Source organism: Agelaius tricolor, unplaced genomic scaffold, assembly GCF_023055355.1.
Source record: "Agelaius tricolor isolate 1412-34295 unplaced genomic scaffold, bAgeTri1.0.p SCAF_3, whole genome shotgun sequence".
Lineage (NCBI taxonomy): Eukaryota > Metazoa > Chordata > Aves > Passeriformes > Icteridae > Agelaius > Agelaius tricolor.
Window position 1 is genome coordinate 145,001 of NW_027269263.1, and position 62,346 is coordinate 207,346.

The window sequence follows — 62,346 nt, forward strand, 5'->3', positions numbered from 1 at the left end:
ATTCTGATAATAAACTTCTCTAATACAGAAGATATCAGTAGTACATCTAGGTCTGGAAATTATTAAAGAAAAATCCAAGTTCCAGAAACCTCAGGAACTGTACACGGAGAAAATAATGGTGTGTCATTCTCCTTCTGTAAGGAGAATTTTAACATTAAATAAATGCCCTGGCAGCTCTAGAAACACTCCTGATCTACGCCAGACACAGAGTCAGTCAGGTGACTCATACTAACATCATTTCCCTTTACTTTTGTTGTTTGGGTATTTATTTCTGTACACTGGGTTGTTTTTGGTGTTTTTTTTAATATTATAGGGTGTTTTTTGATGGGAGCATCTTGATTTTCCCATGTTTTAGCAAAGGTGCTTTGATAATTGATGTCAGACTGGAAATGAAATTCTGGTCTGATGATTCATGCCCAGACATTTACCCCAGATGAAACTTAGTAAAGCGAGGTTTTTCAAACAAATAAGAATTAACATCATTCAGAAAGTAGAAGTTTGATCAAGGTTACAGCTTGTATTTCAACAACCAGCTAGTACAGAACATGAAAAAATTAAAGAGGTGATCAACCAAGTGGGATTTTTGCAAAAGTTTTTTATCTCCTTGCTTCTCACACCAGAGAAGAAGTAGACACTCTCCCTTCTAATTCCTCCTGCTCCAAAGGCCAGCCTGAGAGGCAGAGGGGGCCCTGGAGCTCTGGTTTCATTGCAAAATCACATTACTGACTCTGTGATTAAAACTGGCATCCTGAGCCCCATCACTGGGAAAATCCTCCAGGAAAGAAGAAAAACCTGTTGTTTTCCAAGTTCATAAGAGTAATTGTTAACCAAGAAAGCCATTTTGGAGGCAAATTTACAACTCTTCCAAGGCAGGCGTGCTTTCAAATAGAGACTACAAACATACAGTTTAGAGATCCTTATATAGAAATCATGGTAAATCCAGTGAAATCAAAATAAACAAATAAAAAAGGCAGTGAGTTTTCATCAGACTGTGGGAGATTTAAGGGCATGAGCCTTGTGTTTACCCAACTCTTCCTTGAGGATATCAAAAAGCTCTTTAATGGCATTTTCAAAGTCCTTCTGCCAGAATAACTACACAAGACAGGAGACAGCTCAGTTATCTGGCATTTCTTTGCTTTTAAATATACAATTGAGCAGACAGAATGACCTCTGACTACCTGGTTTTGTGATGTTTTTTAGCTCTTTACCAAAAAAAAAAAAAAAAAAAAAAGAAAAAAAAAAAGAAAAAACCAGAAAACCCAGCATCCCTAAACCCACAGTTTTCTATATGCATTAGGATCATGTACTCTACAAAAACCAAGCCCTCCTATGGATTTTGTGTCCCTATTATCAACAACTCCTGTCTATCCTGGCACTAAAATAAATTGGGAATAAAGTACTAGTTGTTGTAGAATAAACAGAAAATACTTCAGGCTGTCAACTGAAATTTAAAGCATTCAAAATGTTTTTCTAACATAGGTAACATTAGATTTAGTCTACCAGTTTTCACTGTGGAGTATATTGCCATTTTGCCTTCCTCAAGTTTGAAATATGCTGAAAGTTTTTTCCAGCTGAAACTCTTAATAAAGATCTGAAAAATATAACTCTTTTTCCAGTGTTAATTTCTATTTAATTAATGTATTTATTCTGAAGTACCTAAACACAGTTCAAGCTGAGGATTTTTTTGCAATGGGACTAAGTGCTGGGTTTTTTTTTTTTTAGTTAGGAGTTCTAAACATGCTGTAATGTGATTACCACTTTTAGTGAAAAACTAAGCAAGTCTTGATTGAGAATATCAGAAAGCAACAGGTCAATTAATGAGTAATTGTATATATATAATTGAATTTGAATTGAATATATTGTATATATTTATAATTGAACTTTATAAAGAGTAATTGACCTTTAATAAGATATTGTTACAGGAGAAATACAGGTCTTTACAAAATATTCTGTTGGAATCCTTGAGATTTGCTCAGAAAAACAAATTGCATTTTGCAGGAAAAAAACCCTGGGAAGTATTATATGAAATTCTTATTATAGATCTGCATCTTAAACCAGAGATATTCTGAGGCAGTGACTGTCAAACCTAAATAATTCCTCTCCTCAGCTGTGTCTCACTATGAGCCGTTTCTATAAAATGCAGCATTTCCTTCTCTGAAGTCAGCAGGCAGGAAATAATCAGAAGAGCTTCACGTTTCGCAGAAGGAAATATTGCTGTCAAATAAATGAGTGCTCTTGTTATCTGCAAAAGCCATAAATTACTCTATCTCACTGAAATGCATATTTATTTTAATATAATCTTATCACTGCAACACTGATGTTCCATATTATTAACTCTAAAATTAGTATTACATGGGTCACATCATCACAGACTTAGCTGACAAGATCAATGAAACTTGAGATATTATTCCTCTACTAATAACAGGTTAAAGTAATTAGAATAATAATAATAATGACAATATTATGATCTGAAATAGCTCAGAGGTCCTGCCAGGTTTTCTGTATCGATTCCTTCAACATTTTTCTTAAAGCAACAGGTACATGTGTCACAAACCATCTCCTAAACATAACACATAAATAGATTATTATATAAAATGTTATTCTTCACAAGGAAGGAATCACAAGATTATAATGGCCAAGTAGAAGATTAAACTAGACATATATGATATTTTAATATATATCTAAAATAATATATATAATATTTATAGCATATGTACCATAATAAATACAATAAACCTAAATAAATATAAAATATACAATGATAAAATAATCATCATATAATAGATAACTGTTACATATTTCTAATTAATATAAGTAAATATAGATATTATATTAAGATATTATGATACATGTATAATATTATAGAGATATATATAATGTTATCTATAAATATTATATAATATATATTTGTATTATATACATTTATATATTCTAATTGTTATTAAAATTATTATATATTATATACTTCTATAATATATATAATGTATATTATACTTATTATTAAATATTCATTATTATCAATACAATAATAATATAACAATACATATAATTATTTTTCATTTATAACATATATAATGATTTTTATAATAATCATACAATAATACATAATAGTATAATATAATTGTAATAGCTATATTATTATATATAATAATATAATATATAATATATAATATATATAAATATTACATATCATATACAATGTTGATATAACATTGTATATATTATTATATAATGTGATAGATAATATTTTTATGTATGTTATACTATTTATTCGGTATAATACCTATTGTATTATATAGTACAATATTATACGGGTATAATAAAGTACTACAATATTAGAATTAGATTTTATATATTATTAATATAATTAGTATAGCTATCCAAAATATAATATATTATTCTATAATTATTACACGATTATGATATTTTTATAATATTACTTATTAAGATATCAGCTAATATATTCCTATTTAATATATATAATACATTCTATATATTCTATATAATAATATATGTTATAATATAGAGTATCTATATATTATATGTTAAAAATTATATTTCATATATATAATATTATATGTAATATTATTACATTAAAATATATCTGATTATATTAGATATTATATATTTTATTTATCAGTAATTACTATAATAATAAATACACAATTAATAATAATATAATGTATAATATATGCGATATTTAATAATTATATATACAAAATTATATAACACATATAATAATAATTTATATTCATAATAGATATTGTAATAATTATAATAATTATATAATAGGAGAATATAATTTAAATAAATATATTCATTACATATAGTGCAATACTACTAATATATATTATATATAGTTTATAGAAAATATATCTGTAACATTGTATATAATAGTATATACTAATAATATATTAATATAATACTATTTTCTATATAAATATTTTATTATTTATTCTTTTATTATTTATACTTTTATTACATATGTGTACTATAGTATATATTTAATTTTATGTATTATAATAATATAATATATAATTATAAATTTAATATATAATAATATATTAAATATATTATTCTATTATGATTCTATAGTTAATATTTATATAATATGAATATAATTGTTATAATGATATTATTATATATTATAATATTAAGTTAATATTATTATTATAAGTATTATCACATATATTAGACATTTAAATTATTTTGAATATATTATTATATAATATTTATTATATATGATATATAATATGTATAATATACATATAATTATATTATACATAATTATTTTATCTTATATATTATTTTTATTTATAATATAATTATATCTTATATATTACAAGTGTAATAATTATATATTAGTATACAATTTAAAAATACTATAAAATTATATATTAATTTTAGAATATAGTTATATACATTATGTATTATATATAAGAGTATATATATAACAATATTATAATTTAATAATTATAATTATGAATAAGTTATAATTGCCTGAAGATTTATAAGTAATTGTAATATATATGATATATAATACATTTTATATTTTAGCTACATATATAAGTATTATATATATGATATATATAATTTAATAATAATGGATATGATAATTTTTATAATATAATTAATATAATAGCTATATCATAATATATAATAATATATTATTATTTTATTTATTTTTATATAAGATATTAAATTTAGTATTACATATCATATATATCATAGATCTATAACATTTCATATATGTAATATTTTGCCAAATATAATTTCAGTATCTCATTTGGAGAATGGCTCATCAGGGTACCCCCTTTGCAGAGTGTAACACGTGAGCACACAAATAAAATTGCAAATGAAGAGAAGAATTTAGGAGACAGAAAATTTTCCCATCAATGACTATAAGGGTGGATCTGCATCTTAAAAATATGATAATGAGTTTAGAGGAAGGTTTTCATTTTTAGGTGTTTTAGGTGTCCTATTTTAGGTAATTTGGATAACGATTTTGAATTTAAAATCATTAGTACTCAGAAGTCTGAAAAAAATCTAGTACCAGGCTAACTGAATAAATATTTCTTAAAAAAAATCAGGACACCCCCCCCAAAACATTTTAACTTTCATTTTCAGGGTGTTTTTGGGGACTAATTTCAGAGCAAGCACACAAACAAGTCCAACCTTCCTGAAGATAAGGAATGTTTGCCAATCCCTGACTGTTCCAATCTCATATTTGCTGTAGCCTTCCAAGATCTGCCCTTCTTTTGGTTGGAAAAATGGCTGGATCATAAAATTATTAAGGAATATATGAGGAGATTTACACTGCAGCCAAAGGTGTGCTCAGAGCTGGGTGAGCTGGCCCTGCTGAGCCCAGCTCCACCTGCTGCACATCCTGGGAAGTGATGGCACAAAAACCAAACCCTGTGCTGGAAAGGCAAAGGCGTGTTCATAACTCCTGTTATTGGAAGCTAAAGGAATCAAAGCAAACTTCAGCTCCAGAACTGATCTCTCCAGGCAAAGTTCTTCTTTGGTCAAGAAATGAAAGGGTGGGAGCTTCAGATAAAATAATGTTTCTAAAATACTTATGAGCTATGTATAGTACAATTTTTCAGACACGCAAAGCTCACTCAGAATAAATATTAATATAATATTTAATATAAAATATTTTTCAATTATTATATTATAGATAGGACTAAGATTATAATATTATATATAGTTATAGATAAAATATTATAACAATGATAATATTTTTAGTAAATAATTTTAATATTAATATAATAATTATATCATTTTATATGATATTAAATATAATATTTAATATTGATCTATAGAATATCAATCATTATTAATAAATCACATAACATCCTGATTTTTGAAGCTCATGTCAGATAATTCAAATGCTTATGTAATATAGAATTCTTATATATTTTATTTATTGTTATATTCTATATATTTATATAGTGTTATAATATTATATATTAGAAATATTATATACAAATACTTTGTTATAATATTATATATTATAAATTACATATATGTTATATGTTTTATAATTTTTATATATATATAATTGCTTATGTAAAATAGAAATGCTTTTGTAATATCTAATTGTCATATATGTTATATATTGTTATATATTTATATATTGTTATTATATTATTTATTATAAATTATTATATATAAACATTTTTATAATATTATATAAATTATATATTAAAATGTTTATATATTGTCATAATTTTTATATGTTTTATAATTTTTATATATACATATAATTGTTTACATAAAATATAAATGGTTATGTAACATATAATTCTTATATAGTTCATATATTGCAATATTGTTATATATTTATATATTCTTATAATATTGTATGTTTAAATTCTTTCATTTATGTAAATACTTTGTTTTAATGTTATATGTTATAAATTATATATATAATGTTTATATATTGTTATAATTGTTATATGTTTTATGATTGTTATATATACATATAATTGCTTATGTAAAATATAAATGGTTATGTAATATATAATTGTTTAACATTTATATGTTGTTATACTGTTATATATTTATATATTATAATATAATATATTATAAAATATTATATGTATAAATACTTTGTTAAAATATTGTATATTATAAATTATATATCTATGTTTATATTTATATATTGTTATAATTGTTATATATTTTATAATTTTTACACATACAGATAATTTTTTAGCTACTATATAAAAGTTTGTGTAATATATAATTGCTATTTCCAGCTCAGTTTTTCTCTCTTCTCTGACTCCATACTGTTGATGGAGACCTCAGACCTAAAGATACAAATGGAAAGTTTGGTGGAAATACCATGATTTCCACTTCTGTGGTTTTTTGTTTTTTTTTTTAATATATATTCCAGAAGACATCCTCTGAGATAAAAGCTGAGGAGCAGAAAGGAACACAAATAGTTGATGATGATCACTGCAGAGGGTAAGTGGCAGCAATTTAGAAAGAAATGATCCCAAGCAGAGCAGTAATTCCTTCCCAGGGTTTTCCCTTCAAGCTGCAGTGTGCAGGAGCTCACTCCAGCACCAACACAAACAACCCTGCAGTCCCTACCCAGAGGTTCTCTTTTTTTGAATCAGCTGGCCTGGATTATTTGCAGATTTTCATTGTTAATACCAAACTTTGGGTTAATTTAGTCTCGTTGCTGTAATCAGTATTTCTAGTCCTTTTTCCTTGCTCTCTTAATTTGGCTTTCAAAATAACACCTGAGAGCTGATCAGTCTTGCAGAGACTGCCCACGTGTGCTCTCTGCACTGTTTTGATAACTGTTTGCACCATTTCATCTCTTTTTAGAATAATTTAGGTGACACATTTTGATTTTGATTTTTGGCCCATCCATACCTCCTTACGTACGTGCTGCCACATCAGTTTTCTGCAGTTCCACATTTGTTGAAATGTTCAGTTCTCCCAAACCTTTTAAGGATCAACAGGAGTGTATTTGTTCAATAAATTGCCTGCTGTTTCTTTCCATGCCAATATTGACATTTTTTGCAAGTTCAAATTGACTGCTAAGTGCATCCCATCAGTGTCATTAATATAGAGATAAAAAACTGACCCAAAACGAGGTTTTCCAGCCCTACTAATGCTCGGGTGACCTTAAGAAGTAGCTGTTGAATTCCTATATCCCTGGAGGATTTGTCAAACAGGGCAGGAATGAGGGCATTTGTGAGACCTGGATGGCAAAAGCATTTCTTGCTCTCCATAATGCTTCTTTTTAACCAACTCAATGCATTCCTGAAGTCAAGGAAAACAACAAACAACTTTAAATCCTGTGTATTAAAATGAGGATTAAAAAAAGACTGGTGGGTTGAAATTAATGATGATTCAGAAGTGAGTCAGCTATTGAATTCTCCTTCAAAAATCTGTTTTCAAGAAGGGGAAAAAAAAAGAATAGTATGAATAATTGGAAACTAAGGAGCTTTTGCAAGTAAATACTTGCAGCTACTTAGTGTAAGTAAGGAATTCCAGAAAGCATACACAAGAAGGGGCACCAAGAAAACAAATCAGTTCTCTTACTGCAGGTACCTTTTAAAAATAATTGATAACTGCCAGGATTTCAGGTGAATGCAGCAAACAATTTGACATTTTGAAAGACTCGAGAGATCTGACTGCATGTAGGACATTTATCCTTGAAGGGAGTTGAACACAGAATCCATCCCTGGTCAGTCTGTGACCCTAATCCCACTCAGGGTGGGCCTGCACAGAACTCTAGGCTGCCCCTTATATTTTCATATTTCACACTGATGCATTAAATTTATGTTTTCTCTCAAATCCCAAGAGATTTATTAGAAAGGAAAATGCATATGTTTGTTTGAAACTAAAGTCAGTTCTGTTATTCTGCTGCACTGGAGATATCTATATCATCTATATAATCTCTATCTATATCTATATCTATACCTATATCTATATCTAATCTAGATCTATATATCTAGATATATAGACATAGATATATGGATTTATAGAGATAAAGATAGATAATATAGATATAGATATAGATATAGATATAGATATAGATATAGATATAGATATAGATTAGATATAGATATAGATACAGATATAGATATAATGCTTTTCAGATGGGCATTTTGCCAAAAATCGATTTGATAAATTCTGAAATTCAAAAAAAGAATAGTGATAACATTTAACACTGCTTTAGATGACACCTCCCAGTTTGAACAATGTGAAATTATTCACACCTGCTGGATTTGCATCAGTAGAGGCCCTTGTCACCAAAATAAAATGGAAAGATTTTTTTGTCTTTGTGTCATATGTCTGTGATGCATTTTATTGCCTGTAGACACTACTACAGAATAAACCTATGGCAGCATCCATGGGATGGTATGCACCACATAAAAACAGAATGAGCCTTTCTCATGTCTTGCATTGGTTCAGACATAAAGCTCTGCACACAGATTTGGAAAAACACTTCTTTATTTTTTATTTGTTTTTTTTTTTTTTTTTTAATGTGTTCCAGCTTTGTCTTGAAGAGGAGATACTCAAAAAAAAAAAAAAAAAAAAAAAGTGGAAACATCTTAAGCAAAGCATGCTTTGCTAAAAAGTATTTCTGTATTGATTTTGAACATCAGGTACTTCTTAAAAAGGGGGAAAGATTCCACACAGTTATTTTCCTGAGCACTAATAAAAAAGACAAAAATAATTCCCTCACCTGCTTTAGGCACAGAAAGTAGCAAGATGGGAAAAGACTTATCTTCTTTTCCTATGTTTTTCTCCTGCCCATTGTGCAAGCACTGAGCAATGTAAATTTATTTTGCAGTTTGCAGCATGTCACCTTTGGTGTGTTTCTTCTGGAGTGGTGACTCCACCACTTCTCTGGGCACTCTATTCCAAGCATTTCTGTCAAGAAAATATTCCTGATGGCCAAGCTGAGCCTCCCCTAGACCAGACTGAGGCCTTTTCCCCTCTCCTCTTGCTGATAACCAGGGAGAAGAGCCTGACCCCCCCTGGATCCTGGCAGGGAGTGGTAGAGAGCCACAGGGTTCCCTGAGCCTCATTTTCCCCAGGCTAAAGAAGTATAAAGAACTTCTCTAATTTTGATGGATGGAGAATCTCTACCTTCAGTAAATATCACTTTATTTGGAAAAAAAGTCCCATTTTTCTCCCTTCAGCTGCTACATCACTGCTAAGTGACTGTCGTGACAGACAACACATTTCAGAACAATTCAGTATTTTGCTCAACACATATATATATATTTTTTTATATCTAATATGTCTATTAAACATCTCCCACTGAGCCTTGAGCATCTATTTTAAAGTGTCAACCTTCCCGTTGTGAAATGGTTCTCAAGTGCTCTTCTTTTTATTTAAAGTCATAACAAGTTGTCAAGCTCCAAGTGAGGCGAACACAGTGAAGGCAAACCAACAAATACACAGAGGCAGCTTTGAGTATATGAGCTGAGGTGTACGAGCTGAGAGAATGTTAAGGTGTGTGGGAACAGGGATGAGTGTTTTTTCTGGCTGCTGATGAATTTTTCCCGGGAAAACCAAAGCTGATAATAAAACATCGATAATTGCCGTGGCAATGGGGAGTAACGCTGGCGTTTGGGTGTCCTCTGCCGGACACTGAGGGCATCGCAACCCAGCCACGAGTATTTCCTGTGCTTCAGAATCTCTTTAAAGAATAAATTAAAAAAAAAAAAAAAGTATTTTTGAATAAAATTCCATGACTCGAGGACTTTAAAAAAGCCCCATTGTCTTTATGAAAACGTGGGTGTATTTTTAAGCAGGTGTAACATTTTCAGCTGAGGTAAGACAAAATGCTTCTTGGAAAAATACTGCTTTTGCCCATTTTGAGATAAAAACCAGGAGAAATGATGCAATTAGGTGAGGTGTTTGGCTTAAATGCTTTGGCTTATCGTGAATTTTGGTTGAATTTGATGGAGTCAGAAAGCCTGTCCTAGCCTTGAGCTTGTCTCTGCTGTGTTAATCCCCTGGAGGGGTCAGGATCACTTTTTGTGAGCCTTTGGCACATGGATGTTTTGGCAGTTCTTTGATCCCACAAAAAAACCCCAGACTGGCTCTGTCAGAACTGCCAAGGAGGTTTTAATTTTTCAGTTGTGTAATTCATTCTGTTATTACTGGTAATCAGGTACACATCAGGCACTTTCATTCTTGTTTGTTAGTGTTTATTGCTGTTGTTTGCAGTTTTTATATTAGTTATGCTTTCTGTACATATTTATTATTTATTAGTTCTGCTTTCTGTACATATTTATTTTTTAGTTACTCACAGCGTTTTGAATGGTGTTTCTAAAAGAAGCTGACCTGATTCACATGTCTAAATTTCTTTCTAAATAGAGGATTCATTCTCTGCATCAGAAGAACCTGGCAAACGTTCTTTGATCTTGCAGTTGTCTTCTTTATTCACAGCAGCATCTTCTTGTCCATTCTCTACAGGCCTGGAGTTCTTATTTTGAAAGTGTTTCTTTATCAATGTATAAAAAATTATTGCAACCAAAAAGGAAGGACCTCTTAAAAGTGCTCCTAAACCAAGGTAGACATACCTGTGGGACAGAGCACAGAAAATTAGGCCAGGTGTTGAATTTTTCAAAAACACTAAAGAAAATCACTTTAATGGCTTTTAAGGGTCTCATATATACCAAAAAAAAAAAAAAAAAAAAAAAAAAAAAAAAGCAAAAAAAAAAGCAAAAAAAAAAAAAAAGCTTAGGGGAAGACATTAAAACACATTGTTTGTGAATGATACCAAAAACTGGACATTTTACTTGCAAAAACGTCTCTTAAAGAACTGGTAATATTCTTTTTGCTTATGAAGATAATTTCCAAGTGAAACTTCCATCATCTTGCCTTTTTTTTTTTTCCAAGATTTTTGGATCACTTTAAGCCTTTAGACTCTTTAGGGCTAGAAATATATTAAGGTCACCACCACAGTGGTCTATTGGAATTAAAAATAAAAAACACATCAGAAGTAGCCAAGGCTTGAGTGAAATTGAGAAAAATCTATGGAGCATTCCCCCAGGAGACTGATAGTGTTTGAGTTTCCCCAACACCTCCAGCTACTCAGTACAATATTCTCCACGGACTTTTCCTCAAAAGTGGCCAATGCACAGAGTTAACTTTATTGCCAGTGTGAAGAAACTACCTGCAAATAAGGTAAATTTGGGTAACTTTCCTATTTGAAGCCCTAAGGTCTGAGGTATTTTTAATATAAGTATACTAAAAATATAATACTATAATAAAAGTATATATATAAAATATATAATAAAGTACTATATATAAAAGTATATAATATATACTTTAGTATAAGTATAATATTGTGTATTTTTAATATAAGTATATTAAAAATTTTCAATAAAATGTTATATAAATATAAATAAATAAATAAAATAATAAATAAAATTTTAAAATAAAATAATAAATAATTTTAATATAAGTATATTAAAAATACACAATTATTCCAGAAATCTCTGTCATGGATATTAAATTTCTTTTTTACAACATAAAAACTGACTAAAAATTGGGAGCTTAACATTTGATCTCAAGATTTTTCAATTTCAGAAATTCTGGACCGACTTTAAGCTGAGCCCAGAGTTAATATCTGACCATGATTTTGGATTGCACCCTTCAGTGTAAGAGAACAGAGCATGCCTTTCCATGTCACTGACATATTTTATCGAAATCCTTTCACTAGGATTTTTCTCCTGAGAAGCCTCAGAAAAGAAATGTAAACAATAATTATCTTGTGGAATGTGGTCTGGAGATGGTTTACCAACAGGTGCATCTTTGACTGGTCACAGGTGGATTGTTTTCACTTGTTGACCAACCGTGGTCCACTGTGTGGAGGCTCTGAGTCTGTCACAGGTTTTTTATTTTCATTCTTTTCAAGCCTTCTAATGTCTCCTTTCTTCTGTTCTTTAGTGTAGTTTTAGTATATAATTTCCTTTTAATATAATATAATATAATAAAATAATAAATCAACCTTCTGAAACATGGAGTCAAGATTCTCATCTCTCCTGTGCCTCCTTTTGTGTCCATTGCTGTACATGCATCTGTTTTATCCTCCCTCTCTTTCTAGTATTTAGCACATAAGCAGCATTTCACCACATAAAGCAAATAAACAATGTTAGTCAGGATTTGATTTTCAGTAAATAAATTTCCACTTCTTCGTTCCCTCCAAAATTCTTCAGCTATTATTTTGCTTTCTCATGTGCATGTGAGAGTTTAAGCTTGGATTTAGAGTACCTCATATTGTCACAAATTTATCAGTAGTTTAATTTCAATCAGATTGTCATCAGACAGTCAGATTGTCCTCAGTCCTGGGAACCCACAAACACCACCACATTTCCACAGGGTGGTGTTTTTTGCCCTAATTTACCTGTTTGCATTGGAGTCGTAGAGCCTGCAAGCCCCTCTCTTCCCACAGCTGGTGCTGCCCCACTTCAGGCAGGTCCTGTCAATGGCTGCACCGAAATAAACTGGTGCTGGGATCCCAGCTGCAAGGAGACAGCAGAAAATAGGACAGGGCTTCACAGGAAAGGACATCCTCTTAGAAATCAGATTTATATTCCCTTAGGGCTGGTTACAGGCTCCCAGAGCAGCACCAGGGGGGCTGGACCCTGCAATGGTTTCTCTTACCCAGCATTCTCATAACCAGTGTGAAGAGACCAACTGCAAGAGCTTTGAGCTCTGGCTGGACACATCTGCAAAAAAGAGGGATAAGTAAGAAGTGATGGCTTATTTAGTGCTTAGACATGCCTATTAAATGCTGTTAAATAACCTGAATTTAATATCCTTGTTGATGGAAGAAGCACTTTGGAGTTCTTTGGAAGAAGAGTGCTTCCTTCATCTGCTGAGGTGTGTTCAGTGGTATGAAAAAGGTGAATTAATCTACTGATTTTCATCAAATAGCTCCTGGTAATTCCATTCCCTATGCATAATTGAGGAATTGAAGTTTTAAAGCCATAACCAGATCCGTCCTGACCTTTTGGAAATGAGCTCTCCAACTTCCTTCCCTCTTGGGCATACATTTCCCTACTTGATGGAATATTTCATGGGAAATATCCTACTGCCCTAAGACAAAAGAGTTGCAGGTACAAGGGTCAGTGCAGCATCTTTCTGTGCTTGAACAGAATTCCTCTGTGCAAGGACACATCTTGGACCTCACAAAGCCTCCTGGCTCATCTGTTTTGTGGGGAATTGCACTGCAGGCATCAGAAATGGGCACTGGTCTTGAATTCATTCTATCTCCAGCCTCTGCCATCTCCTTGCACATCCAGAAATCCTGGCAACTGCATGGCACTTTCAAAATCCAAGCAGAAAAGAGGACATGTTCTGGAAAACCTGATTACAGAACCAGAGAATCACAAAATGGTTTGGTTTGGAAGGGATGTTAAAGAATTTTCTTGTTCCAAAACCATGGGCAGGGACACCTTTCTCTGTCCCAGGTTGCTCCAAGTCCCATCCAGCCCGGCCTTGGACATTTCCAGGGATCCAGGGGCAGCCACAGCTTCTCTGGGCCAGGGCCTCAGCACCCTCACAGGGAGGAATTTCCTCTAACCTAAACTTTCTCTCTTCAGTCTGAACCCATTACTCCTTGTCTTACCACTGCAGCTCCTGATCAGCAAGAAACTCCTTTTTTTTCTAAGATAAGGAACCAAACATGACTTTGAAAGCCTCCCTAGAGAGCCTTTGGACAGCAGCCAGCTGTACTCACCTAAACGTCAGTATGTATGAAGGAGTGGCTCCCAGGGCATAGAAAAATCCACCTATGACTTGTATTACTGTGTAATAAATGAAATTCCTCGAGCAATCATCACTTTTTGGACATTGCCCCAAGGTGGCAGAATTGTTTCCTGTCCATGAACTGCTGATTTCAAGACATCTGCAGTTATGGAAGACCTGGAAGACACAAAACAGGTTTGGTAGGACACTGCTCATGAAATGGGGATTCTGCAGGAGAGAAAACAGAGTAAAGAGATGGCTCCAGACCATTTATATTCTGGAGTGATCAGGAAACATGCAGAAGGCACAGCCCAATGAAGGTTTACATCCATGGACTGGAGCTTTGTCTCTGGAACTCTGGGCATTATCTCCATGCCAAGCAAAAATCAGTCACCCAGAAAAACAAGCAGTTTCTGACATCCCAAAGTCTCACATGGAGGAAACAAGCTGCCTTGCCTTAACCCATTTTTCATATTTAAACATTAATGATAACTAGCAGGCAAGGTACTACTCTATCTTAGTGTATGTCAATTGTCAGGTAAAGCCTCAGGGCAGCCAAAATGACATTTGTGAAAGGCAAAGCCTGTGGAAAACCTTCAGGCAACATGAAACCAATTTGATTTGTGTGTTTCCCCCTTTTGTGCTCAACCTACAGAAGACGAAAGTTAATATCTAGAACAAGGACCTAGGGCCTTTTGCCTATTGTGCAATAACTCAGAGAAATCTCTCTTTTCTGGGCTGTTAGTAGCCAGAAATCAAAAATCCCTTACTGACCAGTCCCCAGTAACATTGGCTCTCCTGAAATGCTTTATCCTACTAAATCCCTGATGGTACATGGAAAATAGGCTGGTAGGGAACCAAAGCAGGGTCTCTTACTGTGTTCTTTCCATGTCCCACAGAAGTGCCACAGCCAGCCAGACATGCAGAGACGTAGGTGATGCCATTGGCTCCACACACAGGATCCCACACGTTGGAGGCACACTTGCAGTGAGAGTTGCATTCCGAAAATAGGGAATTGTTGTGGTACGGAATGGGGTTGCTTGGAAATTAAGTTCAGACAAGTGTAAGGCATTTTTAATTCAGTGCTGGAGTCAGTGAAGTCCCTTCTGTGTGACAGTGTTGCTGTTCTGAACCCCACCTCACACGCCCAGAACATGTTTTACAACTGAGTTTCCGCATCTCTATTGGTCTGTTTGAGATTCCATCCTACTTGCACTGACATTAAAGCCATTGATAGATTATAGCGAAATTTAAAACAAATTAAGCCTTGCTACTGATTTCACAGATGTAGACAGAAAAGAGAAAGGAGGGAGAGGTCATTTGGGCTCACCCCTAACTGAATTTAGAGCTGGCAGGAGTTATCACAGTCTTATCAATATATCAGTTGGTAAAAATGCACCAGTGGCAGAAACCAAATCTCCTGGTATCTGTAGTTAAAAAATACTCCTCTGTTAAAGCCTAGTCTAACTTTTCATCAAGGATATGAAGAATGCAGTATTATCTTTTGCTTTCAGACATCCCCTGTGTATTGAACAAAAAGATATGTCTTCACTCATCTTCTCCTTCCTAGGAAAATGAAACTGATGTGCTTGCCATTTTTTCATCCCAGTGCTCCCTAAGCATATTCCCTGGTCCACCCTTTACATTCCTAGTGAAAACCTTGCACAGCAATATTCCCACCCTCCCCCAGCAAAACAACCTGCATTGCTAATGAAGGAATTCCTAATTAATCTTTAACCAGCCTTGGGTTTTGTCAGGCTGACCAACAAAACTACCCCAGTGACATGTGGCAGTGCTCACTTTCTCTCAAGCATTGCAAAAGCATGTTTCTCCTTTAGCCTTGATGCCACAGTACATTTTTTTGAGAACTATGGAGAAAAACACAATCTTTTTTTCTGTTTTATACTCACCCTTCATAGGACACTGTCATTCCTGCCACCATGTAGTTATCACAGCCAACAAAAAAGTGTAACAAGCCCATGGCATAGGACAAAAATGACATGATAAATGAAAACTTGGTCGCTGCAATGATGCCCATTTTATACTTTTTCATTATAAGCCCTCCTAGGAAAATCCCAAGACCTACAGGAGGTAAGGTTGTAATTCCTGAAAGAGATTATAGAAGGGGAATGTTAGAATTCAAGAATCATTATAGTCCTAAGAGCCAAAGTCTGTCCTTAGTTTTTTGTTCCTGTCAGCTTTATGGTCAGTTTGTGTTCACTCCAACCCCTGGGGGTTGCTGTTTGTGAAGTGCCTAACCCTCCAAATCCACTCCCATTGCAAGCAACTTGCCAGATGCTGCAGCAACTAAAACTTCCACACCACACTCATTGCATATTTGGGGTGCCCTTCCTATAAATATAATATAAATGCAATGTAATTTAATACAACCTTAAAATTTCTTATGGTCCCATAGACACAAAACCTGTATTTTTAATAATTCAGGTTCAGGTCAGACCACCATTTACATCCACCTGCTCTGCATGGAATTGAACCCCAGATAAAGCCCACCAGAACCTATCCCCATGGACTGCTGGCAGCAGAAGCAGCTCTTCTCACCTATTAGGAAGTTGGATTTGGATGTAGATTGTCCATACTGCTGTTCCATGTACTTTGGTTTGTAAGTCACGAAACCAATAAAACTACTGAACTGTAACAGTGAGCAACACAAAAATGTAAAGTACATTCGATTACCCAATACCTTTTTCAGGGAGTTATAGAAATCTGAAAGAAAGGGACATATGAATTGGCATTGAAAGATGCATGGCATAATTACTGGTGAGTAACCTGCAAAACTTAGGGCAAGGTCCTGCTCTCAGCTGTCCAAGGGCAAGCTGTACTGATCTTCATTTGCATGAGGGTATCTGAAAGCAAAATCAGGTTCTTGAAAAACACCAGAGGTTGAGATACAGGAAGAGAATCCTAAAAGGAGACAGACGTATGGGTTAAGGTCTGGCTGCTCTGTTGAGATATGCACATGAAGACTAAGGGGCTCCACATAGCCCAGACTTTGTTCAGCTTGCATGAATATTATCACAGGTTCAAGGCTAAGTGAGAGCTGCCTCAGTGGGGTCGTCTCACTGTCTTCCACTGGGATCTGAACAAAAAATTTGACAAATGAAGCAAAGCCACTTCTTTCCATCACCTTTCCATCACTTTTTTTGGCCTAAGGACTGCACAACCAGAACTATTCAAGACCGAAGTATTTTCATCAGGCACCAATGTACTTCAGAGTCTCCATGAACTCTCTCAAATAAATAATTTGTCTTTCCATGTGGCAAAAGGAGCCTTTGAATATTTCCTTTAGGTTCAGATACAGGAACACTTTTCCACTGTTCAAATTTCTTCCAGTGCAAAATTTTAGAGGTAGGTGCCACTCAGGTGATGATTTATTTCAGGTGATGCATGCAGAACCTCAGAGTCCTGAATACTTCTAATAATTTTTGGTGGACCTTTCTTTCCTGGGGATAGCTGCCTGGTTTAGATGGAAGTGCAGGGAGGCAAAATATTTTGCAGAACTGTTACATTTCCTATGTGTGCTGTGCCTATTGCTTTTCACATTTATACGACATGAGAAACACTTGCCTTTCAGCATCACTGACCACTTCCTTGGCTTGGTTTTTTCAGGAGAAAGTTTATTCCCCATGGCACCCATGTTTTCCAAGAGCCCATGTGAAGCTTTGTCCTTCTTGGCTTCCTCTGGCTTTTTCAGGCTCTTTGGCAGGAAGCAAAATGGAATAGCAGATAGGAAACTGGCTGCTCCACCTATCAAAAAGCCAAGCCACCATGCACCCACCCAGCGGGAATCCTGTGGGGTGATGGTGATGCTCCCTGGAAATGAGGGAAACAGGCACAAGTCACCCCAGTGGAGAAGCTGAACCTTCCCAGCCTTTTTCTGCTACATTTTATAGTGCCTGACTTCCAGCAATAAACATCTAGTGAGGGGCCATCCATGCAGTGAAGGCATCAGGAATCATACCCTGGATTGTGTTATAGAATCATGGATTGCTTTGGATTGGAAGGTGTCCTGTGGGCAGGGACACCTCAGGGGTGACCAGGATGGTCTGAGACCCTCCAGCCTGGTCTTGGACAATTCCAGGGATGGGGCACCCACAGCTTCTCTGGACAACTGGTTCCCATGCCCTACCATCCTTGCAGGGAAGAACTTCTTCCTAACATCTAATCCAACTTTACTCTCTTTCGGTTTGAAGCTATTCCTGTTTGTCCAGTGTTATTTTATCTGCCATTCTACACCTTCCACTGACTGATGTTTTGTGGCAGACACAGCAACACCAAGGTCCTTCCCCAGCACATGGGAAACCACACAGGCCTCAAGCGTGGTGTGCTTTTTGGCTCCTGAGACCTTGCTCTGCTTTCCTAAATTGTGTAGGTTGCTATTAAGCAATTGGACATTCTCTGTAGTGTCAGTGAAATTACCTATGGCTTTAAATGTACTGCAAGGGAGATGAGAGTAGCTAGTTCTATCTTTATGGTTTTTAATTCTGGCATGTTTGGTGGGTAAGCAAGATTTTAAGACTTTTCACTGCATGACCAGAATTGGCTCACTGTCTTTACTCCTAAATAAAATCAAACATTGGCTTAACAAAGGGCAAAGACAAAATAGTTCACCTATCTAGCTACAGAATTCTGAAGATCTGAAAACTTCTCTGTCCTGCTAGAAAAACAAGGAACAGCCACCACTTACAGGGATTGTGTCCCCTCTGGCATTGTGCAGATGTGTGCACATACATGTGTTTTCATTTCATCTGAATAAGCAAGGGCTGAGAAAATATGTATTTTGTGCTGCAAAATTATGTAAAAAGTAAATAATGTAAAATACTCAGTGGAAAGGGTGGGTCATTCCCCCAAAGTGTAAACCTGCTGTACTAGCAGAATTTTTTTTGTTAAAATTCCAGTTTAGAAAAAATCTTGGTTCTGTGAGAGTTCTTGGTACTAATTCTTAGGCTTAAGTGTGTATTACAACGCTTTAATATTAAAGCACAGTTCTAAAATCTGCTCCCAGTCTAACTCTGCTTTTACTCTAAAAGCTTTCAGTAATTCAATAAATAAAAATTAATAAATTATTTCAATAATAATTTATTATTATCATTGAAATAATTTACTTATAATAAACTATAATAATATATAATATTATATACATCATATATAATGTATATAATTATATATTATATACTATATACATTTATATATACAATTATATACAACATATATATACTATATACGTTGTATATATACTATATATGTTATAGTATACATTATATATAATATATGAGATGTATTATATACAGAATAATATAATATATATTATACATAATATATTATGTATTATAATAATACATATTATAATTATAATATACATAATATAATATATATTATATATGTTATATATCTAATAATATTTATAATTAAAAAAATTCAATCAATTCTACACTAAAAACAAATAAATATAATTCAAACATAACATATATAATATAATTAATATAATGCATACATATGAAACCATTTATAGGCAATTCTTGTGAACAAGCATCAGCTCACTTTCACTTTTCCTCTCTTTTGCTTACCTGGATCCACAAATCCAATATCCACGTACAGCTTTGCACACAGAGATCCCAGCAGGAAGCCAAACATGGGGCCCATCATGGCTATGGTGTGCAAAAAGCCTGAAAATACAATGATGCAGGTGCTAGTACCCTCTGACGGCTGAATGCTGTCTTCTGCAGAGGGTGCTCCACCTCCCACGCTGGGAATCTCTCAGTTTATTCATGTTGAGATTACCTACATACAGAGGAACATTCTCTTCTTTAGCAAAATCATCGAGGTAAGAGATGCCCAGGGGTGTTATTGGTGTCTCACCAATCCCACGTAACATGTTTCCCAGTAAAATATAGATCCACATATATGATGTTGGCTCCTTCTCACAGCCTGCAGAGGATATAATATTATATATAAAATAAAAAAAAAACCAAAAACAAAACCAAAAAAAACCTCATATTATTTTGTAATAAAATATTTGAATGGGAAACTGGGGAAAAACTACAGGAAATATAGCACATGAAATGATTATAGATTAGAAATCAAGGTATTAAGAACATTTCCTTATAGAAGATAAATGAAACGCTGTCAATCCCATAATAAATTTTTATGATCTTTTAATAACACGTTCTTCTACCTCCATTGCATTTGATTTCTAAAAGCACAGGTAAGTATCAGCCATCAGAAAAAATGCTCATTAAAAAAATAACTTACTGATCTTTTCATAAATATATTACTTGGAATATATCATGTGTCTTTAATGTGAGAAGTTTCAGATGGTTTTTGGTGCAGAGCTTGCCTCTTCTCTACCTGTGTCCCATACAAGCAACACATGAAACAGTTGTATTCCATATTTTAAGGAGGATTAGAGCAATCATCATTTACTTCTGTTAATCTCCATACAGTTTCTTGTCCTGTCCCCAACTCCAGGTCCAGGTAACTGAGTCCTCGCAACCAAGGACAAAACAAGCTCCTGTATCATTTCCAGTTCCATACCTGCTCGTGAGAGTTCCAGGACAGTGTCATTCACATCCTGATGCAGGGAGCAGGGATTTATGCTGGAATTTAGGCTGGCTGAAGCAGCTGTGTGTGATGTTGTCTCATACTTGTAGCTGCAAACACACAACAGGAGGTTTAGAAGCAGTGCTCACTAGGGAAACACCAGTTTGGTAGGGCTGGAACCACCTTGGCTGCTGTTTCCTTAAAGAGAAAGTTATCTTTGGTTAAATATCAGTTCAAAGGAGCAAATAAGATTGTTAAAGAACATTTTAGAAAACAAAAATCCTGAAGTTAAGAACAAATAAAACTTGGAATTCTCTGTCTGGAAGGCATAATGGTTTAAGCTGGAAAATTCAAAAGGGATTGTGAAAATATTTCAGATAGGATTGAATTTTTGGCATCTAAATTGAGGGTCAGGTCCAAGTGATCTCCCTGTGTTGACCCCACAGCCAAGGAGAAAAAGATGACTGTCTTGAGTCTGAGCAAAGGACCCCTTTCCATCTTAGACATGTGTTTGGTCTGTTCAGCTGCTCCAACTGGATCCCTCTCCCAGAAATGAGTGCTGCTGAGGGGCAAAGTACAATTAGCTTTAGCAGAACAACATGGCAAAGCACACATTCTGCTTCAAGGAACTGCCCTGGCTCTGTCAGACCAGGCAGGCTTATTTTTCAGGTTGGAACAAAGAGCACTCATCAGTGCTGAGCAGTTCCCTTACAAATGCTCAGGCTCAGGTTCTTGAGTTGCCCAGTGTAGATGAGGATGATCCATGGTCTGTCTTAAAGAGTGAAAAACTGATAATACGTCTGGTTCTAGTGTGAGATCCACTAACATGAAAGAAAGCATTCCTCAGTTTTCTTTTTGCAGTAGTATACCTAAAATTATTCTAATATATTTAAGGAATCAACAGAAATATGTCTTACTCTATTGGTCATCCCTGTGCTCAAGCTATGGCTAGAAACATTATCACACATAAGCACAACGCAGTAATTCCCTGAGCCTGGAGAAGGTGAATAAAAATTAACAAGACACAGAAAATCAGTTTAGCAAGGCATCTGCATTTGGAACAGAAAAATCCTGGTATGAGTTCTACCAGCACTCATCCATCTGCAGGCTCCAGCACCATTGCATTCTTTGGCTCCTTTCTGAACAAGCCTGAGTGGAAACTAAAGCACTGGGATGTTGTCATTTTTTTGAGGAGTTAAACTTCCACTGAAGAACAGCTGTATTTTTTAAATGAACATTCCTTGTCACAACAGTGGTGTATGTGTGTGTCACGTGGGGTTTGTTGCACTTGGAAGTGAGATTCCACAGGCCTTTGGAAGTCTAAGGCTAAATATACAACAAGTTTCATTTAAAAACCAGAAAGCACAATGCAACTCCAGTGTGAGGTCACCCAAATAAACCACAATCAGTACTTACTATCCCATGAAGAAATGAGGCATGGCTGACAAAAAGCATCCCAAAGCCATAGCAAAGGATCCCACAGCTATTACTTTGGGCCTGTGCAGCTTAGCTCCAAAATAGCTTACAAATGCAATCACCAGCAGGTTGCCTGCAAGGTAAAGAACCAGAATGAGTGCCAGGTGCTGTCTCTGAGCAGCTCTCTGTGTGTCAGGGAACATCCATTACCCATCTCAAAGCTCCCGTCGACGAGCCCTGCAACAGAGGAGGTCAGGTCAAACCTCCTCTCAATCTGAGTGATGGAGCTCTTCATTATGGTCCCACACAGGGCTTTACTGAAGTAGCTGAAGGACAGAGCAGCCAGAAACACCTGGGGAAAGATTCAGACAGGAAAGGGGAGGGACAGGCAGGAGAACTGGTCACAGAGGGATCAAACATGTTTAAAATGGTGCAGAGCCATCATCATCATGACACATTTGTTACTCGAATTGGAGTGGCAAAGTTAATCTGAACCCAAATTACCTCTTCCTTGGGTCACATGTCCCTTATTTTAGGCCAATTCATAACTGCTTCTAACTCAATCATATGACACCATTTTGATGCTTTAAGCAAGCTTTTATGAAAGTACCACATTCCTCATACTGTTGTAACAGGTTGAGCTCATCTCTGTGTCATATGATACAATCTGAAATGTTGCTTGTATACCATATATCTCACAAGGAAAAGCTTAATACTCTTTTGTAGTTTGACTGTTGCTTCCACCAACACAACTGGTGGCTTTTGCAAATAGAGATAGATTTGGAAAAATATTTAAGTTTGTTTAAATATTATCCAGTGATTTCCACATAGTCTAAAAACCAAATAGATTTCTTGCTCACTGGGCAAGAGTTCTAATACAACAGAAACTTGGGTAAATAAACGAAGTAAATATAGGTTTAGACATTGCAATGCTATCTACTATAAGAAATGAAGCCAATCCAGGAAGCGAAAGCTTGAAAATTGGTATATTTACTCTCTTTTTGTCAGGAAGGAAGAGAAAAATCTTCCAAGTCTGGGGTTTGTCCTGGTATGTTCTATATTTCCTGAGCTTGACTGGCAAAATTTCTGAGAATCACCATTTGTGCCAGATGCCAGCAGTATTCTCAGAGGGTTTGGCTGAAATCTCAACCTGCTGATAAGCATGAAAACAACAACAAAAATCACTGGGGTCGTTTGGGGTTTTCAATGCAATCCTCAAGTCAGCGACAAAACATTAAATGAAATGTGGTTCACCTCACCTTGTTCTGACCCTATGAGACAACAACCTCCAGACAAATGCATTGTAGGCACCCAACTGAGGCTGCTTCAAGTTTTCCACTTGAAGCTGCTGCCTCTTTTTAACGACCAAGAAGGGGATTCACCTACAAGTAACTTGTGAATAAATATGGTAGATCGTGAATTTTTATTTTCTTTGGGGAAAATACAATATCTGACTGTCCCCTGGATAGCGCATATCCAGCTCCTCCAAGGATAGGGATAGGAATGAAGGAATTTGGCATGTCACAAATGTCACATCTGAACAATATTTCTTAACAAAACAAAAAAAAAAGGTAATTCATGGTGATATTCCTTAGGCACCAAACCTTCAATCCAGTGCGAGAGGAAGTCTTTTTGACTGGTGGGCTTTTGTTTCCTTCATCATCCAAAAGCTGGTCAGGCTCTGCCTCCTGGTTTGAGTCACTGGTGTTGCTGGGTTTGGTTTCCACAGTCATGGCTGATTTCTTTACTGAGCGATCTGAACTCAAGAGAAAACAGCAAAGCACATTTGCCACCATGGAGTTGCTCAAGGACCTCTCTGGTGAATCTGGTGAAACTAATTACAGGAAAATGCTGAGATGTTGAAACTGAACCTTTCTACTTAAAACAATGTGGCTCAATGACTTGCATGTTTCAAAGTGTATATTTGTTTAAATTCTGAAACATCTAGTTTTGACATCTTTTGTTTTTTTAAAAGACATGAGCACCCACCTTTCTACCTTGTCCTGTCCTTTAATGCTAAAAAGGCAGTTTGGATGGAGGAGTAAGAGACAAACTTTCTGTCCAAAAATAAACTACAAGGGTTAACAAAGCAGTAGTGCTGAAGCACAGGGAGTCCCAGGAAGCTCTAAATTTGCAGGCCATGTGGCTTACAACTCAGGCTTTGATTTGGTAAAATCTGTAGCAACACTGTGCCATCCAATTTATTCCTTTACACTGGCTTGTTGGAAACAATTCTTAGTGACAAAAGAGTTTATTATTTCACCTAGCTGACCTTCTGTAAGGATATTACTTTTTTTTTTCCTTGCAATAATATGCAGGGTATCCTCGATCTCTTTCTGTTTGCAGACTGCTGTCTATACGCCCAAATGCTTGAAATGATCAGCAGAACTGCTCCAGTTCCCCCAGGAACTTCCTGTGGCCATAGACAATGATATATCCTTTGACACATCATAATGTTTTAGTGCTGAAAGCCTTGTTTGGTTATTAAGTTGAATTTTGGTTTATTGCAATGGATAGTTCAATACTTCACCTTTTTTTTTTCCTCCGCTTTTTAAAACTCTGTATCTGAGAGATGGACAACAGCTACAAAAGGAAACTTGAGAGAAAAGCTGTAAAGGAAGCCTATATATCTGTTTGCAAAGTTTATTTAAAGAATGAAAACACTTGCCTGTTTGTGCAACTCCCTCTACAATCAGAACAGATTTCTCAAGGACGATCCAGAAGCCACTGCAGAGCCCCTCAGAAAAAAATGGGTCACTTGAAACAAGGCATGTTCAGATCTGCAGATAAGAGTATTGCAATTAATGCCCTCAAATCAGAACTCAGAAATCACAGCTCACATGATCTGATTTGTTTCACCTTTCACAATACTCTCCTCATTTGAGAAAACAGCGAAAAAGAGAGAGAGGGGAAACAAATCACACAAAGAGAGGTTTTATATGCTTGAATGCAGCTGAAAAAAGTTGGATGAACTTTTCCAATGCTGGAAAAGGGCCATCTGCTTTCCCGCTGCTAATATCTACTTCCCAAACACTTTTGTGGCTATGCTATGAGGCTGGGTCAGCACATGTACTAGGACAAAAGAATTGGCTTCTCCTTCCTCTTGGCTACTCAGACAGATAGGAACAAGAAGTAGAGAAAGGATTTCTCCAAGACTGCACAGCTATGAACAAAAATGTTATGAAATAAAATTCCTGATGCTCAGGAAAAGCTAGTACACAAATACTTCTGAGCAGCTTCTCCTCTGAAATTCACCTGTCTTTGTGCAGCCTGAAGATACAAACTTCTCCTTGAAATTATGATACATTGATGACCACAATAATATGCTGGGGGAGCATATCATTGCAGGATTGGAGAAGTGGATTTTTTTTTTTGGTGAGAGTTTAAAGGTACAACATGCCTTAGAATCTGGTGACAGTATGTCCTCCCACCCTCAGATGACCCTGACCTACACAGATATCAGCTGAAGATGGAAGAGATGAAGGCTGGGGAAATTCCAGGCCACAAGAACATTAGGAAAAAAATGATAAAAGGTCAATTGACAATTGATGACAACATACAGTAGCTGCTGAGCCTAGTAATTATAAGTATTGATAAAGTCGTTATTTTAGATTTTTTTCATTAGCATTTTTTTCATGTTTAATAAATAAAGGGTCTGGTTAAAAATATGAAGTATGAAAGCAAAAGTAGGAAGCTTTCTGCACCAAATGTGTCCTTTCACTAATATGAGTTCTCTAAAACTATCACTCTTGGCCTGCACAAGCTACTCTTTTGTAATGGTGATAAGAGAGAGCTGCATTTGCAGAAAGACAGGATGAGGCAAGTAAATAATTGGTATTGTTTAGGTAGTCAATCAGCCTAAACATAAATTAACCCATCTTTCTTCCTAGGGGAAGAAAACAAACCTTTTCCCAAAAACCAAGGGGAAAAAAAGCACTAAAAAGTTCTAAGCAGTACAGACAGATGAAATTTAACACTCAGTTCACTTTTTGGAACATCTGAAAAATTCACTAGATTTTATGCTCAGTACAGTCTCTTCTGAGAACCACTTTGGGTGGGAGCAAAGCAAGGCTCCCAACTAACAATCAGTTAGTTTGTTATGTTATTTGTTATAGTTTGTGCATTGTTTGTGCTGCCGGGAGCTGACAGCTTCCAGGACACCACAGGAATTCATGCAGCAATTGCAGCTCAGTTGCAGAGGGAATGCAGTCAGCCCTGCAAAGGAGAGATCTCTTCAGTGCTTCAGGGGACATGATCTGATAGGGGCCACAGCCTAACTCTAGTAGATCTGTTCCTTATTGGATAAGAAAAAAAACAGCTTTGTTTTATACCCTGTAATTACAATCAAATTATAATGAATAAGAACATCAACTAAAAAAAACCTCCACATGAATAATGGGTAATAAGTTCACAAAGGTCAAGACAATGGTTTGCTGCAGGCTTTGTAGAGTCTTACAAAAGAGAAATATAGTGATATTTGAGGACTTTTGAGAAGGCAGCAAAGACACCTTAGGTCTTTGGGCTGATTGTCACCACAGTTGCACTCTCAGGGACTTGACATCACCCATCAGAAGAGCAAATCACAAATCAAGAGCCACATTTCCTCCAGTAATTTATGGAACTGCAATGATTTACACTAACTGCAGTGCTAATCCAACTGTCTGATTTTTAAATACACCTTTGAAGTTCAGCTAACATGAAAAATGAGTAGCAGAGAGCTGTGCAGACCCCAATGCTCATTGCTCAAGACACACCATGCTGACAGCTCAGAGACACACACACAGTGCTGGATGCCACCATTAAAGCACTGACACTTCCACCACGACTGGTTCTGCTGCTGCCAATTACAGCAAATTACAACTACTGGAAACCACACAGGTCCTTTTTGATAGCTGCAAACACTAACAACATTTTAAAGACAAACAGAAAGAGTATTGAAGAGGTTCATAAACAGAAAGAGTATTGAAGAGGTTCCTACCTAGGTTCTGCATCCACAACAACAGCAGTTATGCTACCAGACAAATGCCCAAAAGTCTGAGAATTCTCTCCTTAAGCAAAGCTCTGCTGGTATATGGTAGAAGAATCATTAACTTCCAACTCAAACCAATGTTTTAATCTTGTCTCCTCCCAGTTCTGCCCTCTGTTAAAGGTCCCAAAATCCATGTTTGTCCACAGAGGTCAAAAGTTAATTAGGAAGAAGACGTGCAAGTGTGCTCCTTTTGTAAATTCTTGTGAAGCATCTTTTTTTTTTTTTTTTTCCCTGAAATTGTCTAGATTATAATGGTTCACACCTTCCTGGTGTTTAAAAATATGGTATCCCAACTTTAGAAATATTCCTTTTTCTAATGCATTTTGTTATGAAGGCTTATTTTCATAGTCTGTGGCTAAAATCTATTCAGTTCAGATCTGCTGGAGCCAGCCAAGAACTTGCAGGAAGAGAAAATGTAATGCCTTGGATAAATGGAATAAAGAGGGTGTTCAATAATCATTCACACTTAGAAGACTGTTCATATTTATTGTTTATTGCTATTAGCAGCAGAGGCAGGTGAAATATGAACATTTATTAGGGCTCTGTGTACTTTGGAGCAGCCCTTTATCACTTACAGCCCTAGTTCAAGGAAACCCAGACAGGTTTATTTGGTTGTGTCCCTGCTGTGCCTTCTGCCTGATTCCTGAGAGTAATTGTACTTAAAAGGTAAGTTACTCTTGAGGCAGGTGTCTGCCGGGATGTTACACCAAAATATCCCATTCCTGGTAGCTCCTGTCCCTTCCCTGCCAGCACTCTCACCACGTCCCCAGTGTGATTTCCTCACAGAAATCAACCAGCTCAGTCAGACCTTGATGTACCCTTGATAAATCCATGCTGACTCTTCCAAATCACAGCCCATTGCGTCCTATAGTGGCTTCAAGGCCACTTAACTTGCTCTATAATCTTCCATAAACCTCTGCTGCTATTTTATTGATTCATTTTGGCTGTAACTTTTTGTGCAGAACAATTTTTAGTTTTCCATGACTAAGTGATCAATAATGTGATCACTTCATTCATCAGTGCAGAGAAAATCCATGTTGTTAGGTTATGATTGCATCCATTATATTTAAGTCTGAATGAATAAAAACCTAACACAACCAACATTGCCATCACTGCAATTTTTCTAAAAGAGTTGTCCTCACAGTCAGAGCATTACTGAGCATTAAATACATGCAAGAAGTGGAAATTCATGGGCCTCTTTTTTTCAGTTAGTGATCCTTCATGTCCTGCTGTGGCATAAAACACCAACTACCCACTTCTAGTCCCAAGACAAGCATGTATTCCCTGTTTTACAAAGTTTTATAGTGAAGCTTTGCATTCCCAAGGTTTCATTTTCAGGTTGTCTTCAGATGTATTAACAGACCTACCCAAGTGGGTTTTTGGCCTTTTAATCCTAAACATCTGGAAAGGGATAGAGCAAAAATTACTCTCTTACTTTGGAGCAGTAGAACCTGTAGAAAAAGATGCTACTTTCTTTTTCATAAAAGGGAAGCATTCTTTGTTTCGCTTATATGATAAAGAACATTTCCTTGTTTTCATCATTCTAACAAGTGAATACAAATCAGTTTCTTCCTATTTTTTCCTAGCCCTGTATATACCATTAATGTATAACTTTCCAAGATTAAAATATCTTTTATACTTTGCTTTCAGTATGACTGAGAAGAATTTTTCTATCTTCAGACTGCTGCTGTCCAAGCTGTCTGTGAAAGCAGAAATCAAAGCTGACCTCTTGAACTGTTGATTAAAACTGCCAGAATGGGAAACTACTGAAGTAAAATCAGACTGTGGTCTTACACCTAAAAAAATGAAAAATATATCTTTTTCCATCCCAGACCCCCCTCTATATTACTCACACTTGCAGGAAAAATATAAATAAAAAGGATTATGATAGTAAAATCCCCTTAATAAGAACACTGAGCTATCAGTAATTTCTGATTCCTGCTGAGGGTTTAAAGCAGTCCTTACAAAAGCCACAGTGAGTCACTTTTAGCACCTTTAGCTCCTTTAGTCACCTTTAGCTGGCTGCAGACTCCTCCAGGCAGAGGGTGGCAGCAGATCCCACCAGGAGCAGCTGCCAAGGCACAGTTGGCAGGGGCAGGCAGCAGGAGCAGGAGCTGCTCCCAGGCAGGGGCCAGCTGGAGCAGGCAGCTTTGATCAGAGCCCTTCTTATTCTCAGGATGCTAATCCCCAGATACAGAAAATCGATGTATTTTAAAATTTAACTCTTTGTTAACAAACTAAATGAAAGGGACAGTGTACAGCAAGTGTTAGCAAATACTCCTGTAGTTAAGCTACTACAGGAATCCTCTGAGGGTGAAAATAGACTTTTCCACAGCAGAAAAAGGTTCTTTTGTGCTCCTGTCCCTGTGTCTAGTTTCTCTTTAGTGCTGTTGAGCTAACAAGTGAGAAAAACAGCTGATCTGTGGTCTCCATCTTAGGCAGTGTCTGGGAATTTATCCTTCCACTGCTCAGTGGAGCATTTGTCTTTCAAAAGAACTTGACAATTTTCTCATTGATTTGCCTCATGCATCTGTCTGGGGAAAAGTAGATCATGATATGCTGTTTTAATGATCTTTTTTCTTTTTTTTCCTATTTAAAATATAAAGGGTAGATATTGATGCTGGTTGTACAGCTTCTCTTTGCATTCAACCTTAACCTGCAGCTTGGACTGGAGTTGTTACTACAGACACAGAATTAATTAAGTGTAAATCACTGGCAGGTGAGAGTGCTTAGACCTTTTTAGTAACTCATCCAAATGTAAGCAGCATCACAGAACAGCAGAAACAAAAACCATGCTGACTTCAGGTGAAACCCCAGGACAAACCCCCCAACACCTTCACGTGGTCTGGGACATTAACTGAGCTAACAGGACTGAAAAAATTAATATGACTCACATAATTAAATACCTGTTATTATATACAAAACCACTGTCATAAACTGCTCATCTGTTTTGTTACACTAGAGCAGATCTTTTACAAGAATGGGTGAGTCTTGAATTTTTCCTGACAGAAAAATCTATCAGATGTCAGAAACAGCCCGTAGACTGTTCTAGTGAAAAAAAACCATATTTCTATTATAGTTTTATCCTGCTTGATTTCCAGACACTGAAAAACAGTCTGTCTGCACAGTTAGATAAACAGATTTTTGCTGACTGTATAATCTTACCACGTGTTGGTTTTTACTTAAACAAGATTGTGTTTTCCCACATCTTATTTTAGAAGTGCCAACATCACAGGATCAACAAGAGGGCTCTGGTTGTGCACAACAACCTTTCAAACTTACCATGCTCAAGGGCCATGAGAGAGAGCTTCCTGGCCTGGTCACCATCCAGCTGTGAGAATGTGCTCCATGTGCTGCCCACTAAATCCTTTCCTTATTTACTCTCTTCAAAATTCAATGAACTGCAATAATCTGGGATGAGCTGTTGGTTAACTAACCTGCTGATATTAGCCACATGTTGCTTAAGTAAGGTCCTTTTAATGTGCCCTTCAAATCCCCATTAAAGGGCCCCACATTTAAATTGCCCCTCATCATTTTTACAGCAGTTATGGACTTTTTGCCATCTAGAGGTTGACTAGCACTGGAGGAGGAATCGCCTCATGCACCACCTGCTTCGTGATGCTCCAGGGCACAAAAAAAGGCAACCAGACTGGTTGTCAGATCTGTGATCCCTCTAAGCAACAGCCTTTGGGCTAGATTATTAATAATTATTAATAATGTTTATCTATTTGCAAGTGCTTTTAAAATACCCCTGCAACCTAGCTGCTTGCAAGTCTATGCACTTCAGAGCTTCTAGAATTTTAAGTAACTTTTAATGTTTTGCAGAATTAAGCTGCATGTTGTGTCATCATCAGCCAAAGTTGTGCTGTCAGTGTTTTCTCTCGGATTGTACCAATTGTGCTGTTATTTCAAAATATTGCAATAGTGCTTTCATACATCAACCTTCCTCATTATTTTGAGGCATATCAATGAAGCAATCTATATTTATTCAGCCTGTTTACTCTTTGTGAGATATCCACACCCCTTGCTCTCTGTTTTTTGGTAATTCCCTCTGATGCTGGGATGGCATGAGGTCCATAACTGTATTTAATATATCAGCTATAGCTAATATAGCTGTATTAGCTATATTTTATATGTTTTATATATATATATATATCCATATGAAATGCATTGTTCCCTCAGTCTTCTGATCTCACCTTTTTGCCTTTTTATCCTTTAGAAGTTCTTGAAGATTCCTTCCTGACATGGTTAAAAATGGGGTGCCTATAACTAAGACATGTAATTTCATTTGAGAGTTGCATTTTTTGCTGGGAGGTAGGAGAGGAAATGTGCTTTTGGCTTGTGGGATTTTATTATGTGGCATGGCCTGGTTACCCCAGCCTCATCCTGCCTGTGACAGCTGGGGACCTTGCCATAATGTCCCACCTTTACATGGCAAACAGAACTTATCAAAAAGGGGCTGAGTCCCACTCTGGCCTCTGAGGCTGATAGCAAAGGTTGGGAAATCCCCTCAGCTAACTCTTTTAACAGTCCCACTTCTGAAAGTGAAAGGTGATTGCTTCTTTGCAGTCTCTTGGCTGTGATTTAGTGTCTCTAGCTCTAAAAAGAAAAGAAAAGATCCAGGTTTGTGGACCTTGGTGAGACAGCACCAAGTTGCAGATACACTTTAAGATGAAGAATTCTGGTAGGAAGATGCTCACAGATCCAAACAGTGCTGAGATCATTTTTTCAAGTATTTTAACAAGTCCAGAATGTGTATCTGTGGTCAGACACTCATCCAGGCATCCATGCTACTACTTAAAGCACTAAAATAAAGCAGCAACTTGAAAATAGTTCAAAGTGGGAATGGTTTCTTATCAGCTTGCTAATTTACAGGATTATCATAGCTGAAGGAAGGGAGGAGAAAAATGGACATTTTCAAAATATAATGCAAATAAGAGTTACTGAAACAAATTCTTTTCTGGTATTCTTATGTGTAAAGAAAATGGGTTATGGAAGGAAAGCCTGTATTTTATAGAATTACTCACCAACTACAGGCTTAATATATGGCCATAGGAGATAACCCATGAAGCTGATTTTTTCTGTCCTTGTTTCTTTCTGAACTAAAGTAGAATATGTTTATTATCTTAATTTCTTTATTTTCCTGTTGTGATTTAACCCCAGCCAACAATTAAATATCATGCAGCTGCTTGCTTATCCTGCCCTCACAGAGAAGGAGAATTGAAAAAAATTGAAAAAATTGAAAAGAAAAAAAAGAAAGGTAAACCCTACGGGTTAAGAACAGTTTAATAATTAGAATAAAATAAAATAGAATAATAATAATTGCAATGAAAATGGAGAAAAAAAGAAAGAGAAACAAAACCTCAGAAAGACAACTTTTTGATGCCTGATATGGTTGCTGACTGATATCCAGTCTGTTCCTTAACAATCACTGGTTCCTCCTGGTCAATTCCCTCCAGTTTATACGCTGGAAATGGCATTCCAGGGTAGGGAATATCCCTTTGGCTAGTCTGGACCAGCTGCCCTGACCATGCTCCCTCCCAGTTCTTGTGCAGCTTCTCACTGGCAGAGAATGGGAAGCTGGAAAGTCCTTGACTTGGGGTAAACACAATTCAGCAACAATCAAAACACCAGTGTGTTATCGACATCATTCTCCTACTGAATCCACACACAGCACTTTTCCAGCTCCTGAGAAGAAAATTTTCTCTCTCCCAGGTGAAATCAGTGAATTTTCCTGGCCCTGTGACAGCTTCATAGATGGTGAGTGGCAGTGTCCTCACCAGGACTGATCCACAAAGCAGGAATTGTCCCCATTGCTTTGACACTCATACAACATTAAGCACTGAGTGAAATGCAGATATCTCTCCTTTTCTATCCCAGTGTGCACTTTAGATGGGTTCCTCCTTTCTCTCAGGGGATGTGACAGCTCAGTTCTATGAGAAGTGCCCTCCTTGGGGGGCTAAGGGAGGCTCCCAGCATTGTTTTTACTCCTGGGTGCTGGTGCAGTTTGACATTTTGTGCTCTTTTTATGATGATGTAATATGAATGCCACCTGAGATAGGAATGCCATTCTTTGTGATTCACCCCAACCACAACTCTTGCCTTAGTCCCATATTCATAAATCTTCAGATTATTTTAATTATGTTTAGTTCAATATCCAGTGGTATTGAGCCCAGTGTGAACAGCCACAAATGTGCAGGACCTCAGTGCCCATAACCTCTGACACTCACCTGGGAGGACAAAGATCTGGGACAGGAGACTGGCTCTCCAAATTCCAGGCCACTGTCAAACACTCACCCATGAGGCAAATCTGGGTGACATTGGCTTTTCCTCTGACAAATGCATTTTCCCTAGTAATGGGTTTAAAGCCTTACCTTCTGCAGATTTTTGGTGCTTAAGCACCATCCTTCTTGGTGCTGCTATTGAGTGGATTAGGTAGGTCCCTGATGGCACAGGACAGACATTGATCACTGATCATTGATAAAGCCCAGTGAATCCCACTCTTATGCAGTGCCCCTCCTCATGCACCTCATAGGAGAGGCAGCAGGGTACCTACAGTCACTGCTTGGACACAAATGATGGGATGAGGATTTGTTCGGCCAATATTGTGGTGAAGGATGAAGCCTATCTTTCACCATGTGCTCAAAAATTCTGGTTGCTTTAAAGGATATCCCGGTGGACCCACCATCATCTTTTCCAGTGCAAGCTTTCCTGAGATTTTTTTCACATTAAACAGCTATCCTTTGCACTCTCCACCCCAAATATAATTAATATTAAATATTGACAAAGCCCCAGAAATATCTTAGTTTCAGCTGGAAAATACAATAAATTAAAAGGAAAAGCCCCAAGTCACCTGGTCTTTTAATTAAATTTAATTTTATTTTTCCCAAGCTGTCTTGTCATAGCTTTTTAAAATAAAAATCATACGTATCTTGCATAATTTTGTTATTACAACATAAAGTGCATGGAATTATTTAGTACACTGAGTACTAGCAAGTAGCAAGAAACTGCTGGAGATCTAAAAAAAGCTCTATTTTCATCCCAGTTTCCTTTGGATGGTACTCTTGTGGCCTCTTTGTAAGGACAACTGCTATTGCTGATGGTTAACCACAACTTCTATTGCTGATCATTGTGCTGCAACAAAAGCTACTGGAAAATGGATTCCAAACCACAACACTGACATCCCAGGTGTTATGGATGGAACCCATGAGGTGCCCAGAGCCCGTGGCTGATTTTTCCTCCCAGCAAACCTTCCTTCTGCACCGTGCCTTGCTGCTGGCCAGGACGGGCTCTGTGCCGGAGATCCCTGCACCCTCCAGGTGGCCAAGTCAGGTTTTGTGCCCCCCTTGGCTGGTGCCATGGCAGAGGGAGCTGCAGGGCAGCCTCCCCACTGCCCCTCACACCCAGGGGGACACCGAGGGGCAGCAGCAGCTCTGGCAGCTTCCCGAGGTGGGAGGGAGCTGAGGGGCAGCTGCAAAAACCGGGTCTGGGTGAAGGCACAATGCACCTCCCCAGCCGTAGGAAATCCCCACACTCAGCAGAAAAAAAGGGTGAGCAGTGTTTTCAGAGCTGTTCACGTGCTAAAAATATTGGTGGTCTTTGCTTTTGGGGTTCACAGTGAAAATTTCAAGAGGATGAACATTTTCAGGGCGGCTACTAAGATACTGCTTCACTGATGATGGATTTTTGCCTGGAACACCACTCACTGGGTAAAAGCACGGTGGAGATCTGAGTTTTCCTAAAGCCTGGTCTCCTTTTCTGGCCAGTAAGTTGACTGAATAAACTGGTCACTATTGACAAAATTATCTTTTTTGCTCTTTGTCCCACAGGCGCCTCTCTCCCCGTTGGCTGAGAGGGTCTCATCTTGTGGAGATGACTTTTTTCGGAGAACCCAAAGGACAGCAACACTGAAGAAAATGGATACCGTGCCCAAGACCAAAGTCAGCCCCAGGTACACATACCTGAGAGAGAAATGATTGATCAGAGCCAACACACGACCAGAAGGCATCAAGGACACATTCATCTTTTCATCAGGTAAGGCTGGGTAAGGACACTTCAGTCAAGGGGATGACCCTGGAGAGGGGAGTTTGTCAGCTCACCCAGATCAGGTGGAGAGTGCTCTGTGCTCCAGAAAGCATCTCAGGCATTGACTGACCTCCACCCCAATGTGCCTCAGTAAGAATAGCACTAATATTTTTGGGGTAGTTACTCTATTTTTTAATATATAAACAGTACCAGTGATGACAAGACCATTTGATGGCATTTTTGCTTTGCAGGCATAATGACAGCAACAACAGCAGCAACAATAACATCATAATGTTTTATTAGCAAAAAGAGTCCCAGCTGAGATTTTGCTCTTTCCTTCAAGTTTTCAAAACAAGATGTACCCTTCTCTCATGTTTATTTTCCTTGTGGTGGGAGAAGGGACAACCTGTTCTCCCATTTTCCTCTTACCACTGTAATTCCATTCTTCATTTCTGGAGAAGCCTTTCACAAATGCAGTTCAGACAATTACTGTCCTCTAGCAATAAATTGATAAAGATAATTCTGCACTTAAGCCTCTAGATAAGCCAAGCATGTTTTGTGGCACCTTTGCCTTCCATTTTTAGATCCAGCTCCAGCATGGAGAAAAATTAGCTTTAATAACTTATTTACACATACACTATGACAGCAGAGATATTGAAAGCCGAGGGAAGCTTTAGCATAAAACTGAGGTTTCAACACAACTTTTTTTTTGTGACTTATTAAAAGACAATTATTTACAGCTGATACTGAAACAAGATGATCCACCCCTTCTATCCAAAAATAGATTGAATCAAAGGAATGAAATGTGAGCATTATTGTTAATATTGTTAGTCAGAATTTTTCATTCAGTTTCAGATCTTTCACTCAAATTTTCCAACAGAAATTCTGCTACCAGTGCCAGGTTTAGATGTACTTTGAGAACAAAAGGTAAGGAAGGGATGGAAAAGAGCATTACCTGAGTGCACTGGCGTCATAGAGTCTGCACGCTCCTCTTCCCCCACATCTTTTGCTGCCCCATTTCAGGCAAGTGGTGTCTATGGCTACTCCAAAATACACTGGGGCTGGAATACCCGCTGGGTGTATTGAACAAACAAACAGAGGTGAGAAATTTACTGTCCAGGGTGATCAGTTTCGATCTAGAAGCAGGTTCACACAGAACATTCAATAATATATTCCAACAGCAAGGACACTTGCACGCTGGCTGGGGAAGACGTGCCTTGTGCTGCCCAGGCACACACCACCCTTTCCTCCCTGTGGGAAGCCAGGAAAACATGACAAAACATCAAAAAGCCTCTGGAAGTCCCTGGAAGGAGTTCTGGCCACGGTTTGGTTTCCTCACCCTGCAGGACACCTCTGGGGAAAAAAAGTAGGAGATAATTCTCCTTTCTTGAGAGCAATGGAGCCTGTTCAGCCTAGGTGTAGGGTGGGGATGAGAAGGGACAGAGACAGTGGGGTTTGGAGCCTGCAGTGGGGCTGCAGGAATCCCCCAAGTATCTTGAGATCCTACTGTGGCAGGGGCAAACCTCCTGCAGTTCTTGGGGCTGATGGAAATGAAAAGCCTTTTTCATGTGCTGATGGGGACACCCTGCATTCTGTGTCACCTGGGGTGCTGGAGGAGAATGTAACCCTGGAGAGAAAATCCTGGCCTGCAAAGGTGTAAGAAAGAAGCCAACAGCTTGCTTTGATATAATTTCCAGTTCATCTAACTCTGCTCATGTAAATAGGTGACCTGCTTCTTGCTGATTTTTTTTTTCATGAAGACCTAGAGGATTTTAGAATTTCCAGGTCGTTGGCATCTCATGTTACCCTTCATTTCAGGTGGCTCTGCCACAAGGCTGCAGTGAACCCCACCCCCAGGCACACCTGTAGTCAGTCACATTAATTCCCTTAGAAACTTGTGAATGTATTCCTGAAAAGCAATCACAAATTCTCAGCCACAGCTGTTCTATTACACTTGTTGCTGAGTAAGGAGACAAGATGTAATTTTAATGTTGGCTTCATAGTCTACAGGATCACATCTCTATAAATATTGTCCTTGTGTATTTTAATTATACCTAAGATATAATAATCTGATTTATGAAGTACAAAGCAGTTTCCTTTTTCCAACTTTTTTTAAAAAAATCATACGATATCTATTTGCAGATAGACATTGTTCTTTCCAACAACCAAAGTTTAATTCTAAGATAAACGATTAGTGAGGAGTGAATTAAAACTGACTCAGGAGTACAAATGGACTTACCAAGTACTCTTATTGCCAGGGTATAGATACCAAGTGCAAATGATTTCAAGTGGGGTTTAATACACCTGAAAATAATAATAATAAAAGAGGTGTTAACTAGAAATAAAGCATCGGGTGTATCTAATTAGAACACAAATCGAAAGCAAGAGAAAGGAAAGAAATGTGACCTTTTCCTCCTTCATGTCATGGACTTTGAGCAAACTGCAAAAATATGTAAAAAAGGTGATAAAACCAGAACAGCGTCTAGGAATTCTGAACATCTATATTCAACATCACATTTTAAGATGGTTGTGGATTTTCAGATGATATCAGCACTTAGGTGTTACTAACACAGTTGACAAGAAAACTGCTAGTGAAATATGCATCCACTGGATGGCTTTATTCAGTTAGACACTCCCTGAAATTCAGGATCAAGTCCCAGGCTAGTAGTCTAAGGTACTCAGGCACTCACTTTTCCTTGCACCCTTTCTAGATGAGGATCACACCTCCTGTAAAGGCAAATCCTCCAGGCCACTCTCTCACAGGGCAGACCATCTGCATTTGGAGCCTGCTGAGATTGCAGGGTGAGTCCTACACACACATCCAACTCTTCTGGCTCCAGATGAGCCTTGCTCCAGCCTTGGATCATCATCCTGGCTCCTGGAGGGAGGGAGAGGTGATGGGCAGGGGAAAAGCTGCCTTTCCCACCCTGCTGGCAGCAGGGTGTGTATGGAGCCTCTCAGATTTGTAGGAATCACCTCTGCCCCAGCAGCTGCTCAAACCTGCTGCTCCTCCAGCACCTACCAGACTGACTATTACAGCACAAATCGGGATATATGTTTGATTTTGGCAAGTGGGTAGTGCGAGTCACATGGTCAAACAAGGAATTCTTGGTATGCGAGGTAACACGTACATCAATATGGTGATTAATAAAACTTCTGTCACTGTCATTCTATTCAATAATAAATATATTTAAATAAATATTCAAATAATAAAAAATGAACTGGGCTGAAATTCAATTTGTCACTGTGGATGAACATAGCACTCTGGAGATACAGTCTCAGCTCCTGCAAAAATTAATGTAATTGGGAATATGTATAAAAAAATAATGAAGACATTTCAGAACAAACTTTATTGCTTCTCACCAGGGGTGGTTTTCCACACGTTATTCTCTAATGCCCTGGCCATGGATTATCATCACACAGTCTGTTGATTGTGGTTTATACAAGCACTGCCATCTATGAGGGCATGCCTGTTTTTTGACCTGGAAGAACAGTGTCTTGCTACCCTACTGGACACCTGCTACACAAGCACTCCTCAGCCTAGAGTCCTCCTAAACTAATCTGAGGGCATAGAAAGCAAAAAGTGGAAAATAAAACCAATAACTGGATATTTGATATGTGTTTCACAGGATTTATATCCTGCAAAAAAATATTCACTCTCAGATGAAAAAAAATTGTTTTATTCTTTGTATTGTCTTTGCAAGGAAACAGGAGCTCTTTGTGAAGCTGAGTGATAGCCAGACCTCTTAGGGAGATCTGAGACTTCCTTTTCACTGCCTAATGTCCTGCTATTAATAGCTGGTGCTTGAACAACAGCTATCTGAACTGCAGGGCTTTTTTCCCAAAAACCTCAGGGCTTTCGAAATTCCCTGGCTGCTGTAATTACACTAATATCACCAAAATGACATTTCAGAAATGATTTGGTCACCAGCTGTAAGCATATTTCAATGACTTCAGTGTGCAAACCATCAGAGTAAATGTCACTAAATCTTACAGGCTTTTAGGGATTTAGCTGTATTTGTCCTCCATGGCAGGTGCAGTGATAGCTGCTCATCTGAAAACATCAGCTTGCTTAAGTGCTGGAATCTTAACAGAGATGACTGAATGCTGAATAATTTTTAAAAGTGATCATTGGAAAAAAATACTTAATGAAGCCTGCAACTTGACCTTGGGACTATTTGTGTCAAGGAAAATTTATTTTCCTTCTGGTAACAGAAGCACACTTTCAATTCAGCCAGATTTTTTGAGAAAGACAGTCAGTGATGGATTTCAAAAAAGACAAAAGTAAGCATGAGCCTAAAGTGGAGTTGTGCCCACAGGTCATTTGCAGTGCAGAAAAAAAAGTAAAAAAAGGATTGAACTTACTGAAATTGAAACTAAGCTGCACATCAAAGGTGGATGCCTCCAATCCAGCAGGAAAAAACATGACTTCTCAGTTTCTCTTAAATGTCTCTCAAAGTAAAATGATTTTCAACAGCAATAAAAGCATTGGAGCAGAACCAATAAAACTGTTTTACTGATTTCATATAACAATGTGGTGTAGTATTGTAACTGAAAACCTTTCTAAGCTTTTCTGACTGAATTGATTAAGCAGTAAGATCCCCAAGAGCAGGTTCTTATGGCTGAGAAGGGCAGGCAGCTCTGTGGGATTTGAGCTTGCACGTGCTCAGTAATTAACATCTCCCAAACACTCCATTTTTTATGCAGTGGAGACAAGAAGAAAGCAGAAGGTTGAGCTTGACTACCACAATTTTGAGGCCCTGTGTGGTACCAGATCTGCACATTTTCCACTATGTGCCTTATGGATAGAAGGAAGATTTCACGTGGAGGGAAAGGGGAAAGGAACTGCACTCCTGCACAGCCTTATGCCCATATTTATCCAACGTGGCAGAAGCAAACACAGAGAGAAATCTGGCACAAACCCTGAAGGCTTTGCTGCAAGCCCTCCACTTATGAACTGTCACAGACATATTTTCTGAAAAATCCTTTGCTAGGATTTTTTCTCCTGAGAAGCTGAGAAGCCTCAGAGGAAAAGAAAAACAGTAATTATATGCTGCTGTGGAATGCAACAGGTGCATCTTTGATTGGTCTCATGTGAGTTGTTTCTACTTGGTGACCAATCACAGGTCCAGCTGTGTTGGGACTCTGGTCAGTCACAAGATTTTATTATCATTCCATTCTTTTCTTTGCTAGCCTTCTGATGCCTTCTTTCTCTTTCTTTAGTATAGTTTTAATATATAATTTTCTTTTCATACAATATATATAATAAAATAATTAATCATTTTTATGAAATGATTAATGAAACATGCAGTCAAGATTCTCATCTCTTCCCTCGTCCTGGGACCCCTGTGAACACCACCACAATGAATCATCCTCATCCTGGCACAGGGACAGCTCAGCTGTGCAGGAGCTTCAGTAAAATGGTGTAAAATGGATTACAGTGTGATTGTTCTTGGAGAGAGACCTTGGGGAGAGAGAGAGATGCTGTGAGGTTTTGCAGCACTCAGTGGTAACCCTGCAAGTTGTGTGAGGAAAGCTGTGCAGCTTGTGCACACCTCACTGGCAGGGTTTGTGCAGGGCAGTGGAGAAGGATCCTCACCTCAGCCATTTCTGAAAGTCTCTGTGTGAATATTTATTCTGCTTCAAGGACTGTGATGGAACCCTAGCTGAAGTCACATTTCTTTATTTAGGTTTTTCCATAAAGCTTATGTTCAACCAGTTCTAATACTGGCATTGTCCATATGCTATAAAGATACCAGCAATGAGACAGGGCCTGGTCCAGAAAATTGAATTCAAAACCAAGGAGAATTTGGGAGCAAGAAAACACAGCTATAATACTAAAGATTAGTTAGACTGGATTTACTCTTTGTTTTGTTTGAGAAGTAGAATGTGCCCATCTGGAAATAATTTGGAAAAAGGAACTGAGAAAGAAAGGTTTCCAAAACAGAGCAGAGCAGGACTTGGAATCCAAACATTGCAAGTAGCTGACAAAAATCCAGATTAGGCACTTGTAGTATTAAATGCTTTTTGCACTTGCTAAAATTAGCTTCAAAGCTTACAGTGATGGACGAATAGTTCCAGCAGTTAAATATGCACTGGGACAAGCATTCAATAAATCTGTGATTAGGAAATAGGGGAAAAAAAAATCTCATGCTAAAATGATTGTTAAAACAAGGAGAAAAATCTGGGAGCTACAATTATATGGAATATGCCATCTTGCATAGCTGCAAAACATTTCCCAATACTAGGAATAGCAGGAGGGGAGGGAGTACCAGTGACGTGTCAAAACACTTTGAAAACACTTGGCAATGCCAGCAGGAATTATTCCTTACCTTAGGAGCAGTATGTATCCAGGTGTGCCACCTACTGACAAAGTGTATGAAGTGATAACTGATATTACTAGAAAATACAGAAACATTTTGGGGCACTCGTTTCCTTTTTGACACGGTCCCACCACAGCTGAGGAGCTTTGTGAAGATTCAAAGGTTCCCACCACACAGCTGCAGTTAAAAAATACCTGGAAGAGAGCAGGCAAAAGTGTATTAAAACCTAAATGGTGGGGAAGTGGATGTTCAGGAATTGCACATTCTGGATGGCTGAAAGTTTAAGTCCAAAGTGGGAAATATTTTACGAAAGGAAAAGGCGTATGCAATGAAGGAGAAAATGATAAAGTATCTACTGTTGATGAATCTAGTTATTAGGGTTTCTTCCACCAGTCTTGGTAGCCAAAAGCTCAAAAAAAAAAAAAAAAAAAAAAAAAAAAAAAAAAAAAAAAGCCTCCAACATTCTCTGCTTGTGATTTCTGCTGGCAACAGCAAAGTGAAAAACTTTTAAATGTAAATGCCAGATTGCTAAAAAGGAGTTCAGGGCTGAAGAGGATGTGCTGTGCTCAGTTTAAATCCACTTTGACAGACCTGGTTCTATCAGAAAGAATGATCCCACCTCACACAGAAATGAAGGATTTTATGGTATTTTTCCCGGTGCCTTGTATCAGAAAGAAAGGTCCCACCTTACATGGAAATGAAGGATTGTCTTACACCCTGTATCAGAAATAAAGATCCCACCTCACACAGAAATGGAAGGTTGCCTTACTCCCTCTATCAAATACAAAGATCCCACCTCACACATAAATGAAGGATTATCTCACACCCTGTATCAGATTTAAAGACCCCATCTCTCACAGAAATGAAGGATTTTCTCACACCCTGTATCAGATATAAAGATCCCACCCCACACAGCAATGCAGGGTTGCCTTACGGTGTTTTTCCCGGTGCCGCTGGATGCGTGGCAGCCGGCCAGGCAGGGGGACACGTAGGTAACTCCATTCTCCCCACAGATGGGGTCCCAGTCGTTCCTGGAACAGGAGCAGCCTGAGTTGCACTCTGAAAACAGGGCTTGCTCGTGGTCACTCATTGGTTTAGCTCTATGGAAAAAAGAGAAGCTGCAGAGGAGCTGCCCAGCAGATGTGGAGGAAACCACAATCACCTGCGGGGCGATGCTCTGTGCCAGGAGCACCTGGCCACCCCTTCCCTCTGTAGCCCATTAAAGGCTGTCTCTTCACACCCACACGGCAGTGTAAATCCTCATTTCTCTGTTATCCAAAGGTTTTCACACTATCTCACCACCTACTGTGAGACAGTATGTACTTCATTACAGGGACAGCTACCAATTTATATTCACGCATTTTCTCAGATTTTCTAAGGTTTTGGTTGTGCAGCTTTAACACAACTACCCAAGTGGCACAGAAGGGAGTGAGTTACTCAGGGGAAATGGTCTCTGTAGAAGTTAGTAAGGAGCTGATCAGAATGGGATTCATCCAAACTGAGTGTCTGATACCTTGCATGACAGCTCTCTGTCAAATTCAGTCATCAGACACTAGTGGAGCAGCTGCTGTGAGTCAGTGCTGGAAACTCCTCCCAAAAAGTTAGTTTTACAGAGTAATAGCATGGGTAAAATGCTAGCTTCAGGTGTACCTTATGATTAATCCATGAATCCTTAAGTTTTGAGTTCAAAGGCTCTTAAATGCCATTCATTGTTCAGTGGCACACAAAGGCAAGAAACAATTAATTGAATCTCTTCCCCCCTGCTGAGCTACTCACATTTCCAGGAATCACTGGGCTAATAGGATGGGTCCCATGGCAATAATAATTAAAAATTAATCAGAAAAATAATCTGCACTCGTGATAAAAGCCCCACTGGTTTATGCCACAATCATGAGAGGGTCATGACACAACACCCACTGGAATGGAGTGGTTTCCATTGATTTGAATCAAATTTTTGGGAAGCACATTCAGGTCAGCCACTCTCTTTTCAACAAGATCTACTTTGTGAAACAAAATGAGGAAGGAGTTGGGTTTGCAGAAGCCCTTTCTTCCCTGCCAGCGTACCCATGGTAGGACACAGTCAGTCCAGCCACCTCCGAGTTCCCACAGCCCATGGCAAACAAGGAGAGCAGCAAAAGGTAACCAAAGAAAGATGATCCCAGGGAAAGCTTTGCAGCCCCCACAACACCGACTCCAAATCTCTTCATGATCAGTCCTCCAGAGAATATGCCAAAGGCTACAGCAGGAATGTTAATAAGACCTGAAATCATACAGAAAAATCTGTATTAATGAAGACCCCAGCTCGATGGACAAACCTTGTCAGCCACAAAAACAGCTGCAGCAATCAGATGAAGGAACAAAACATAAAAAATCGTCAGTCAGGGAATTTTATTTTGTCCAGACTTAGAGTGATCCTTGGAGTCTTACAAAGGTGCTGGGACAGCTTTGAAAAACTTACTCCCAAGGACATGCTTCTTTGCTGGTTCATTGACAGAGAGATTATGGCTAAAGTTTAGATAATGCTCTTCCAACTCCTTAAGCTAGGTGTTTTTTTCCACAATTAGTTTGTCAGTGGAGTCATCTGCTGATTCCTAGAGGACAAATTTAGTTTTATCTAATGTTACAAAAGCCAGAGCAAGACCTGCCTTTTAAATTTTTTTTAGTGCTTCAAATTGCTCTGAAATTTTTGATATCTATCAGAGATTGTGATAGAAACTGTTTTTTTAAAAAAGAAGAAGAAAGAGTAAAAGATGTTTGAAAAAGAAATAAGCACTGTGAGGTTGAGTCAGCCCTCAGGCTCCTTAGGAGGGGTGGATTTGGAGAGAAAGAAGAAGGAAGAATTAAAATCACCTTATTGCAGGGACAGCTACTCAGCAGGATCCTCCCCTAACCAAGCCATCACACACTCCCTGTTGGATATAGTCCCAGTGTTCAGAGAAATCCAATGGTTCTTAATCCTCACTCTGCACATACCTGAAAGCTTAGCTCCAGAAAATCTTTAAATACAATGAGAAGTACTACACTGAATGTAGGGATTGTTTTCTGGACTTTCTTTGGCCATCAACTATATTTGAAGATTTCTCCTTGCTTTGACGAGTTTGGTGCCAGGAAATTCCAGCTTCTATCTTGAATGGAATTAACATAGCACAATGGATCATATCAGCTTTTCTGCACATATAGACCTCTGTTGCTGTGCAACTAATGCTGCTCTGGAACAAGGCAGTTCCCTCTGCGCTGGGGAGATGTAAACCTCTTTGCTGCTAATGCTATTGAAGCCCTGGACCTCTGGAGCTGAACTCCACATGCAGGTTCAGCAGCTGGGCAGTCCAGTCCACCCTCTTGAAGTCAGCTATAAAAATGTTGATTTCTGTATCCAAAGGCTGAAGAAGCTTCTCTCTCTTGTGCTCTAAGGGATATGACTTGTCTTCCTTTCATTTAACACAAATCTCTTCAGAGTGTCATCCACAGCACTCACTGAACAGATCTTTGTTTTGTTGAAATAAATGGGAAGCCACCAAGGCAGTAGATCTCTCTGATAAATTTATGTAAACTGTTTTAAAATTATTTCCTCATTATTTTCTTGCATTGTACATACTTTATGTATGTACATATGATGTAGAGGGAAAGGGGAAGGGAAAGGAAGGGGAAGGACTTTTCAAATTTCCAGTGAAATGGGAATTAAGATATCACATCGCGTAAACTTTTACAGTAACTCTTGCATAGATAAACTCAGAGTTATTTGGTGCTGAAGCAGAAATGAAATAACTTACCTTCTATGAACTATTACTTAAAGTCAGACAAGGAAGAAGAAATGATCATACCCTAAAACAAATATGATTTTTCCTATATGTATATGCCACTCCTAAAATGTCCATTTTAAAGATATCAAGATGCAGATAGAGCATTACCTATAACAAAGTTAGTTTTTGAAGATGTCTGCCCATACTGTTGCTCAATATACTTTGGCTTATATGTCACCATGCCAATCAAAGAATTGAACTGAATAATACTTGCACACAAATACAGAATGTAAACTGGATTCCCAAAGAGGTTCTTCAGTGATGGCAAGAAGTCTGCAAGACAAAAGAGCAGAAATAACAAGCAGGCCAGAGAGAGAATAACTGCTGGAATAATGCTTTGTAACATGTCTGCCCCTTCCAAAGAACCCCAAAACATTTCAGAGGGAATCTGTTAAGTTCCCTGATGCTCCTAACAGCTCCCTCATTTCTGGACGGAGAAACAGTGGAGCAAAACACTAAGCATCAATTCCCCAGAAGAGATATCTTGTTTTAAATACCTTCTTTCCACCATAAACCAGGAATGATTTGGTTCCTCTGTGTCCTCAACAGCCACAGCAGTGTTTAGCTTAATTTGGGGCAAAGAGTGCTCAGCACAGCTGACAGTAAGCACAGAAATATTGAGGTGCAGATTCAAGTTCTGAGGGAAAATGCATTTGGCAAAGCATGGCCAAGCAAATAAAATTGTGCAAACCAGCTCCTGTCTAAATCCAGACTGCCTCCTCTAAAACTGTACCTGCTCTGTGCCCATCTATATTCCAATCAGATATTGTACTTGTTTTCCTAACACATCAACTTACAGGAAAAAAATAATTAGCAAAAAAAAAAAGGGTTGGGTTTTTTTGAGCACCGCTTCTGCAACAATCACTAACATTTTTGCAGAGCTTCATGATATGTGCTGGGCCTCTATTGTAATTTTACGAATCTCAGCCATTTCTCATGCAATTGCAAATCCAGGGAACATTGACAAGACCTTTTTGTGTGTACTATGGAGTTGGAGAGTGAAAGGGGAAAAATAGAATTCTGAGACCATTAAAATAAGGACTCAGAAAGTATAACATTTTTAAGTCTAAAAGCCTCTGAGAGAAAAACGGATCAATCAGCAAGAAAACTCAAGTGAATTGCCTTTTGCCATCTCTGCAAGTTTCGCCTGCTGCCAGGAGGATGTGCCTTGGTCCCTGTTGTCCTCAGTGATGAACCTGGAGTGCTCAGAGGAGGTGCTGGAGTCCTTCCTGCCCTCGGGCCTGGGCAGGTGCCTGGGCAGGAACCAGAAGGGGATGCCAGCCAGGATGCTGATCAGCCCAGCTATCAGGTAGCCCAGCCACCACGCCCCCACCCACTGCACGTCCTTGGGGCTGATGGTGACGCTGTCTGCAGAAAGGGGAAGAGAAGAAACAAATAAATGTAGGAATGTGCACCCTGTTTATGGAGTGACAAAACTGTCCTTTGTCTCCTAAAAAAGGAAAAAAAGCCCAGAAGTTTCTCTCCTCAACTGGGTAAAAAAGACAATCATAGGACCTGGGAGTCACCTCAAAATTAAGGATAGCCAACTGGACAGAAACCAAAAAGTCCTGCCTAAGCAATTCACTAGAAAAAGAAGAGAACAAAGAAACTAATGGCTTTTGTGAGGTGTTTTACCAGGAGCAAGAGCCTCTTGCACCAGGCTCATTTTTTTCTCTGTAAAGAGCTTTGTTATTTTGCCTTTTATTAAAACTTTTCTGTTTCCAACACTGCCACAGAAGCCATCCAGCTGATTTTATGCCATCTGAGGTGGCTGAGCTATCTTGGGTATGACATAGGTCTCCAAGAGCTTATGAGACCTGGCTCGAGGAGACCTTTATATCAAATAAACACATCTGGAGGATATGTGCTGCTGATAAGGAAGGTGGGTTTGCAGTGTGGCTTTTCCATCCAGGTCCAGCTGTGCTCTGTGTCACTGTGGGTGTTTTACAGGAGCAGCTATGCGGACATGCTGAGGACTCACTAATTGCTGGGGCAGAGCAGCAGTCTGGCCCTGACACTGCTGTGCCACCTGCACCTCCCCAGAGATGCTGCCAGCACCAGCACTTGTGGCAGTCCAGGTGGCCACTCACCTGCTCCCAGCCAGGCTGTTCTGCACAAAAACCTCAGGAAAAAACCTATTTTCCTCCTATTTTTTTATTATTGTTTTCTCTGAAGAAGAGCAATCAGGTGGTGCCCCCTGCCAAACCACGTTTCTAGGCAACAAATATTAAAAAGGCACATGCAGGATCCTGAGCCTCAGTCCTCTTTCCTCCTGGCTCCTGTGATCTCCCCAGAACCTTTTAGCAGAGCATCTCTTGAATGCACCAGCTGCAGATCTGCTGGGGCTGAGGAAGAGTCAGAGCTCCTTCTTCCTCAACCCCCATCCTCCTTGCCAGCCCATTTTGCTGTCATCTGTCCCCTACACTGCTGTCATCCTTCTCATTTCACAGAGTGCTCACTCTACCCCTGCTAGCCCCTCATGCCTAGAGGATAACCAGAGAGTTCTTGGCCAAAAATAGGCATTTTGGAGCCTATGTTTAAAAACCCTGACTGGGTTTGTAAAGCCCGAGTGCTCTGACTTACCCAGATCCACAAAGCCAATGTCAACGTAAAGTTTGGCACACAGGGATCCCAGGAGAAAGCCAAATATTGGCCCTATAATTGCCACTGTCTGCACACAGCCTGGAAGGGAAAACAGGGCACTGTTACATTCCTGAGCTAAAAAAGGGCACTGGTTCTTCTGCATCTGACAGCAGATTATGGAATGTGATGGGCAGCAAGAGACACACATTGAAATATTGAAAGACACAGTTACACAAATTGAAATATTTCCAAGAAGAAAAAAAGTCATTTTCCCCACTATGATGACACTTTTTATTGTTATCCAATTAAAAAGTTACATTCAGCCTGAAGGAAAAAACGTCAGCAAATGGAATGGCCTGAACTCAACAGCAGCATCAACCTACAATTGCTAGAAATGCTTTAGCTGACAGGATCACAGTAACTGGGGAGCAAATGTAATTTTTTTAAAGTTAACTGATCACTTTTAGTTGAGGTAGGCCTTGAACAGGCTGAGAAATCCCTTTACTTTGGTTTCCACTGTTAATATGTTTCACTATACCCTGAGCCAAACTTTCTGAATACTTTGAATTTGAAAAATTCACCTGGAAATCTGGGAAGAGGGAATCTTCTACAGAGAGAATCTGATTTTTTGCCTTTTGCCTGATTGGAAACTTGTCAAGAGCAGGTGAGATAGGACTTTTTGGTAATATTTCAGGTACAGCCATCAGACAATGAACACAAAAAAAGGGTGATCCCAACTTCCTAAAGCTTCAGTACTATTGTTTATAATCCTACATGAATCTGGAGGAATGTTTTGAGTGCCCACTGAAATTCTATTTTAAGTGCTTAAAAGAGAGCCTGCTTGTATCACTTTCCAGAGAACTGAATGTGCACAGAGGCTCAGCAGCCCACATCCAGAAGAATTAGGAAGATTAGGGTAACAGCAGGAACCCAAGGTCAAATTCTTTCACCAAATTAAGATAATGGAACTGTGCTGGTATAATTAAATGGGAACTTGGTCCCTTGGGTGTACATGACTGTTAAATAAACTTTAATATTGGAAATCATGCACACAAAACAATGAGGGCAAGTTAATTCAATAACATTCATTCCATTATTCAAAACTATTCAGTTCTCTCCTCTGGGGAGAAAATCCATGAGGAAAAAGGAATGATATTTATTTTACCAATATATAAGGCAGCATTCTCTTCAACAGCATAATCATCAATGTATGCAATTCCCAGGGGCTGGATGGGGGTTTCACCTATTCCACGCAGGAGGTTTCCAAGTAAAACATAGATCCACATGGAAGAGCCTGCTTCCTTCTCACACCCTGTGGGCACAGCAAGAGACAGCAACCATGTGTTTGTAGTAGCAGTTTGACACTGAAAGCCCAGGGCTCCTAAAATACTTCTGTTGTGGGAGAAACAGTAGGAAAACTGTGAAATAGCTTAAGGTAGAAAAATTTTTAGCATGAGCTGCCTCAAAGACAGGACAATTTTGCTGGTTTTATAAATTTGCCACCACAACTCTTTTTAGAAAACTCTTTCACTTCCTTCTAATCAAAACTGGGATCTCCTGACAGAAGGATATGGGAAACATTAATGACAGCAAGCACTACCAGCCCCAGGATTTAACAGAGACAATTCTCACCTGCATTTATTTTTGCTTGAGATTTCTCCAGGGCTGAGAGTGGAGTTTGGCTTTTATCCTGCAGACATGGAGAGAGGCTGACAGTGGAATTTATGGTGGAAGGGAATCTTTCATACCTGTATCTGTTTGGAAAACAAAGTTGTATTTATGCGTAAGTACTGATAGGAAAAAGCAAGCAGATCTGTAACTACCAGATAGGCCTATAGCACTTAAATGCAAATTTCATCTGCATCCATAAGAATCCATCTGGATCCATTGCCAGTGGTGCTTTTCAGGGGATGAACAGAGCTCTATTTGTACTGCAGCTGTACATGAATATTGTTCTGTTGGTTCTTTTTGCATCAGTGATTAATTTCAGTTTAACAGGCACTTTGCTCTACTATGATACATGAATTTGGACTAAGAGATTATCAAACACTGGTGTATACTCTGGCTTGTGCTGAGATTGTCTTTCTGAGTTTAGTCATGACTTCTTTACTGTCATTTCAACAATTCCTAAACCACAACAAAATGTGGCCAGTCAAAATCAGAGACTAATTTTAAAAAAAGCTGATTACAACTGAAAAGAGTATACATGTTAAATTATTTGCTCTACAGTAATAAATTATAAAATAAAGAATTATTTTTAATGATAAACAATATTTTTAATAATTAAAAAAGAAATAATTATTTGCTCTACAGTAATAAATCTTTTCACCAAAAAAAAAAATTAAATTAAGCAACCGCATCCCCATATGCCTATTTATTTCATCATAACCAATGCCTAAATGATTTAGTGAGTGCCATTCAGTGAGCACAGCCCAGCTGGAAAACAGGGATCACTCTGCACTTACCTTCCCATGAAGAACTGGGGCATTGCAATTAGGAATGTTCCAGCTGACATAATTAAGCAGCCTGCTCCAATTATCCTTGGCCTGTGAAGCTTTGCTCCAAAGTAGCTCACTAGAATTATGATTAGGAGGTTCCCTTCGAGAATACAAAAGGAAAACTGAGTTTTACTGCTTGTTGATAAGAGATCCCCTAAAATCACAATTCCCAGTGTGTAACACAGGCACTGATTTCAGGGAGACAGGGCTGGTGGGGTTGGACTTTCTCCCTTTTCCAGGCATTCTGCAGGAGTCCAATGCCTCCTGTGCTAGGAAAACTATAAAGCTGTGGATAAACAGCTGGAAAAGAGGAAAAAGCCTGTGCCAGCTGAAGAGAGCAAATAACCAGAAAGGCAGAAAAAGGAGGAATCAAACTGAGTTGTACACACTTAGGCTAAGATTTCATTCCTGTGAGTGTCACAGTCCACAGAACATCCATGAGATAAATTCAGTAACCTGAAATTGTAAGAGACAATGACATGCTGGAAACCTTAGTGTAAGAGGGAAGGAGAGGGACTGGACAGGAAATGTAGATTACTGTTAGAGGTTTGTCCTCCTGCGGCTTAGTAATAGACATAATGCTTAATAATAATAATGCTTAATAAAAATAATGCTTAATAGTCCTTAATAACATGCTCCAATAATAATGGAGATCACAAAGGACAAACACCTGTGGGGGAGGTGGATTTCTGCCTGCAGAAATTCGTGCAGGAAAATTCTCATTCAACACTCAAAATATCTATTAGTATGAATTAGCCACGTGCTTAACTTACCATTTTTTTTTTTATGTCTATGCTGATTGCTTGTATTAGCAACAACCTTATCCTATTGAACATAATCATACTGATAGCCCCACTTATTTTTACCAGGTGAATCTTGCTCAGTTTTAAGTTTCAAGGAGATTCATGCAATCATTCTTCAGAACAAACTGCATCACTTTTTTTTTTCTGAAAATAAAAATGTGTTTCTACAGCACATACCAATTTCAAAACTTCCATCAATAACACCAACCAAAGAGGAAGGGATGTCAAATCTTCTTTCTATTTGTGTGATAGTACTTTTTAGATAACTTCCTGACAGTGCTTTAGCAAAATAAACAAAAGACAATGCACCAAGAAATATCTGGGAAAAAAAAAAAGACAGTGATTAAAATCAGGCAGTACAGAAGATATATGAATTATTTTTAAAGATGTTCTGCATTCCTACTTCTTCTTTTGCCAAGTAGCCAAACCAATATTCCTCCTACTTCTTAGTAAATGCTAGATTGCTGATTTGTTAATCTCTTATAAGCAATATTGATAAAAACTGAATTGACCCTCAACCATTGCTAATTTCAGATAGATGCCAAAGCTACTGCTCTGTTGAAAGACAGAAACCTGTGATTTTTTTCTTACACAGTGACCATATGGGTAAATGCTAATTGTGGCTTGGTGGGGAGGTGAGTTTTTGAACATTTTTAAATATGTTACATGTTCTGTAAGATGAACCTGCCAGGCAACTCTCTTCTACTAATACATGCATTTTTCTCAGAGTGCACCCTGCATTTTGCATCTTCTCCCCTCCCTTTATTTTGCAGTTTTCTCTTGCCTATCACTGCATCTGATTTAGCATGTCCTTCTGAATCAGCAGTGGGCTTTGGAAATTAAACTACATCTCCCTTCACAGTGCTTTGGTTTGTACTTCAAAGGTACAGACTGAGCCCCTTTCCCACAAAATTAACCTGGAAGATGAGGGCTGGTCTGAAGTGCCTGTGGTGGGAGTGCAGGGTCCTCAGAGTGAACTCTGTTCCCGCAGATCTATTGCCTAAATCTGCCCTCACTGAATGCAGCCCAGTTGAACTTGTGTGCTCCATAGATAATCACACACAGTGGAATTGGTCATGGAAACCATAACTTTGGTTTCTACCTTCAGACACAGGTGGTGTTGACCCAAAATGAATACAAATATGGATGCTTTGTATAAAACCCAGTCCCAGAAGTTAAGAGATACATTAAGGTTTTATTTGAGTAGGAGTCTAGAACATTGTGCAGCTCCTTAATCCTCTCTGACAATCACACTCCCTGTAACCAGGTGTTCTGAGCAATGTACTCACCTCCAGTGCAAGTCTCACAAAATCTCATTTGACAAGGCACAGTGGCAATAACATCACTGCTGGATTCAAATTCACGTATATTCAAAGATATCTCTGTGTCACTTTATCCAGGGCTGGTTATCCCTCCTTCAGAAACAGTTGTGGGTAAATAAACATTTACAAACCCTCTCTGGGTCTTTTTTTCCTACAGCAGCATCTCTCAAAAGACTCTCCAGTACAAATATTATCATAATATTTTACATTTTCTGTATTTTTATGCCCTTGGATTTTAAATAGCAATGTGACAGCACATAGGTAAACTACAACTTGAAATGCTTCTAAATGTCTTTGGAACAAATTTTTTTACTGGGTTTGCTTCTGTCCCAGGTGTGCAGTAGTGGAAAGACACTCAGCTAGAGCTGGGACAGGAGGGTACACATGATTTCACATTCTTCTCTGGTTTGTCAGTGCTTGTAAACAGATATTTCACCACATCTTTCTGGTTAATGAAGGCAATTTTAAGACATAGGAAGGTTGATAATTGGTAAAAACAACCTGTTGTAGCTGTATATTGTTTTTTCAACACTTTAGGCAAAACCCAAAGCAGACTTTTTTATGACTCGGAGATATCTTTAGTAATTTCATTTTGACTCGGCAAGACCTAATCAGAACTTAAAAAGGGTTAGTTCACCAAAAAAAGAGAGAGGTTTTCTAAGTTCCTACAGAAATACATTAGTAATATCAGTTTGGGTTCCTAGAAGACACAACTTTAAGGAGAAAGAAACTGAGCTGAAATAATATTGCTTTTCTCTTTCCGGAGCTAATAAACTGATTCCTGACTGGCTAATGTGTGACTGAAGTTTTATTCATTGAGGGGATTGGATTATCATTGTAGCAAATGGAGAAGCAATAGAATTATATTATGGTACAAAATTTATTTAATAACAACTCATCTTCCATTTCAAAACAAAACCATTCAAAATTTATAGACTTCAGGGTAACTATTGCTCATTTCACTGGCTGGAGCTGGATTAACACCTGAAAGTAGACGTGTGTTTGAGTGAGTGGAAAAAACAACAGAAACAAAGACTGTGCACCATGAAAAGAATGGGCCAAGGCCAAAGACTCATTTTCCATGTAACTCAAATCATCTCACCATTGCATGGTGATGTTGTGACCTCACCCAGGAGAGTGTCAGGAAAAGGGGCAGAGGCAGCAGGCAGAGCTTTGTGCTGGCTGCTGTGCCCCCCTGTCCCGAGCAGCTCCCACCAGGCAGGCACAGCCACATCCCGAGGCTCAGAGCAGGGACCTCCCTGCTCCAGGAAAAACTTCTTGGGGGTGAGAGAGGTGTGGAAAAACTGGTAAAAAAGAAGTAACACTTCTGCAGTTTCATTTCAAAGTCACCTCATGAGGAGTTCCCTTGAACAAGGAGCATTACAATCATGCTTTAATAATACAGCACTCAAAACACACAGACCATAACACAATATTAGTTTGGAGAGCCCAGCAGACTGCCATGGCTACTACCTTAAAAAACCAACTATTTTAAAAAAGCAACTATCTTAAAAAAGCAATCTGCACTGACAGCTGCCTGTGCTGTCTATCTGTCCTGCTCTCAACTTCAGGTGGAGCAATAAAGAAGACAGAGGGACTTTTTAGGATGGGTCTTGAAGATCTCACAATATGCAAGTCTCAGTCAAAAAATAATATTTGATGATTGCCAAACATTAGCCAAATACAGATCTGTAGATTTTTTTGTGACTTAGAAATGTATCTAATAATTTCTCCTGACTCAGCATGACATAATCAGAATTTATAACAGGATCATTAATAAAAAATAAAATAAAAAGAGAGATTTTCTAAGTCCCTACTGGAATATGCAAAAGCTCTTACTCTACCTTTATACCTCCACAACATGACTGCTTTTCCTTGGATGCAGATGATTCAGATTTGAATGAAGATCGGTCCATGGGCAAGATTGTGTTGTTTGAGAAAAAGTGAGTATTTTCCTTGGATGAAACCTCCATGATGGTATCCTCTGCCTCTAAAGCAGAAAACATGGAGAACACTTTAAAAGGGCATCCCATTAGCTCAGCCTCAAAAGCTCATCATGTGACAGCAACACCCCGCTGGACTGTTTTCCCAACAACAGCAATTACCAAACTTTACAACAGAATCTGACCAGTGCACTGGATGTTTAATTATGGAAATTTGCAATCCACTTGCCTATAATAATGGAGATTAAATCATACTCAGCAAACAGCCATCATCTTCATTCTCTGGCTATCATCAATGTGATTTCATTAAGCATTTGGCCAAGCATTGCCAGCAGACTAAACAAGGCTCATTAACATTTTAAATGACATTTCTGAAGGCTACATGTAAAATCATGTTTCTGGATGTGACCAGGCCTGCAGAGATTTCTCAGCACTGATCTCTGAATTTCCCATATATCTGGGACATGAATTAATTAGATCAAAGGAAATCTATCCCCCTTAATGAGGCACTTGAATTGTTTTAGATGGAAACATTAGCTCTAATCGTCTGATTTCAGCTAATGAGTTACACAAGAATAAAGAGGTTTAGTTCCCTTTACCATTTTACATAGAGTCTTAGGGCTCAGTGGTCAATTGTTTCAGGGAAAATGTGAATTTGCTTCTTTGCAGGTAAATACAAAGAAGTAAAGAAAAACTAAATACTGCACTTTGAAAACAAAAGGTATCAGCAATTCTTAAATCTCTAGTTACATACTGCACTACTTTGTTCTTAATTTCAATCTCTAAATCAGATCTGAAAATATTTATGAAATCGGTTTCTGTGTTCACTTTTAGGCAGTCCTATGTTTTACAGAACTGCTGCCTGAAAATATGAAAAGTTCCTGTTCTCTCATGTTTGTCTGAAGAAACATCTTACACAAGTTAAAAATATGTATGGATTTATGTCTATACCTCTGGATGCATGTGTTTTCATGGCTTCCCAAAGAGGCACCTGTTTGACCAGAAATACAGGTGAAAATAACAAAAGTGTATCTTTAGATGCTAATATTTGTTCTTAGGCTCTGTTCTTATATCAACAAGACAAAAGGACTTTGTGGCACCACAATTTTCACCAAGATCTCTCCATCATTTGAAATAAGAGCTGTGACTATATATAAGAGAAATGTTTGCATTTCACACTGTCCTGACAGGAACTCTAATGTATTTCCTTATCAGCACTAAGAGTATAGAGGTTTTTTGCAATAAAAAAATAATTTTTTTGTGCTTGCTGAACACTTATTGCATCTATTCCTGTTCTGCTTCTGATTTTCTTTATATCTTGGGAAAAGTCACACTTTTGAACCTGAACCCCACTTTTGAACCTGTAAAATGGGGAAAACCAGCATGTACCTCACAGCATAAATCCTTTTATGACAATCACATGAGGTGTGCTGCCATGTAAGCACATCAAATAGCCTCTACTGCAAGGTTTGAAATGCTCTGCATATTTACAGCAATTTTGGAATGAAAAAGCCCCAAAACCTGGAAAAGGAAAACATATGCACCACAGCTCAATGAATTGTCCTTGTCTCTGAGCAAAGCATCTTCCAGCTAGAGAAGATGGGCAGAGGTGTAGAGGGTCTCCTTCACTGCACCCCACATGCAGGATTGGCCAGAACACAAAAAAATTGCTGTGGTGGTGTGGAGGTGGTGGAATATGATAAACTGATGCTTGACAGCAGCATGCAAACTCGTGTTCCACTGAGCTGAAACAAATCTCAAGTGGACAGCAGAGCTGAAACACTTATGCTCACATTATTACAGCATAAAAATTGTTTACTTTTATTGTCTCACCGTCAAATTGAAGAGTGCAAGGAAGTCCTGATATCCATGTAGGTTTTAATTTAATATATCCCCAGGTATATATATATATATATCTACAGATTTAATATATCCCCGGGTGTATAGATAGATAGATAGATAGATAGATAGATAGATAGATAGATAGATAGATATCTACAGGTTTTAATATATCCCCAGGTATATATATATATGTAGATATCTGCAGGTTAAATATATCCCTAGCTGCTCTTGAGGCATGGCTTTAAGGAGGTTGGTAGTTTTCAGAGCCACCTGCAGCCATGTATCTCAGAGCATCAGTCTGGTTGCCCTGACAATGCCTCTGATGGAAGAATTAACACAAGACAAAGCATAGAGAAATGTGCCCAGCTGAACCACAGCCAGCTGCACCATTGGTTTTGATCCTTCCTCTTTGGTGAAACCAGAACACACAGGACTGATTCACTGTAATCACAGATTTGCCACTCAAATTATTTTGGCACTGTTGGTGTTACAGTGGGACTATTCCTTATAGACTGTCAGTTCCAGTGGGAGGTGAGGGACATCTCTGGTTCTATCCAAGGATGGCCTCAGGTTGTCATCATACCATATTTCTCTGGTGACACAGAAGATGAGGACAGAGAATGTCTAAACACTTCCTTTCCAAACATGGCAGGAATGCCAGAAAAAGGTAACCATAGAATCATAGAATTGTTTAGGCTGGAAAATACCCCTGAGATCATTGAGTCCATCTGTAGATCCAGCACTGAGAGTCCACCACTAAACTCTGTCCCTGAGTGACCCATCCACCCATCTCTCCAATGACACTGGACAAACCAACAGTCTATCAAATTTCTCTTCTTCTATAAAAGAATGCAATACAATAAGTTATTTACAGAAAGTGTGTGAGAAAGTTCATTACAAGAATGTAAACATCAGAAGGCTTAGAAAATCTTAAAAAATCAGGGTGACACACTGCAGCACTCCAGCTGTGCTTCACCACAGCTGTAACAGCTGAGTGACACTGTCTGGTGGGTGACACTCTTCCTGAAGGACAGCTGCTGGCCATGCTCACACCTTGTTCCTGACTCTTCTGGGCCCACAGCTGGGGCTCAGACCCCTCCTTCCATCTCTGCCTTCAGCTGCTGGGCTGTGGGAGCCCTCCCTGCTCTCCATCCCTCCAGAAGGACTCCCAGGAGCTCACCTGTGGCACAGCCTGGTGGCACTCACGTCCCGAGGGCTGGCATGGGCACCTGTGCCTGAGGGTCAGCTCCAGGGACAGCCCTGTCCCTGAGCACACACCCAGCAGGCTGGGACACCTCCAGAAGTGCCCCTTCACTCATGCAGAGTGCAGGCAGTGAGAGAACATCCTTCCCCCTCTGGGAAATCCCTCACTCTGCAGTAAGCCTCCTTAGCCTTAGACAGGCACAGGAGCTGCACTTGTTGCACTGGCTGGACACACAGACAGCTCACCCATGAGCCCAGCTAAGAGACACCCTCTATGAAAAGTCAAGCAACAAAGAGAAGCAGAAAAGCCAAATCTTACCTGGCAGCAGGAATCCCCAGAGATGGTGCCCACCAGTTTTCATAGGTAAGCTTCCTCTACTGCTCATGCAAACCCACACTGGCATGCACAGAAAAGGGAAAAACTGGAGGGGAAAACCTCCTCTCAGAAATGACCCTGTCTGTGGATGTACATCTTATTCTGGAGGTAGAGAAAGGAAGAGAATGCGGGTGGGGGAACTCGTCTCTTGTTTTGCCTGAGCATTTGCAATTTGTCTGCCCCCCATCCTCCTCCCCCACCTGCTGAGGTTTTTCTTCCTCTGTCCCCTCCTATCAATTCCAGGACACTGGGCACACCAGCAAAGCAAAGGGGCTGGGTGCCCTGATGGGAATCATGAGGAGCACCTAAACAGCTCCCAGGGGGTATTTTTCTTTGTAAGTTGCTGTAAGTTTGATGAGGCACGTGACAAAGCTTTCTGGAGAGAAAAAAAAAAAAACAACCCAAAACTCTGATCTTATTAATTGCTTAATTCCAGGAAACAGAAGAATTCAAGGGGGAATGGACTTGGGGGGAAAAAAAAAAGAAAATGGGGAGTGTGTGAGAGAAGACAGGCTGGAGGGTGGACAGGAGATTCACAAACACTTTTTATCCAGTCCCTGGTGCTTCCTGTTCTGCCCAAAATCCACAGGGCAATGTCCCTGTCAACATGAAAAAAGCCCAACAAAAACAACAGAGGGAAAATATCCATCAAGGGGGAGGACAGAATATATGGGACACTCAGTCAAGTCCTTTGCCACAAGGAAAGAAAAGGAAAATTTTGAAGACTTCATTCCCACCCTGAGTTTTACCTGCCACAAGGTCACAGCTGCTGAAACATTTATTTTAAAGTTTAGGTAACGGTGAGGAATGTGACTAGCTCCCTCTGTAGTTTGTTGAGCTAAAAGAGGCTGTAAATCCTGTCTTCTGCTGTCCTGTAGGCTTTGATTATATAAACAGAAAAGGTATTAAACTTAAAATTCTTCTTCCTTTTCCCTTCTCGTTCCCTCCCACCCTCTGCAGTACAGCAGGTTCCCATGGCAGCTAAAACCTCACTCACACAGCCAAACACAGAGTAGGCTTCTGCTTTCCTAGATTTAATACAAATTATTATCCTTCCCTTCATTATTTCTCCATTTTGGGCTCTTAATGTGGCTGGAATTTTATTACACTACACCTAATTCACATTTTGTACTTTAAAGTGTCTTGTATCCTTCTTTGGTTTGGAAACTTGGAAATCTATTTTCCCCTTTTCTAAGAGATATCAGGGTGCCTAGTAGTCCACAGTAATTAGTGATTAGGAGACTTAGTGATTATGAGCTCTTTCAGCCTCTTGAAGAGAACAGTTTCCAGGCCATTTCCTTCCATTATTAGGAAAACTGGGTTTACACAATACTGAACCTGTGCTAGTTTTGCATGACCTTTAATCTTCACTGCTGACCTTGCTGCTTTCAAAGATTTCTGACACAGATTCCAGTTATTCTGCCACTGGTAACCTTTACCACACTGTCCTTTAAAATAAGTGAAGTTTCATTATCAGATTCCTAAATTTGTTACAAAAATCCTCCTAAATTATGCTACAAATTGTATTGATAAGCACCAGAGCCTTGTCCTCCACGCTCTCAGAAAAATACCTACAGACTGGTTTAATGTCCTTTAGAAAGCAGCAGTGCTTTGAAGAACAGGGCCCACAAGATTTAGTGCAATTCTCTCATGTTTTCTGGATTTTTGGTTCATTTTAAAACTGCAGTGTCAGGTTTTTACCACAGTTGGTCTTTTACTGAAATTTTGTTACATAGCTGTCTCTGACTTCTTTATAGGCAGTGATATCTTAACTGGAACTTCCCCAAAACCACTTGGGGGAGGTATTTTCCATTATGGAAATTTTCTTACACCTCCAGAAGAGTATCACCCTTCCTTTATGAACTAATTATAGCAGTTCCTCCAAAATGACTGTACTTATGTCCTCTCCAATGTTTTTCAAGATGCTCAGAGTAAATGAACACCAGATCCTCCCTAAAATTCAGTAAATTATTCTGACAGAAAGTGTCATCCAGGTAGGAATTTCTTGGTTTTCCAGGCCTTGCAGTCCATGATGCCCCATGGAAAGGCAATGCAGTACATCACCCTGCACAATTCACTACCAAAGACTGAGACATGAGAAAAAAATCACTGCCAATACTGGACATGACACCTCTTGCTTGTCACTTTTCAGTGCCTCCCACAGCACAATGACACAAAACCCACTGGATGCTTGCTGGACAATCAACCAGACAAGCAAGGTTTTGCTTTCCTATAGTCCTAAAAGAAATTACCTACTCAGGTATACATATTCTGTAATTGGAACAAAACTTTTAAAGCAGCTACAGGACAAAGAGCCAGGCTGAAGCTTGTTCCTTGATGTCTGTTTTCTTTGATTCCTACTTTGTATTGGTAGCAGGAAATTAGAAGCCAGACCACCTTCATTTCTAAAGCACAGGTTAAATTAATTATACTTACAAAGCCTTGTCTAGCCAGAGTGAATGGCTGTGACAAGCATTATCTTCATACACAGGCCCACCATTACACTGACAGCACAGCAGCTTTGTGGGCCAGCCTTTGGAGGCATGAAATGTTTTCCTTCCTAAAAGACATTTTAAAAAATAGTATTCCAACCGAATGCACTTTAATCTGCTAGAAGGAAAATACTGTTTAAAAACACAAACAAAAACATATTAATATCACCTTAAATCTGAATTTAAGCGATTCCTACCGTCTAACAGAGAATACATTTGCAAGCCTTAATATTGTGCTACAAAGCAAAGTTACTTTTAAACCCTTGGTGGAATGAGTCTTCAACTACTCTCATTGAAACTTGGCCAAATGCTCCTTTAATATTTTATTTTTGCTGACATGTAAATCTGAGCAACAGATACTGTAAATGTGCAGCTTACAGTCAATGTCAGGCAGAAAGAGAGAAGACATTTGCAGTTTACTAATAAGGCATTCTAGTTTCACTGCCTATAAAATTTTAATTGCTTTAGTTATGCTACTCTACTGCTACGGATTATTAAATTCTCAACATTAATCTTCCTCTTCTTTTTGTTGCCAGTCCTAGGAACAGGCTTGGTAAGAATATAACTGAGTAGAAACCCCACTGCCAGAACAAACCTTGGGTACCCATTCCACACCAAAGAACCAGAGACAAATAATACTTAAATAATAAATTTGGCTTTTAGAAACTCTTGGGGATTGCTGGGGGAATTTCAGCCTTGGGGACTTTCTTGTCCAACTAAAGACTTCCAGATCTATCCTCAAAGAATAGTTTTCTTACCGAAGGACAGCAAAGCAATAGAAAAACGTTCCAATTATATTTTGGACCTGTCTAAATTCTTGTTATTAGGATATGCAAAGATCCTACTGAATAGTCTCTTTACTCTGAGGCACTCATCAAATTATTCCTGATATTTACATTTTCAGCCCCTTGCATGAGACATAAGGAAGAAAAATTTTCAAAAATAGGAGTGGCAGTAAAGGCCTTCCTTTCTTTACTGCACCCTGACCACAGAACATCACCTCCTCTGTGCATGCTCTCTGTGCCTGGTACCTGAGGCAATTTCTAGGAGAGTGATCAATGGCTGTACATTACCTTGCAAGCACTTGCAGAAGGTGACTGATCAGGTAAAATGGATCAGAGGTTTTCCTTCCTGAACGGTAAGTAAAAAAAACAAGCAAAAAACCAAGCAAAAAACCCAACCCACTGCCCCTGCCCTGCCCCTGCCCTCACCCTCAAATGGCAGAGTTTTAAGGAGACATTTGAACGGAATTACTATGTTTTTTTTTATACAGCACCACACTTTATAAAGATCCCAGAGGGCCCTGTGAGACCTGTTTCTGAGGGAGTACAACAAACAGGATGAATGAGAAATCCAGGGATGTGGCATTCTTCAGGGCAGGAAGCATTTGCACCCACTGGAGCTTTGGGGAGAATTTCTGTATATAAAGATGTAATAAGTGAAACTGGAACTTGTCCAGCTACCAGAGATTAATGCCATTAATCTTAAAAATAGTCCCATAGCACTTTCCTTAATGAAGATAAGTTCTTTGAAGTAGGTTTAAACCCAAAGATTTTGCCTAGAAATGTAGAGAGAGAAGGTACCAAGAATAGAGCAGAAGAGCTGATTACACTGAAGGTGTTGAATTTGTAGAATATGACACCTTTAGCAAGAACAGTAACAAACAATCACCACCTGCAAGGGATTGAGAAAGGAAGTAATTTATCAGCAACAAAAGGCACATTAAATGAAGCCATTGTGCAGATCAAACAGGAACCTTCTGCTGTGTATTTCCTGCCTGGAGACAAGCAGCTGCTGCAGCAACCTTTCATCTGTAGTAGACTTCCAAACCGTTCTGCCTGTGTGTATCCCAGGCTGTTCAGTGATTATAGCTGGCAATCCACATTGGGTGT

At 38.4% G+C, this 62,346-nt stretch overlaps 2 protein-coding genes across 8 annotated transcripts; both read right to left on the reverse strand.

Annotated features, from left to right (window-relative positions):
• Positions 1-10,669: 10,669 nt before the first annotated feature.
• LOC139587672 (solute carrier organic anion transporter family member 1C1-like) lies at positions 10,670-17,677 on the reverse strand. 2 transcript variants are annotated; one of them, XR_011678451.1, is made up of 8 exons: positions 16,801-17,677; positions 16,152-16,347; positions 15,118-15,280; positions 14,234-14,418; positions 13,156-13,220; positions 12,896-13,013; positions 12,290-12,460; positions 10,937-11,066 (listed from the first exon to the last, which is right to left on the reverse strand). XR_011678451.1 is itself a non-coding variant. In XM_071422076.1 (7 exons), the coding sequence occupies exons 1-7, from the start codon at positions 17,009-17,011 to the stop codon at positions 10,853-10,855; spliced, it is 1,152 nt and encodes a 383-aa protein (XP_071278177.1). In that variant the 5' UTR covers positions 17,012-17,677; the 3' UTR covers positions 10,670-10,852. The 2 variants fall into 2 exon arrangements, 1 of the variants encoding a protein (XP_071278177.1); XM_071422076.1 differs by lacking the exon at positions 12,290-12,460 and having other exon boundaries at positions 10,670-11,066.
• Positions 17,678-34,101: 16,424 nt separating this feature from the next.
• SLCO1C1 (solute carrier organic anion transporter family member 1C1) lies at positions 34,102-58,915 on the reverse strand. 6 transcript variants are annotated; one of them, XM_071422072.1, is made up of 15 exons: positions 58,700-58,915; positions 54,443-54,588; positions 51,454-51,595; positions 50,441-50,573; positions 49,608-49,729; positions 49,141-49,287; positions 47,976-48,074; positions 46,515-46,760; positions 45,501-45,665; positions 43,657-43,852; positions 42,527-42,692; positions 41,602-41,786; positions 37,509-37,573; positions 36,225-36,342; positions 34,102-35,205 (listed from the first exon to the last, which is right to left on the reverse strand). In XM_071422072.1, the coding sequence occupies exons 2-15, from the start codon at positions 54,569-54,571 to the stop codon at positions 34,983-34,985; spliced, it is 2,136 nt and encodes a 711-aa protein (XP_071278173.1). In that variant the 5' UTR covers positions 54,572-54,588; positions 58,700-58,915; the 3' UTR covers positions 34,102-34,982. The 6 variants fall into 6 exon arrangements, with proteins under 6 accessions (XP_071278173.1, XP_071278175.1, XP_071278171.1 ...); XM_071422074.1 differs by having other exon boundaries at positions 54,451-54,588; positions 58,700-58,832; XM_071422070.1 differs by lacking the exon at positions 58,700-58,915 and adding an exon at positions 57,906-58,693.
• Between the last annotated feature and the right edge of the window lie 3,431 nt (positions 58,916-62,346).

Coding starts and splice junctions, on each gene's coding strand:
- LOC139587672 (XM_071422076.1), bottom strand. CDS start 17,011: ATGCCATGCATCTTTCAATGCCAATTCATATGTCCCTTTCTTTCAGAT. Junction 16,348..16,800: donor CAAATCCAACTTCCTAATAG/GTGAGAAGAGCT, acceptor AATCTCTTTCAG/GAATTACAACCTTACCTCCT. Junction 14,419..15,117: donor TGGGACATGGAAAGAACACA/GTAAGAGACCCT, acceptor TGTGTCTTCCAG/GTCTTCCATAACTGCAGATG.
- SLCO1C1 (XM_071422070.1), bottom strand. CDS start 57,990: ATGCCAGTGTGGGTTTGCATGAGCAGTAGAGGAAGCTTACCTATGAAA. Junction 48,075..49,140: donor GAATGCTGCCTTATATATTG/GTAAAATAAATA, acceptor TTTCCCTTCCAG/GCTGTGTGCAGACAGTGGCA. Junction 46,761..47,975: donor CATTGGCTTTGTGGATCTGG/GTAAGTCAGAGC, acceptor CCCTTTCTGCAG/ACAGCGTCACCATCAGCCCC.